Genomic DNA, 72,089 nt, shown 5'->3' on the forward strand with positions numbered 1-72,089 from the left:
TTTTTTTTTTTATATAGCAAAAACAATAAACTGGCGTTCATTTGAATAACGCGTTTTATAGCGTTAAGTACTGTTCATGCGTTTTAAGCGTGAAATTCACGAAATTGATGTAAACAAATGAAGAAAAATGTAGACCCACGATACAGTGTGAATAGTATTTTATCATTTAAAAAATATTTTACTATAATATTTTTAATAATAAATTTTTAATTTCTAATAAAATAAACGTGATATTTGAACGGACCTTCACTCCACATACTTTTCGTAAAAACTACCATCGGTTGCTTTAGAATATAGGTCAGTGAGCGTTTTGAGCACCGGGCCCATATTTTTATATGTTTTGTACACTGATGCACGTGATAAAAGTCACGTTTTCAGATCTTGTATGGTATAGTAATTTTTTTTTTTTGGGTAAACTTATGGTATAATAATTTAACTATATATATTTTTTTTTAAAATAATATTATACATATTTTTATATTTTTTTAATTACATATATTTTTAAAAAATATAAATAATATTATTAAAATGACGCTACCAAACAATCCTTAAACTATCAATTAAATTTTTTGTTTTCACAAAATGTGCCAAACAAAGAGAAATCTTCTCTCCACAAGGGACTAGCCCATAGCATTTCAAACCCAAGATTCTCAAAATTTAAATGGTAAAGGAGTATCACGATGAGCTTTATGGTAAGCCATGATTAGCTTTATGGTGAGTAAGAAAGTACATAAAAATTACCAGCTTGCATTTATGCCCATACCTCTGTAATGTTTCCAACGTACTTAATAATGTTTTGTACAGTCTTAGAATAATAAACGTGTGAAACATGTTACAGAGAGTCAGATCGAAAAATAAAAGTTGCTTTACTTTTTTGCGTACCTTCTGCAGATGGCACATGGGGAGTTGTCAGGTGTCTTTATCACACTGGAGGCATTAATGATAGTGAGATACATTGTCGATGATAATTATATTAAATGGATAAAGTTCACGAAACATTTATTATCTCTTTACCGTTCACAAGGGGCACTAGAATATTGGATATGTATTTTAGAATTACACGAACATGACATGATTCGATCGACGTGATCAAGTGGGAAATCTTTTTTTCTTGGCCGGGTTGGCAATTTATTATGCTTGGTTCTTTATTTTTTTGGCATAAGATTATCAGAATATAAAATCTATGTACCTCTACAAGAAAGAGGACAAAGATAGCATGCGGTATTAGGTTACTTGAGTGGGTTATATTGTACATCACTATGAGGATTATATTATAGTATGGTAATGGAACAGTTAATTATTTGTATATCCCTAACAAAGGGCGAAGTATTGTATGGTTGAAAGTTTCATTATTGTCCTACAATATGTATTTTAAATCATCTGCAAATTTTCTATTGAGTTCCCATGAGATTAAGTGATTGACAGCTTCGGCCATTTGGCTCTCACAACACAGAGAGCACTGGTTTTTATTTTTTATTTTAGCATATGGGAATTAGACAAATGTGTACAAAAAAGAGCATATGATGACGATTAGTTAGACAGCGAAATAATGACAAAGAAAATTAGGCCAATTGATTTGACAACCTGGTCACCTAGTAGCAAAGAGAGAGAGAGAGAGAGAGAGAGTTTTGAATTGCACAACAAAGATTAATTAGTGGGTCACTTGACAGCTTGTTAGTAATATTAATTTCATATATAGTTTTGATCAAAAATGAAATAGTCATAATTGAAGCATATAAGAACCATAGAAAGGAGTTCATAAAAAAAGAAAAAAAAAAAAAAAGAACTATAAAAAGGAAATAAGGACATGTGCTTTCCAAGGAAGAGTTTTTAATCAATATTTTAAGCTGTCTTCATGTCCAGTACATGGAAATTTTGTGCGCATGCTAACTACAATATCATATTACCATCATTTTTTTGAGTTAAAAAAAAAAATAAAAATAAAGTGACAATCATTTCTTTCATATATATATATATATATATAGAGAAAATACATACAATTTAATTTGTCTGACTTAAGAAACTTACAAATGTAATGACCTATGAAGTTGCCTTATAAATCAGATTTGCCTGCAATATTCTCACATTAATTCCAGTTGACACAAGTGCTCCATTAATGTAATCAAAACTATTACTCGAGCACTGTTTTTTTTTTTTTTTTTTAGGCTGAATAGGCACTGGACTTCCATAAGGGGGAAAAATAGATTTTGGGACACCATACTATATGGCCTGAATTTAATGAGAAATAGAACTCACAAATAATGAGAAATTTTGGAGATCAGAACTCAGAAGCACTTGAAGGTGGAAATCTAATGAAGTGGTTTGAACAATTTGAAGGCAAGTCATGGGGTTTGCAAGATTTTTATAGGATGTCATAATTTTGTAGTACAAAATGTGAAGTACAAAGGATGTACTGCATCATTTACGTGACTTTCCAATAGATAATATTCGTTTGTTTCACCAAACCATAGCATTTTAAATCTTGTATTGTCTCGATCAGTTAATATCTTGCTAAATTAGTAAATTTTATCCTCATAAACAAGCAGTATACTATAGGATGTATAGAATGAATAAAAATGGTACATATATATATATATATATATTAATGAAAGTATTTCATTAGTATCATTAAAATTGAACATTAAAATAAATAATAAAAATCAAAGAAAAATATCATAAGTTCCTTTTCTAATACTAAAAACGAAAGGGAAAGAGAGTTGAAGCAAGCTTAAAGTACATAACTTTATTACAGTCCTATTACCTATCACTTCACGGTCATAAAACATTCAAAACATTTTTTTGAAATTAACGGAAATTTATTCAAAACAGAAGGAGCCAAAATACGACAATCACCATTTAGGGCCCTATACTTTCAAGCGGGAAACATTAATAACAGCTATCAGCCTACATATCACAGAAACCTCCAAAAGGATTTGACAAAACCCACCTCCCCAACACATGAGGAGTTCTAATAGCTAGTGATCTGCCTTTAGACATTATTGTTATTGGCGTAGTCACCAAGTTAATGGTTGAGCAGTGTTTATTACACATATTTACATACACGTAAAAGACATCAAAATTCGATCACTTGGAAATTATGACTTTAAGTTACGAATTCAATTATTTTTTTGCTAAATGTGTGTGTAATAGTGTATATGTAGCATCTTTTTCCCCTAATGATTTATTCCCGTGAATTGAGCTTCTACAGAGAGATATATTACGTCCTTGGGCTTAGACGTGTTGTAAACCCATGGTTTTTGTTAGTTGGGACTTGCAGTTCAAGTACTCCATATAAACACGTACTTTTTTTTATTAGCACCAGGTGTCCAGAGCAGAGAATATTGTCGTTGGATTAGACTATATTATCTATAAATAATTTATATTACATAGCACCGTGCTATGTATATCAATTTAATTTACCCTATTTCCACATGTTTGGCACTCTTGTTAGATTCAGAGTGCCGATATTGGCAATCTAAGTGCCGATCGACACTCTATATATATATATATTTATATATATATATATATATATATATATTTAATTTGAGGAGAAATTACCATTTGATCTTTACGTTTTGGGTCACTTTCAATTTGGTTTTTACTTCTTCTTAACAATTAAATTAATTTTGTCAATGTTATTTTTAACTTGCTATCAAGTTAGTCCTTACCGTCAAGTCACAATGAAAAATGTCTACGTGGCACATGACTTGCATTGTTATCACACTTGAAGCTTATGTGGTTGCTAAAATAATAATAAAAATTTATATTTGACATTTAAAAAATGTTGCGTCAATATTGTAGACACCTCATTTTACACCCTTTACGACTCGAGCCCTCGTTCTCCAAGGACAATATCACTAAAAGGTCCATGAATGGTCAAGGGCCTAGCTAAAGAAACTCTTTAAGTTGAAGGAAGTTTTGGTGCTTTAAAAACCTTGTAAAACCCTGGCCTTATGTATGCATGAACACAACCCGCATAAGTAGCTTATCGAGCCTGCGTACATAAGTGAAATTGGCAGAGTTATGTAAGGAATGTTTATGAAAAAAATGTATGCAGAGCTAATCCCACATCGCTTAGGAAGAGCTTTACAGTACTTCTTGACACTATAAATGGCATCTTAGACGTTTTTCCCAAAACACAGAAATCACTTAAAAATAGTGATTCAAGAGGGAATTTTTCTTTAAAACACTTCTAAACTAAAGTTTTATTGGCTGAGACTATTTATTGGTCTAAGCCCCTTAGTAAAACATTTACTGACCCTTTTTAAGTCTTTGTATTATAGATTGGCCGAGGGAAGCAGTCAAAATCAAGCTTTAGGAGCGTTTTATTTGAGGTAATTTTCTTGTCTTTCCTCTAGTTTTTATTCTGTTTTATTGTTTTAATTTACTGCTTTGTAACTTAGGTTTATTTGCTTATTGGTTAGTAGCATTCTTGGTTAAGTTTAGATTTAATTTAGGTTGAGTGTTGTATGCTATGTTCTAGGTTGGGTTACACACGCAAGTTCATCTTTGTGTACACATGTGCACGCAGGCTTAACTTAGAATACCCATATTTGTCTATTTTTCAGTTTTGATGCATTTTAATTAGTTTTATTCCATGTTTTAACTTCTATGTTTGTTTAGTATCACATGCCTAGGCCTTTAATAACATGTCTTACATGCTTAGTTTGTTTTAATTATGGTTTGAACACTTGAATGTCAACATGAACACGCAGATGAACATGAACATGCATTTATGTATGGATGTGTTGTGAAGCAGTGAGGTAAGTACATGCATATGAATATCAACATGCATATATGAACATAATGAATATTGTATGAATATGATGTACTTGTTTGATGTGTGATATAAATGCTTTGATAGGATGATGAACATGTACTGATGAGATCCATGTTGCTGCCATATGATGAGATGAAGTGTGCTTGTTGCCATATTTTGATGTATGCTACATGATGATAAGGATGAGATGTGATATGATGTGGATGTATGTGGACATATGCATAGATGTATGCCTGGGTGTTGTATGTCATAAAACTAGAGAGTGTATGCGCGTGCATGTTTAGGGTAGCTTGTTAGAGGTTTCTTTCATATAATTAGTATATGGAACAAAATGAGTAGAGGCCGGCCCGCAGGCTAGGCAAGATTGTATGCCTAATACCTTCCCATTCCTGTGTACCTTAACTCCAGACCTAGAATCTAGATATATAAAGCCCTCCACAAGGGACCTAACATTTAGTTCCTAGACCTAAACCAGGTGGTGACTCCTACTAAACCCCCTTGTCTCTTGTCCACTCTGAATAACCAAACCCATTAAACTTATTTTAAGGGAATATTTTATATTTCCGTTAAGAGATTACGAATTTCATCTTAAGAATATATGTTTCTTCAACACTGAATGTGGTTACCCAACATACTGAGGTTTTGATCATGACTTTATATCTCACTCTTGATATATTAAAGCAACCTACACTTCATAATTAGGTTCATTATTTTCTCAAGATTAAGAGTTGATACAAATAGAAGTCATGAGATTTATTATTCATTTGATAGTCGTTAGTAGAATAATAATTCTCACAGCGGTCTAATTCAATATGTCTTAATACTTAAAACATATCAGCTAGAAGTCTCCACTTCCATAATCAAGACAAATCATCTTAGTTGATATGTTATAGTCTTTGCAGATGAAATGTCCAACTTCATCACCGACTACGAACTAAAATTCTGAGTTTACAAAGAACTTGTCACATACTATGCATCTTATGGATTATATGATAATGTCCAAATATTCATGTTACCATTATTTTAGATAATAATAAAACAAGTTTATTAATCAGAACATAATGTCATATATATAACATCATACAATAGGATTTAAATGACACATATCCTAACATTGCATAATTTTACTTACTATAATTCTTCAAAGACCTCATTGAAATCAGGTTCTACGGTTTAAGTCCTTTGACATTAAAACAGTAAATTTTCCCGCATTAGGAACAAGTAGGCAAATTAGCCGGGGGTGGCCGAATGCTTGTTGCGCTGGTGGTCCCATTCTTCACTATGATGACAGTGTTCATACCCCAGCTTGCATGCCTTTCCAAATGACAATGCATATACCATACACCTGAAGAATATTATAAATGTCAGTAACAAGAGAAAATTTAGGGACACGGGTTTTGTGCTACAATAAAGCTATCACAATTCTAAAGTGATTGATTGTGATTAATAGATTAAAAAAATAAGTAAATTTATGTGGATATGATTGTCTAATTACTCACAGTCAACTACTTTATCACGTTGTGGAAAAAATTTTCAAAAATGATGTGGTCATAAGCGCATTGATGTATTATCATCATATGCATATACATTTATCATTCATCGTGACTAATATGAGAGAGAGAGAGAGAGAGAGAGAGAGAGAGAGAGAGAGAGAGAGAGAGAGAGAGAGAGACGAGAGAGAGAGAGAGAGAGAGAGTACCGGGATTATTAGCAACAAATCTAATAGTAGCCCATCCACTCTTAGGAACTCCAAAGGTATTGACTTCTGGTGGATCAATCAAGTTATAAGTCTTGGGGGAAGTGGTTTTGTTGAAGTTCCCATAACCTGTCCCAAGCAAATAGAAGCTAAAACCATGCAAATGCATAGGATGATTCTCTGGATTCCCAATACTAGTTCCTTGGAACACTATCTCCACCCTTTTACCATACTCTATGATCTTTGCCTTTGTTCCTGTGCTTGGGAGTAGTAAGTTATCGTTTGAATCTCCCGTGAAGTTAAAAATAAAAGGTGGTCGATTTGGGAAATTACTTTCATAAACATTGGACAGATTCCTGTAAAATGATTTTCAAGATACAATAAAATTGGAGCAATATTTGAACATTAATTTTTCACAACTGTTTACATAATTACTTTCACCATTGATATTATGTATCAATCACATTAGACAATATTAATAATTGTGAATTTTTCTTTAAAAGAATATTATATGCCTAAATTTTTTGTAAACATTGTTTCTAGTTATAAGCACAACCACCAAATTAAGGGGAAAACTTATGTACATTATATTAAGTTCTTCAATTAAATTCAAATCTCTAGTTGCATTGATCATTAAAAACAAACAATGTAATCATTTCCAAAGACAATTCATTTTAAAAATCTAATATACAGATACTACACCTAAGATATATACTGTCTTTTAAGTTTTACGCACAAATTAATACTAACAACATAAGTATGGCAGTACTAACCTGTAGTATGCTTGTAGTATATCAATTTTTGGGGTCGAAAAGCTTATGTTGTTTAAGCTAGCTGCTAAAATGGAATTATTTGGACCCCCACACACAGCTTTATCACAAGTTAACTGATTTACAGAAACTGTGATAAATATCCGTTCATCAACTCCAGTTGGGACACTAATTGGGTGATCTTTGCTCGCCAAAGCTCTTAAGCGAGTTGTGAAGTTGTCAGCAGCAGACTTGGAAGTAATTTTAGGAAGGGTTGGAAAGGAAGGAGAGGATGGAGGAGTATAATTGCCTACGTACTGGAGAATTGCTGTAGTGGTGGAATTGTCGTATGGAGCATTAGAGTCAAAGAAAGGACGAGCAGCTATGTAATAATGGCTTGGAGACTGGTTTGCTGTGACCAAAATGTCCATTGTTTGTCCTGGAGATATCATGACGTAGCTAGTGTTTATGGGTTTTAAGTATGAAGCATCTTGTGCAACAACTGTGAGCTTGTGATGTGCAATGGCGAAGAACATTTCTTCATTCATGCCGGCGTGGATGAGGCGGAGAAGATAGGTCTTTCCTTGAATAACTCGTAGACGATATGTTGTTGCTGAAGCATGAAAATATGATCAATTAATTGTAGTTTAATTAAAGAAGGGGTTAAGATGGAGTTATAACCGATATAACTTTAAGTAATGTTAGACAACATAATAACTTTTTATTGGAATAAAATTTTGAAAATCCGACCTTGACATTATATATTCCCATCCCAATATTCTTAACACATTGCATATCAAATTTCATATAAATCAAATTTTATTGACTATTTGATTAAGGAAACTATCTTTTACACTTAATTTTAAAATATAAAAATCTTAATATTAAAATATTTGATATATGACATAGTTTGTGATTTCCATTTCTTTAAAATTTTAGCAAATATGTAAGGTATAAGAAAAAAAAATGTAATTCAACAATAGCTTTGTCAAAATTGATATCCAATAAAATATTTTGAATAATGTAATTTGAACACAACTCTTAAAACCATATCCAACGTTTTCCAACTATCAGTGGTAAGTATTGTTTTTGCTTTCCCCCCAAATAAGGGAAGAAAAATCATTTACAAGAGCATTTTTTTTTATAAGAGAAATTATTGTTGCTAACACCCGGATGTAAAGTATTTCACACAATGTTTACACTTTCATGCTAGTAAACCATATTTTATACATTTTTTTGTTTTTTGAGTATGGACATGGAGCGAGTGTGCGATTGGCCCCTACTTCTTCTTTTTCTTTTTTAATCTCAGTTTCTTTTGCAAATTATCTAAGTTTTAGTTTTTTGTCATACATTTAATATAAAAGTTACCAAAAACTAAATACACTATGCAAATAACTACCGCAAATAAGTTGTTCTCGAACGCACTAATGTGGATACAATTGGATGCGAAAAAATCAAAGCTCTTTTATAAAACAATTTTTATTTTTTAGAAATTTTTTTTCCCCATGATATATTTGGAAAGAAATTCATACCAATAGAGCAATTGTTTGGATATCCTGGTTGGCCATTAAGAGTGAAGGCATCTGATACATTTGGATCAGCACCGGTTGCTGTAGCTTCATCGATTATTTCCTTCACATCTCCCTTATACCATTCCGCTGCAATGTATAAAAAGGAAGATTTAGATGTATAAGTACAAACTTAGCATACATTTAATTTCCAGTTAATCTTTTGCAATCCTCCCAGTTATATGGTATATATATGCCATTATATCCTCTCTGAAAATAAGTTATGGCCACTAGCCATTACTAAATTATACCCAATATAATTACTTCTTCAGCATAGGGCTTTGGAAATGGATAAGAGGTTCCATTTTTAGGAGAGATAACAATTGCGCCATGAACTGTTGCACGCGACCAGTCACTATGGGCATGCCACCAAAGCGTTCCTTCTTCATTAGAAAATACAACCTCATAAGTGAATTTTTTTCCTGGTTTAATTGGACACTGGGTAATATTTTCAGGACCATCTGACCATGGATTTCTTGGTTGCTTAACTCCGTGCCTGTTTTAAAAATAAAAAAGAAGTGTTCATCAGCTTTATAAGTTTTATTCCATATAATTGCATCATTCAATAAATTCTTTAAAGATTAACAGATAAAGCAGTAGGATCTCAAGTGTTAGTTACTATAGTTTCAATTTTTATCACTCATCACTCAATTTTTATCACTCATTCTTTACTTTTCATAGGTCCCACACCCGACTTACTTGTTTGGTTAATTTTTTTTTTTTTTTTTAATTTTCATAACTCAAATCTCAAAAAATTGAGTTAGGTGTGGTTTGGATAGGAATTATTGCGTCTGCGTTTTGTGTTCTGCGTTTTTCTCTTTTTTTTAAAAAAATTTCCTCATGAGTTTCAGCTTTGTTAGGAGACAAGAATTACTGTTTACTCACTATTTATCACTATTTACACACTTAAAATTATTAAAAATGGGTCTTACGATATTATTCACACATTTAAAAATTATTTTATTACAATATTTTCAATTTTAACAAAAATAAATTGTATCCGAGGGAACTCTTAGAACAATGAAAATTGAAAACAAGTTTAAGTTGTTTTTAAGTGATGAGAAATGTGCTACGGTGGTATCATTGTAATTCTTTGCATCTATGTGGGACCGCTTCAATGTCTAGTCTCAATCACACTCCACCCAACAACTCTCTTTCTTTATTTCTTTTATTTATTTTATCTTTCTTTCTCTTTCTTCAATGCCTGGGTCTTTTTTTCTTACTTACACACGGGTTCCTAAGACCAGTGGGCTCCACAGTTTTGAGATAAGGTTGCCTTTTTATCTAAAAACTTAAGCCAAGTTTTGATGCCAGCTACAATGGGATCTGACTGGAGCATCACAGTTGAATTAAAAATTTAGTTATTTATCTTCATTAAAAATTATTTTATCTATTTTAATTATATATATTGTAGTAGTGAATTTATTTTAACTTTTAATATAATAAAATAATGTAAATATCACAATAAAATAATATATTTATTATAATAAAATAATTTATTTTATTATAATAAAATAATATATTTACTACATACAACCATCACAATAACCACACACATAACCACAACCACACCACCACACGAACACACCGATCTACTCACAAACCCACCCACAGTCCAATCATCCACCGACGCTGATCTACCCACACAACCATAACCACCGACGCTGATCTACTCTATTCCTCACTAGGTAATATATCCACTGATGCCGAAGAACCTAGCCACCCATTGACGTCGATTTACCCACACAACCACAACCACCACCACACCACAACCCACAGTAGGAAAAAAAAAATGGCAACCAAGTAAAGGCCCAATGGGTTGGCGGCGTGGATCGGTAGCGTGGTTCTGCAGCATGCCGGTGGCATGGGTCCGCAGCGTGGGGGTGGGCTGGTAGCGGTGAAGCAGATCAGCGAAGTAGAGAGTAGATGAGGGAGAGAAAAAAAATGAGGAGGAAAATGGATGAAAGAAGAGAAGCCAGAGAGAGGAAAAGAAAGAAAGAGAAAATATTTTTTAAACAAAAGAGGAGAGAGAAATTTAATAAAATATATATATATATATATATATTTATATATATTTTTTAGCTCTCAGCCACTGTAGCAATGAAGGTAAAAAAAAATAGATATAGCTCCATTACTGGATGATGGTTTTTTGTGTTTTGGTAGAACTAAATTAGCTATATAGCCATTCAGCTCCACTACTGTGAGTGCTTTTAATAGAAAATTGAGAATTAGAATATGAGATATGAGATAGAGGATTGAGTGATGAGAATTGAGATATAAGTGAATAGTGAACCAAATTAGGCCTTAGACTCTAGCCCAATTTCATTTTGGACATCATGCATGAGGTTATTCACTATTTTTTATACGTTTAAATTTTTATAAAATGAATGTATTTTAACTTTTTGTTTACCTTTAAAATGTTATTTTTTAAAATCACATTTTCCCAGCTCACTATTTTTAATACTTTTTTTCTTTTTAGGGTAAAATATAGTTTACAACCAAAGATTTGGTCTAATGCCAGCTAGATTTAAATTTTTTTAAAAACTAACTAACTTGGTTCCTAAACCTTTAGGTTTGTTACTCATTTTTCTCCTTTTTTTTACAGTAGTTATGGAATAAGTTGGTCAATTTTGTAAAGTTTTAAACTTAATTGGCATTAGCCTAAGCTTCAACGGTGTTAATTATATTTTACCATTGTTTAAATATAGTTTTTAAACTTTAAAGTTACAAACAATACCGAATTATATTAATCTAAACTCTAAAACTAATTAAAACCTTTTGATTTATTGGACAAAGCAACCCATGAAATTAGGGCAAAGATCCTGTGTACCAGATCCATTAGAGTTATGATATTTGTCCACTTTTAGCCACCATCTTGAAATTATGCATATGGTAAAATGTAAACTAAAAGTTCTAATAAAGAGATGATATTATGCGACATCATGCTTATAACACGCAGAGGTAAATAAGACATACTGTGAGTGAATTGACACAGTAGTCAACCATGAGAGAGAGAGAGAGAGATTGATCATTTACCAGTGAATAGTCACGCCATACTTTCCGTTATTTTGAACAGTGACAAATGCTGTGTCACCTTTTTGAACACGAAGGACTGGCCCTGGGAATTGACCATCTACAGTCAGCATGCTCTTGGTGCTACATAGCCTGGTAAAATTCGTCTCCTTCAGCTGCAACCAGAAATGGACATTGATATGAGAAACACAAACTTTCAAATTTGAACATATATATATATATATATATTGAGTAACTTAAACAACATATTTCAACATAAATGAAACTAGTGTGCTTCTCTTTCCCTTTACACTGGTCACCGCATGTTTTTCAAAAGCATCTGCTTTTATGATAGAAGGGAAAATTGGATCTTGTCTAAGATATGTTTGGATAAGTTTCTTTTTTTATGCGTACCATAGTAGGTGGTAAGTGACACTTACTACGTAGGTGTAATTATGGACTACTGAGGCCGTGCAAAGCGGCAGTCCATCCAGATACAAGAACCCCAGAAAAGCTAAGATCAATAATACCTTCTTCACTCCCATTTGTGCAAGCTACTCTTACCACACATAAAATACACTACTCTCAGTCTCACTCACAATCTCTTTTCTTTTTCGGTTTGGAGTCTTTCGACCAAGGTTTTAGGATCTATTTATAGAAGTATAAATGCACGGAAAGAAACAGATGCATGTACAAATTGATAATGCACAAGATTGTAATTTTAGTGTTTGGTACCAACACATAAAAACTGAAAATTATTGTTTAAAAATATGTATAGAAATATGTGTAGATGAAAAAGTGTGTGTAAATATGTGTAATATTATTTAAAAACTAAAAATTGTTATTAGAAAACATATACCAAATACCCTATTAATTTTGAGTAATTTTGATTTTTTTTTTCTCCCAATGTTTCAAAATTTTAATATGTTTAAGTTATGGATTCAAATTAGAACAATAACTATTTATCATATATGATTTGTTGTAAAAATATTGTAGATATAACACCTCTCATTTTGACTATACCTCTTATAGTTCTAAAAATTATACTCATAAAATTGTGTTTTAAGTTTATGTGACATTTAACAAATATCTAATTACTTAAATCCAAAATACATCTAAACTTAGGGTATGGATTCAAAATTTAAAATTTTAAAAGAAAATTTTAAATTAAGTCACGCTTAAAAAAAAAAAATTACAATTTAATATTGAAAATATAAAAAAAATAAAAATAAAAAGAGAAAATCGGAAACACATGAACCGCGTGGGATATATATATATATTTTTTATTATTATTATTATTATTATTTTTTTTTTTTGTGTGGGAGAAACCGCGTGGGACTTTCCATGTGTCGGCATTTTGTCTTTCAGCCGTCCAGTAGCCTTCTCTTCCTTTGAGTGTACGTAAGAGTTTCAGCCGAGCATTAGCCTTCTCTTCCTTCTGAGTGTACGTAAGAGGGGCCTCTACACCTGTCCGTAGCCAAGTGGATTAAAAAGAAAAAGAAAAAGAGAGAAAATAAAAAAAAAAAAAAAAAAGAAGAAGAAAGAAGAAATATCTTCTCTCCTCCAAATATTGGTTAGTTTTATATATAACTAGTCGCTAACCCGTGCGATGCACGGAAAAGCTATTGTGTATAAAGATATAAAATGTTCTTTTACTCTTCCTCTTTAATTGTACATTAGAATTCCAATCTTATAGTTTCCTATCTTTGATATGAAACATTAAATTACATAATTAAAAATAGAAATCAAACTTAAGTTTAAAATAAAATGAAGAATTAAATCTTTAACATCCTCAATTATCCATAAAATGTATGAAACACAAATTTAAAGAACTACTTAATCAATATTTCAAATAAATTGAAAAAAAAAAATTAAAAAGTGTTTTTTGTATCTTCTTCCTTTGTTGCTTTGTAATAGTCACTAAATATGTCTTTTTGTTTTCCTTGAGCATAGATGTTGGTGTGAGTTGCCCATTGCTTTGAACATCAACTTTTTGAAACTTTGTAGAATCACCACCTTGTTCACTTGATAAGTTGCTACTACATTCATTTGAAGTATCACTGATGTAAGCCTGACAATAAAACAGGTTGATAAATGTATTACAACATAAACAAATTAAATATCTAATTTGTAATTTTGTTATATTAAAAAATACGTACTTTTGACATTTTATCAAACTAAATTGCTTTGTCAGTATTTTCAAAAGATGAAAAACTTTCTTGAGAGTGTAGAATTCTCATCCATACTTAAGATTATAGTCATTTAGTTGTCTTTGGAAAACAAATTCAGATTTTCTACTTGCACAGGAAGGACGACTTCTTCAGGCACCTAACAAAAGTAATATTTTTCAAATTGTACACTCAAGTAAAACTTGGACAAAGATGTTCTATTGAAAAAAGAAAATTGTTCATAGCAATAAACGGGAGTTCTACTGATCCATGTTTCCTACGGATGTCTCATAATGAGGTATGTACAAACTTTTTTTTTGATTGGAAGTAAACTTAATGATGAATGTTGACTATTTTGAAGGATAAAATGTTATACATAACGGTCGGAAGCAAAACTGATTTAGTGATTTTGAAAATTTTGCAGATATTTGACATATTCACCAATAACTTATAAATCATTCCTTGGAAGTTGACTGTATGAGCAGCATGTGTGCTTAGTCCTTCGTTGCAACAATATTTAAAGAGAAGGCCAATAATATTTGATTGAAAAGTTCCATCTTTTTTCAATAATTTTGACAGAGATTCATAGACCCAATAGTGAAACCCTTTTTGGAAAACCTTCAAGAAGGTTTCGTGATGGTCAACTATCATATATTTTATACATAAGTAGGCTAGAAAATTTTTAAAAAAAAATTAGAGGAAAGTAGCAAACCTTGGTGGTGGCGTTGATAAAAGGCAAAGATTGAGGGGGTGGACTATAGCGCGTGATTGAGAGAGAATGAGTAGCGATCAATCTGACAATCTGTATGAATTTCAAGCAATATATTTATTCAGCAATCTAGCCATAGGAATCCAATTTTCAGCCAACATTCAAGAAACATTAATAGAAGAAACCATTATGTTCAAAACTCTAATCATTAAAAAATCAAACCTACTTATCAATATCCCTTAAACTTTCAAATTGATAAGCTTAGAGACCATTATGATTTAATTAATCTCCTTTCTACTATATAAACCTATCTCACCATCAATACCAATCTCAATTTCTAACATATGAATCATAAAAAATTCAAACCCATAGCTCAATTTCCACTAAAAATATTCAAATTGATTAAAGCTTTTCTTTCATGAGACAACTGATGACAACCAAAACAACAATAAATGAAATTTTCTGGTAGTTAGAATCATCAACAACAAACAGGCAAAAAACTTTCAAAGTTTCAATTTCATACTCTTATTCAAAAGAATTATAAGAATTGCAGCAGCAACATTATTGCTTTGACTCTAATTATCTCTCTGCAATAGATTCTTCCACAATCTAAGAAGCTTTAATCTATATTTTATGCAAAGAAGTGACTCTTTGCACAAACTATTGGGGACCAGCAGTTTTAGTTGACTGCCAGTGCCATGTCAAACTAAAGTAGAATGATCAATAATTGCAGAAATTTTGGTTCTAGAAAGCAATAAATTTCCTACAATTTTATTTTGATAAGTGAGTTAAACATGTGGAGCTAAAGCCAAAATGAAGATCTGTCCAGTTGTTTAGTCTCTAATAACTCATGATCTTTGAAAGAATTTATTTTTATTTTTTGGAAGAGGAGGGGAGCATTCTACATGGTATTCATGTTAAACAAAACATCAATCTATAAGAAAAATAATTTTAAGAATTGTTTACAGGAAAATAAAATTTATGCAAATAGCCTAAACATTTAAAAAATATAAAGATCAAACGTTACAGCCCAACTTACTTGTCACCAATAAATTTTGCCTGAGTGAAGTAGCCAAGAGAGAGCACCTCCATAAGATTATGTTGCTTATCAAGACCCTATTGCCCAGCGAAATGCATAAGCCTGTGGTTGTCTAGAGTATTTCCCCTGTGTGCATTTAAGACAATGTTAGTGGAATCTCCAATAGATTAAGGTTGCTTCATAGCTTCCTCACCTATATAAAGTTATCCATATATTTAAAACTGTTTTTATGCTTACGTGAGTCCTGAAAGGTTATATTCCAATCCATGGCCCCTAAAAACCTGAAAATTTGCAAAGCAGTCATAATTATTTATTGCATACAATGACCAGCCAAATCAAACTTAATGCAAACTTGTTCCTGTAATACTCTTTCCTATTGATGCCTTCTTTTGGGGCAGAAGGATTAAGTTGAAAATGATGCCATCTAATCTACAAATGTAGTTGATAAAAGATAAGAGTGGGAACACAAACATGCGTGCACACACACACACAAACACAGAGAGAGAGAGAGAGAGAGAGAGCAAACCTTAAAGTCATAGTGATCCTTAGATGCAGCTATAGCTTTGTCAAGATTTTTTTTGCCCACAAAGCACCATGGACACACAGTGTCTAAACTGATAACTATTTTTATAAGCTTTTTCTGAGTGTTGTTTCCAATTGACTCGGGCGCAGACATGATGCCTTTGTAGTTGCAAGTTTTCTGAAATATATTGATTCAGTTTTGAATGCAGTGAAGTACAGTGGTTTTTCTTCTTCACATGTTATAACTCAAGATAACATTTTCTACCAAAGAACTATTAACTTAACAGATTACAAACACATGTACTCTTGACTTGAAAAGCTGTATTATTCAAAATTAATAAAATTTTCTGCAATGACATTTGTGGCTTCATTAGAATAATCAATATTGATCTCCATCACATGAAATAGTATCTACACAGGGACAGAGCAGAAGCACTGCCACTCAAGTAAGCACTGCCACTCAAGTAAGCAATGCCACCCCCATGTCGCCTAAGCTGTCAACAGAAAAACCTGTCTGTCTTAGCCTAATTACATCCATCAAGTAATACAAACCAACATGCAAAACCTAGAAATATCCCTAAAAAATCACAAACTTGGTCATCCATAAAAAATAAAAACAAATCTGGGTATCCATAAACTTGGTCATCAAAAACACAAAATTTAAACTCTAATCAACCTCTAATCTATCCAAACCTACCGTATTTGAAATTTCAACTAAAAATTTTCTCAAATTTGAATCACATACACAGACCAAAATTCAACAAAATCAATCAGAAAAATCAATTGGTACATACAATTCAAAAGAAACCAATACTGTTTAATTTCAACAACCTATGTAAACAGATTAAATGTTTAGGACTACCCATCGATTAATCATAAAAATAAACTAATCAAGAAACTCAAAAACCTAAAACCAAAACCCTAAGTAGGAGTGGAAAATTTTAATTAAAACCCTAAGTGGGTTTGAAAGAAAACAGAGGCGGATGCTAACAGATGTTTAATTTCAACAACCTATGTAAACAGATTAAATGGTTAGGAATGCCCATCGATTAATCATAAAAATAAACTAATCAAGAAATTCAAAAACCTAAAACCAAAACCCTAAGTAGGAGTGGAAAATTTTAAGAAGCAATTTGAATCTATATATCTACCAAAATTGAAAACACAAAGAGTGAGGGAGAAAAACCTGAATTACCAGTGTTCCAAAGACAGAGAGAAAAGCTTCAAGCAAACCCATCCGTGCAAATGGGTGGAAGTGGAGAGTTGTCTCTTGGGTCAATCCACCACAGATCTCCATGGTGCCGTGGAGCCTCTCTGCCGAGTGCATTGTGTAGTCGTTGTTCTCATGTTTGTGAAACAATGGAGAAGAAAGTCATTATCGGGTTTTTTGTTTTGAAGAGAAACAGAGGTTTTTTATGATAGAGAAGTGGAACGGGGAAGGAGAAGGGGAGCGGGAGAAAAAAAAAAATCAGAATTTAGTTTTTTTTTTTGTATTATTGGGTTTTATGTGTTATCGGGTTTTAAAAAAAAATCAGAATTTTTGTTTTTTTTTTTTTAAATAATGCTGATGTGGAAAATTGTGGGAGCTTCAAAAGCTTCGGTTTTATATATATATAGACTATTTTACAAGACTAAAAAATTCCAAAAGAATGTACATATTTTTAAAAATATAATCAATAAAAATTAGCATAAGTAATTTTGATACATGAAAATAATATTTTACACCTTGGTTTTTATAGGTTGATTCGAGTTAGCTCTATTTTTTAGAAGTTTTAAATTAAATCTTACATTTAAAAAAAAAAAATGTTTCAATTTAAACTTATATATCTATACTATCTATAAGTAGATTTTTATTTTTGAACTGGACTTTTATGTGGTTCAGAAATAGTCTTAAACCTTATATTTAACAAAGAAAAAACTTGAAGACAATCCCGTAAAAATATATTTCCAACTTCACTTAAAATGTTTACAAAATGTGAAACTTTCTTATTAATTCATGTCTTCAAAACAAACTTATCCAAAATTTTAAAAATGACTATAGACCCCAAAAAAAAAGCCTCATTGCGTGTGATGAGGCTAGTTCATTTATAATAACATTGGAAAAATAAAAACATAGAAACCATGCTCCATCGTTTATTACATATTGTGGGGCCCAATAATTTAAGGACCAAGCCCAATTGCTCCTGGAAAATCCGAAGGCCCAGTCCGAGGAGAGCTGTGGCCCAAGCTCTACAATACAGAGCACAAAACAATTTTGGAAGGCAGCCGAGGACAGTTTGGTCCTCGGCAGATCCTGAATCCCACCGAAATAAAGGGGTAAAACTGGTATAGGGACGAATTTGTAAGGAGATCCAAAATATCTTGGGGAAGTTATCCTTACTACCCTTCCAGATAAGACCCAACACGTGACAGAGCCGTACTCTGCAGCCTTATCAACCATACCCAACAATTTTGGGATTAGACTGATGGGACAAATATCAGTCTTGTATAGATTGACCCTACACGTGGACGAAGGACAATCAACACGGACGAGTATAAAAGAAGAAAGTAAGTAAATCTAAAGGGGGATCCCATCCCACCTCCAAAGAAAGAAAGACTACATGGGGGAGAATCTCTCAACAACACCGGACTTCACTGAAGAAAGTCCGTCGCTGGGTAACCGGAATAAGGCCTCAATGGTCCTCGGATCAAGTCCGAGGAGACCCATCCCATAGGGCGTGACATCTTAGGGCTTAAATGTTCAAGCCCAATTATCTTTTTACATGAATTCCTCCAAAACCCTGACCGGGCACCGTCCCGTGACTAGCGGCTAGCTTTTCAAGCCCACTCTCTACAAATCATATTGTGAGGGATCTTTCATGCGCGAGCCCAACATCCTTATTGGGCCGCCAGAGAACTGTGTCCTTACACATATAATATCATACCAGTTGTAATCTATTTTGTGAAATCTCTATAGACATTTTTGTATTATGTGTTAAAAAGTTTATTGTGGAAATATATTGCATATTGATGCTTTGTTTGGTTGGGAGGATAGGAAATATGTATTTTATTCATCATGTATATTCGATAAAAACTAGAAAAGTGAAAGAATGAAGTATAAATTACATTTTCATTATCCATCCAATTGTCTTTCCTCTCCAATTTCACTCCAACCAAATAATAGAAAATCACGTTTTCCTTCCCCAATTTATAGTGTAAAACTCCTATTTCTTTTAAAGCGTACTTTTCAAAATTTGTTCAAAATCAAGAAAACTATATATTTTAGTGGAGTAATTTTAAAATGCACACCATTTATCACTTTTTTTTTTCAATACATAAACACAAAACAAACAAAACCCAACAAAAAAAATTCATCATATCCGGTCAAATTGAGAGAAGAAGGAAGAGAGAGAGAGGCGACTGGGTTCGATCTCGGCGTGGCGGAGGCAAGATCGTGCGGTGGAGGCAAGATCACATAGTGGGTCGCTCGTCTTGCAGTGGTTTGCTTGATATGGGTAGAGAGAAAAAGGGTAGATCAGTGACAGATTGAGGGAGACAGAGTGACAAATTGAGGGAAAGTGAGAACGATGGCGGTCAAGAATGAGAACGATGGCGAGAACGGCAGCGCCGATGAGCTTTGGGTCGAGAACGAGATCGGTTTTGGGTGGATCGGTCTTCGATGGTGATGATCTAGGCGGTGCTGGGGTGCGATGATCTCACCGGTGCTGGGGTGCAACTTGCCGGTGCTTGGATGTGCGATCGGAGCTCTCGTCGGTGCTTGGATGTGCGATCGGAGCTCTCGCCGGTGCTTGGATGTGCGATCGGAGCTCTCGCCGGTGCTTGGAAGTGGTGATCGGAGCTCTCGCCAATTTTGCTGTTTCTCTCTCTCTTCTATTTTCCTGGGATGGAAATCAATTGTAGGGAAAATAAAAGTGTAAAATATTTTACAGGGTTTTGGGGCATGATTTACAGTCAACGGAAATCATTTTCCGTTTGACTGAACTTTTCGGGACAATCCCAACACACCCAGTGGTGTAAAATATTTTCCGGAAACTATCACTACAACAAATGTGGACTATGGTGATAAAACATTTCGTCACAATACGTCCTTATTTCATCACCGAATACATATGGTGACGAAATGGTGACGAAACAGCATTCGTCACCTAAGCTCCGTCACAGAATGTATTGGTGACGAAAATGTTTCGTCACCAATAAAAAAATGATAGGTGATGAAATTTTTTCGTCACCAATAAAAAATGATAGGTGACGAAAATTTTTCATCACCTAATATTTTCGTCACTAAACCTTATTTTCAGTGACGGAATATTTCGTCACCAAATTTATTTTTTTTTCCAATTTCAATAGATTAGGTGACGAAATTTTGCGTCACCGATTTTTTTTTTTTTTTTCAATAGATTAGGTGACGAATTATTTCGTCACCAATTTCTACTTATAGTCAGATATGGCGACGAAAATTATCGTCACCAATTTTTTTTTTTTATTAATATTCTTTACATTTACTTTCCATTACTTTTACCTGTTCACTTCTAACCAAATCCATAAATAAATAAAAAATAAATAAAAAACAGCCATTCATTTCTAACCAAATCCATAAATAAATTAAATCCATACAATCTCAAAATGCAATAAAGATGTTCACAAAGTAATTACAACCATTTATATACAAATGATGTCTTAGCTTCCAAACTTCATAGAAAATTATTTGAGTTCAAATAGTCCACAAAAGCTATCTTTTTGCCACCAATCCCATATCTGCACAAGTAAAAAAGGAAAATACATCAATAACAAACTAGATTGAAAACCTATATCCCTGGTAAGATGTAATACCAAAAATATATATATATTATTAGTAAGACAATGCAAAAAATGTCCACAAAAAACCCAATAACTAACTAGACAAAATAATCATAATACAACATCACTATCAAAGAAAGAAAACCCACAACACTCTCATCAAATAAAAACCAAACCCCCATTACAAACCATGGAGAATCATAAAGAATGTAGAAAAATCTCAATTTAAAACAAAACAAATAAAGTGAAATCCAAAACAAAAACCCAACCACCACAACGAATAAAAAATCCAGCAAACACTATTAAAAAAAAAAAAAAAAACTAGCCACCACCATTTACAAAAACCCAGCCATCACAAAAACAAAAAACTCAGCCACCGCCATCAACACAAAAACCCAGCCACTACCATAAACAGAAAAGCCAACCACCACCATTAAACAAAAAGTACAGCCACCACCATTAATACAAAAACCCAACCACTACCATAAACAAAAACCCACCACCACCATTAAACAAAAAACACAGCCACCACCATTAACACAAAAACTCAGCCACTACCATAAACAAAAAATCCAACCATCACAATAAACAAAAAACCCACCACCAACATTAAACAAAAAACTCAGCCACTACCATAAACAAAAAACCCACCACCAACATTAAACAAAAAACTCAGCCACTACCATAAACAAAAAACCCACCACCACCATTAAACAAAAAAACACAGTCACCACCATTAAACAAAAAAACACAGTCACCACCATTTACACAAAAACACAGCCACTACCATTAAAAAAAAAAAAAAAACTCAGCCATCACAATAAAATTGGTGTGTGCTTTTGTTTCTATTTCCCTTTTAATTTCAATGAGTTATGGTTCCTAACTAGAATTGACCATGTTGATGTAATTGAAAACAATATTGCAGGGAGTGTATCTACATATCAAGTTACAGTTTATGTGCACAACAAATGTCCCTTTCCTATATGGCCTGCAACAGCACCAAATATTGGCTATCCAAAACCCAAAACACAAAACATTTCAAGCATAAGAACAAACAAGCAAACCACATATAGGTAGTAGCTAAGCCAAGAAAATGTGTGGATAAACAAGCATATATGAGAAAACCCAAATCACAGACAAGATGAACTGAGCAACAAATCATATATTGGCAGAACTCACGTGTTTTTAATGGCCACAACTTCTTCCAATTGCTCCCCCTTGACCCACTTAGAAGCTAAAAATTATGATAGAGAGCAATTAGAACAATCTCTTGCAATAACAAAGGCCACAATGCCATGAAAAAAGGACAATAAGCTAAAGCAGAACACAAACGGCAACTTCCAAAAACTTGACAAATCAGTTAAAGAGACAAATATTTAAAAGCAATTTCTAACTCTAGACCAAGTTTCAGACATTTTCTATGGCCACTTATCTTAAGTAAAACGGAAGTTTGGAAGTATTTAAGGGGCAATCTCAGTGTGAGACCTTGATGATGCAGTTATATAAAATGGTAAAGATTTTGGCATTCTACTACGAGGGCAACTGTGGTTGTTGAACAAAGAAACCAAACATGTTGCCCCTAAAAGCTAAATAATTTTAAAACACAAATATATATATATATATATATATATTGTAGCCCACATTAGTACAAGGTGCTCCTCAGCATCTTTAGACAAACAATATCCTTTATACACACCTATGAAAGGATTCGACACCTATAAAGGAAGAGAAACTTTATTTCTGTCAGTTTTTAGTTTTTTATGAATGAATTTGTTAATAATACAATATAGCTCGAAGTTCAATAAGTTTTATTAAAGACATAAATTGAGAGAGATTACATTACATTCTAACACAAAGGCATGCTTGAACTTGATGAATGCATAAAGAGAAATAGATGGACCCTAAAACCATCCAATGCAAATTCACCCCAATTCAACCCCTTTGGACAAGAAACCTAGGTTACACACTGCCAATTGAACAATGTAACAAACGCATGCAAGAAAGCCTCAGTCTTAAAAACACAATGCCGACAAAATTAAAATAAATAAATAAATAAATTTTAGGTAATCCATAGAAACAAACTAAATCTATCCAAATAAAAAAGACCCATAAGGGAAAATCCAACTGGGTATGTAAAAACTTGACTAAAAGATTAGACAAACCCACAAAGGAATTAACTTTTACATGTAAGTTTCATACAAAGACAAAGTCAAAAACTTTAATTTGTGTTATTTTTTCTTGCGCATAACCATGAAACAAAAGGGAAAGACTCTATTACCTTCTCCAATCCCAAAATTTATGTCCTAAAACCAACACCTCCTGAAATCAATATCATGCTAATCCTGAAAGAAGAAAAAAGAGTGATGAGAGAGAGAGGATCGATGACAACGATGAGAGAGAGCTTACCGGTCTTTTTGGGAGGTAGAGAGGCGTGGGTCTGTATGTGGGAGGAGACAGAGAGAGTAACAGTGTTTTGTTTGCACAAATAAAAAATAATGTAAAAAAAAAAAAAGGAAATCAAAAAAATTTAGAACGCGCCTGAAAATTGGGTACCGCGCAAAAAGAAATTAAAAAAATTTAAGATGTCATGTTTACAATATTTTTACAATATTTTCACAATAAATCATAATATAAAGATTATTTTTTTGCTCTAACAATAACAACTAACAACAACCTACCACTTAATTATAAAAATATTGTGAAAATATACAAAACAAAACAATGACAACCACACCCCTTTTTTTTATATATATATAGTTTTTAATCTAGAATCAATGAGAACCACACACATTTGATAGAGATTAGAGAGAATGAAGTAATATAGTAATGGAAAATAGAGAGCAAACTTACGCTGGCATTAGATTTTCTGAAATAGAAGTTGAATCATGCATTTTCGAAGAGCTATTTTGTAGGCATTCTTGGAGCTAACCAAAATGAAGAAAGAGACGAAAAAGGAGAAAAATATCAGACTATTAGAAAGACAAGAAGAAAGAAGATAGAGAGCTAAAGAGATCATTTTGAATTGACGGTGAGGATGAAGTTTTGTATGTGAGAATTTTGGGATTTGTTAATTGATAAGACTAGAGAGTACAATTTATATTAAAAAAACCAAAAAAAAAAAAAAACTAAAGAGAATAAAAGGCAAGACAAGGGAACACGTGAATGAGAAGAAAAAGTTTTGGGGAGTGGGGCCAAATGAAAAGTGAAAACAAGTAAAAAGGAAGTTAAAAAAAGAATTATGTTAAGAACACAATTTTTTTGTACAATTTTATATCATAATTTGTCAAACAATGAGTTATGATTAGTAAAGTTATGTCAGTGGATCATGTAGGGACATTACACATCCTTACTAATCACAACTCATCATATATCAAGTTGTGATACAAAATTGTGTCAAAAATTGTACCCATAGCATAATTCGTTAAAAAATTCATTATCTTGTCCAAATTTTCTGAAAATTTTTAAATAATATAAAAGATATTTTATCATATTTGTAATAAATTACAAAAAATATCATATTTTCTTTAATTAAAATATGTTTTAATCTCTTTATATATAATTTTAATTAAAATTGTTAAATTTTGTACATGTATTTTATTATTTTTATATTAATAAATTATTAAAATAATTATTACGTGTCCAACCAAGGTTCACCATGACTGTACATTGTAGAGTGTACAAATAAAACTTCTTTGTCCTCAAAAACGTTATTATATACTATATTTTGTTAAAAGTCACCTTAATTAAGCTTTTTTCTTTTTCTTTTTCCTTTTTGTGATAATTATGACTAGAAAAAAATAGTAATTTTAGTTAATTAAAAAAATAAACTTAAAAAGTTACTTAATTTTTATATAACATTAATTGATTAATTATATATAATAATTTATTTATTTTTAGGATTACAATTAAACATATGTGATTGTCCATTCTAAGGAAAATTAAATAAATTTAAACGAAAAGTGTCACTAAATATTACATTTTAAACTACAAAAATTTGAATTTGAACAACTGTTTATGAAATGGCTATTAATCTTTAACCACCTTGAAATTTTGTAATCATGAAAAATATATGAAGATAATGTAATTTAACGGTAGATTTGTCAAAATTCACATTGAATTAAGAAACATAGGGTTGGGTTCAAGTTACACCTGATGTAACTCTAAAAAATGTTACACCACATAATAACTTATTATTGAATACATATTTTGAAAATCCAACCGTTGGATTACATGTTCTATATGTTCTTAACTTGCATACCAATTTTTATGACAATCGGATGTAATTTACTATTCGATCTATAAACTCATCTTCTATGCATTATTTTAAATTACAAAAACTTGAATTTAAACAATTGATTGATGACATGGCTATTAATCTTTGATCATCTTGAAATTTTGTAAGCAGGAAAAATATATGAAGATAATGTAATCTAACAATATATTTTTCAAAATTCAAATTGAATTAAAAAATATAGAGTTTGGTTCAAGTTATACCTGATGGAACTCAAAAATATGTTACAGTACCCAATAATTTATTATTGATCATATTTTGAAAATCCAACCGTTGGATTACATGTTCTATATGTTCTTCACATGCATGCCAATTTTCATACCAATCGGATGTAATTTACCATTTGATCTTTAAACTCGTCTTTTATGCGTTATTTTAAATACTAAAACCTGAATTTAGACAATTGATTGATGACAAGCCTATTAATCTTTAATCACCTTAAAATTTTGTAAGCATGAAAAATATATGAAGATAATGTAATCTAACGGTAGATTTGTCAAAATTCATATTGAATTAAAAAATATAGGGTTCGTTTCAAGTTACACCTAACGTAACTCTAAAAAATATTACACCACCCAATAACTTATAATTGAATTCATATTTTGAAAATCCAATCGTTGGATTACATCTTCTATATGTTCTTAACATGCATGCCAATTTTCATGACAATAGGATATAATTTACCATTAGATCTATAAACTCATCTTCTATGCATTATTTTAATCTATAAAAACTTGAATTTAAACAATTAATTGATGACATGACTATTAATCTTTGATCACCTTAAAATTTTGTAATCACGAAAAATATATGAAGATAATGTAATCTAAAGGTAGATTTGTTAAAATTCATATTGAATTAAGAAATATAGGATTGGGTTCAAGTTACACATGATGTAACTCAAAAAAATGTTACACCACCCAATAATTTATTATTGAATTCATATTTTTAAAATCCAACTGTTGGATTACATGTTCTATATGGTCTTAACATGCATGCCAATTTTCATGACAATCGGATGTAATTTACCATTTGATCTATAAACTCATCTTTTATGCATTATTTTAAACTATAAAAAACTTAAATTCAAACAATTGATTGATGACATAGTTATTAAACTTTGATCACCTTAAAATTTTGTAAGTATGAAAAATATATGAAGATAATGTAATCTAACGGTAAATTTGTCAAAATTCACATTGAATTAAAAAATATAAGATTGGGTTCAAGTTACACCTGATGTAACTCAAAAAAAATGTTACACCACCCAATAACTTATTATTGAATTCATATTTTAAAAATCCAACCATTGGATTACTTGTTCTATATGTTCTTAACATGCATGTCAATTTTCATGACAATTCGATGTAATTTACCATTTGATCTATAAACTCATCTTCTATGCATTATTTTAAAATATAAAAAGTTGAATTTAAATAATTGATTGATGACATGACTATTAATCTTTGATCACCTTGAAATTTTGTATGCACAAAAAATATATGAAGATAATGTAATCTAACGGTAGATTTGTCAAAATTCACATTGAATTGAGAAATATAGGGTTGGGTTCAAGTTACACCCTTTGTAACTCTAAAAATATTACACCATCCAATAACTTATTATTGAATTCAAATTTTGAAAATCCAACCGTTGGATTACATGTTCTATATGTTCTTAACATGCATGCTAAGTTTCATGACAATCGGATGTAATTTACCATTTCATCTATAAACTCATCTTCTATGCATTATTTTAAACTATAAAAACTTGAATTTAAACAATTGATTGATGACATGGCTATTAATCTTTGATCACCTTAAAATTTTTTAATCATGAAAAATATATGAAGATAATGTAATCTAACGGTAAATTTGTCAAAATTCACATTGAATTGAGAAATATAGGGTTGGGTTCAAGTGACACATTTTGTAACTCTAAAAATGTTACACCACCCAATAACTTATTATTGAATTTATATTTTGAAAATCCAACCGTTGGATTACATGTTCTATATGTTCTTAACATGCATGCTAAGTTTGATGACAATCGGATGTAATTTACCATTTCATCTATAAAGTCATCTTCTATGCATTATTTTAAACTATAAAAATTTGAATTTAAACAATTGATTGATAACATGGCTATTAATCTTTGATCACCTTGAAATTTTGTAATCCTGAAAAATATATGAAGATAATGTAATCTAACGGTAAATTTTTCAAAATTCACATTGAATTAAGAAATATAGGGTTGGGTTCAAGCTAGACTTGATGTAACTCAAAAAAATGCTACACCATCCAATAACTTATTATTGAGTTCATATTTTGAAAATCCAACCGTTGGATTACATGTTCTATATGTTCTTAACATGTATGCTAAGTTTCATGACAATCGGATGTAATTTACCATTTCATCTATAAACTCATCTTCTATGCATTATTTTAAATTATAAAAACTTGAATTTAAACAATTGATTGATGACATGGGTATTAATCTTTGATCACCTTAAAATTTTTTAATCATGAAAAATATATGAAGATAATGTAATCTAACGGTAAATTTTTCAAAATTCACATTGAATTGAGAAATATAGGGTTGGGTTTAAGTTACACATTTTGTAACTCTAAAAATGTTACACCATCCAATAACTTATTATTGAATTCATATTTTGAAAATCCAACCGTTGGATTACATGTTCTATATGTTCTTAACATGCATGCTAAGTTTCATGACAATCGGATGTAATTTACCATTTCATCTATAAACTCATCTTCTATGCATTATTTTAAACTATAAAAACTTGAATTTAAACAATTGATTGATAACATGGCTATTAATTTTTGATCACCTTGAAATTTTGTAATCCTGAAAAATATATGAAGATAATGTAATCTAACGGTAGATTTTTCAAAATTCACATTGAATTAAGAAATATAGGGTTGGGTTCAAGCTATACTTGATGTAACTCAAAAAAATGTTACACCATCCAATAACTTATTATTGAATTCATATTTTGAAAATCCAACCGTTGGATTATATGTTCTATATGTTCTTAACATGCATGCTAAGTTTCATGACAATCGGATGTAATTTACCATTTCATCTATAAACTCATCTTCTATGCATTATTTTAAACTATAAAAACTTGAATTTAAACAATTGATTGATGACATGGCTATTAATCTTTGATCACCTTAAAATTTTTTAATCATGAAAAATATATGAAGATAATGTAATCTAACGGTAAATTTGTCAAAATTCACATTGAATTGAGAAATATAGGGTTGGGTTCAAGTTACACATTTTGTAACTTTAAAAATGTTACACCACCCAATAACTTATTATTGAATTCATATTTTGAAAATCCAACCGTTGGATTACATGTTCTATATGTTCTTAACATGCATGCTAAGTTTGATGACAATCGGATGTAATTTACCATTTCATCTATAAAGTCATCTTCTATGCATTATTTTAAACTATAAAAACTTGAATTTAAACAATTGATTGATAACATGGCTATTAATCTTCGATCACCGTGAAATTTTGTAATCCTGAAAAATATATGAAGATAATGTAATCTAACGGTAGATTTTTCAAAATTCACATTGAATTAAGAAATATAGGGTTGGGTTCAAGCTACACTTGATGTAACTCAAAAAAATGTTACACCATCCAATAACTTATTATTGAAATCGTATTTTTAAATTCCAACTGTTGGATTACATCTTTTATATGGTCTTAACATACATGCCAATCGGATGTAAGAAACTAAAAAAATACCAAAATACGCCTTAAACCTAAAAAATAACCGAAATACCCTCGAAACCTTTAAAATGACCAAAATACCCCTTGAGACTTAAAAATGACAAAAATACGTCCTAAACCTAAGAAATGACCGAAATACTCCCCAAAACCTAAAAATTATTGAAATACCTGTGAAACCTAAAAATGACCAAAATACCCTTGAAATATGAAAATTACCAAAATACCCCCCTAAACCTAAAAAATAACCGAAAATACTCTCGAAACCTTAAAAAAGACCAAAATACCCCTGAAACTTATAAAATAACCAAAATACCCCCTAAACCTAAAAAATAACCCAAAATAGCCCAAAATTATAAAAATGAGTATTTGGTCATTTAGGGGTATTTTGGTCATTTTTAGGTTTGAGGGTATTTCGATCATCTTTTAGGTTTAGGGTGTATTTTTATCATCATATAGGTTTTAGGGCCATTTTTTTTTTCATTTTATAGGTTTCAGGGATATTTTAGTCATTTTTTAGGTTTTTTGGGGTATTTTGGTCATTTTTTTAGGATTAGGGGTATTTTGGTAATTTTCAAGCATCAAGGCTATTTCGATTAGTTTTTAGGTTTCGGAGGTATTTCGGTTATTTTTTAGGTTTAGGGGTTATTTTGGTAATTTTTTGTTTCAGGGATATTTTGGTCATTTTTTAGGTTTTGTGTGTACTTTGGTCATTTTTTAGGATTTGGGGGTTTTGGTCATTTATTAGGTTTAGGGGATATTTTGGTAATGTTTAGTGGTTTTTGGGCATGTTTGGTGATTTTGGAGGTATTTTGATCATTTTTAAGGTTATTTCATAGGTATTTTGCTCATTTTAGAGATTTTGGGATATTTTGGTCATTTTAGTGGTTTTTTAGCATAATTGGTGATTTTAGAGATTGTAGAAGTATTTTAGGTCATTTTAAAGGTTTCATGGGTATTTTGCTTATTTTAGAGATTTTGAGGATATATTGGTCATTTTAGTGGTTTTTGAGCATATTTGGTGGTTTTATAAAAATCGGCTTTGGGTAGGGTATAGATATCTATGGATAAACAGACTGGGTAACAATTGAGTATGGATACTAATTGGGTAAGGTAATCAGATATCCATAGATAAATTAATTGGGTCAGGTATATATGGGTATATCCTGCCCATGGTTATCCTTAATTATTTGTAAACAATAGGTGACGAACACTTATTTTGTCACCAAAAACACCTACGTCCTAATATTGGGTGACGAATTTAGAATTTCGTCACCTTTGGCAAGTCTTTGGTGATGCGAATATTTCGTCACCCTTAGTTTGCATTTTTTTAATGACCTAAAGTGACGAAATAAATATTTTGTCACCAATTTGTACATCTTTGGTGACGAAATATTGATTTCGTCACCAATTTTAAAATTTTAATAATATTTGGTGACGAATTCTTCTTTTCCTCACTAAATGTTATCATTTGGTGACGAAATTGTTTATCCTCACTAGATTTCGTCACCATAGCCCACTTTTGTTGTAGTGTATTTACTGTCGAAATAAACGCAACCTAAGTGATTGACAGCTTCGGCCATTTGTCTCTCTCAACACAGAGAGCATTGGTTTTTATTTATTTTTATTTTTTATTTTAGCATATGGGACTTAGACAAATGTGTGGCAAAAAGAGCATATGATGACGATTAGCTAGACAACAAAATAATGACAAAGAAAATTAGGCCATTTGATTTGACAGCTTGGTCACCTAGTAGCAAAGAGAGAGAAAGAGAGTTTTGAATTGCACAACAAAGATTATTTAGTGGGTCACTTGACAGCTTGTTAGTAATATTAATTTCATATATAGTTTTGATCAAAATTGAAATAGTCATAATTGAAGCATATAAGAACTATAGAAAGGAAAAAAGGACATGTGCTTTCCAAGGAAGAGTTTTTAATCAATATTTTAAACTGTCTTCATGTCCAGTACATGGAAATTTTATGTGCATGCTAACTACAATATCATATTACCATCATTTTTTTGAGTTAAAAAAAAAAAAAAATGACAATCATTTCTTTCATATATAGAGAAAATACATACGATTTAATTTGTCGGGCTCAAGAAACTTACAAATGTAATGACCTATGAAGTTACCTTATAAATCAGATTTGCCTGCAATATTCTCACATTGATTCCAGTTGACACAAGTGCTCCATTAATGTAAGCAAAACTATTACTCGAGCATTGTTTTTTTTTTTTTTTCTCTTTTTCTTTTCTTTTCTAGGCTGAATAGGCACTGGACTTCTATAAGGGGGAAAAATAGAATTTGGGACACCATACTATATGGCATGAATTTGATGAGAAATAGAACTCACAAATAATGAGAAATTTTGTAGATCAGAAGCACTTGAAGGTGGAAATCTAGTGAAGTGGTTTGAACAATTTGAAGGCAGGTCATGGGGCTTGCAAGATTTTTATAGGATGTCATAATTTTGTAGTACTAAATGCGAAGTACAAAAGATGTACTGCATCATTTACGGCACTTTCCAATAGTTAATATTCCTTTGTTTCACCAAACCATAGCATTTTAAATCTTGTATTGTCTCAGTTAATACCTTGCTAAATTAGTAAATTTTATCCTCATAAACTGGCAGTATACTATAAGATGTATAGAATGAATAAAAATGGCACGTGTATATATATATATATATATATACTAGTCGCTAACCCGTGCGATGCACAAGAAAACTATTGAAAAATAAATTTAATCCGTCTTTTTGTTCTATTAAATTTAATATAATCTTTCTTTTATTTTTTTAAATAAGAGTTTAGGTCTAATGATAAAAATCAATCATCGTGTAACAGACGTAATAGATTAACTTTTTATTGAAACTAAAAAAAAAAAAAAAAAGCGTATAACATCATTTTGAATAATAAATCTATAGTTTTATAACATCTTAAACTTTTTTTTTTTCCCTTAATGGAATAATGTGTTAGGATCACAAAAGAGTGTGTGTAAAATCTAACTCGTGCTATGCACGAGAATGCTAGCAATTTTTTTAATTAAAAATAAATAAAAATTAAGATGAACCTTCAAATGATGTGACATTAGAATTGTAACAGCCATCAAATAATAACAAAATATACATTTTTCTAGATTAAAAAAATAACACAAATAGCTCAGCCATTTGCTTGTGTGACACTGTTGTACCACTCCCAAATGACACATACACCACAGAATCATTTGGTTGCTTGTTTAGCCAATCAAACAGCAAGCCATTCTTGGACGAGTTACCTAATTGTGTTACTATTAGACAAATTGGGTACACTGGTTTTTTTAATACATAACCAAATAGTTTATCATCTCTCAAAGCCGCAATTGTTTTAGGCTGAAGCTCCTCCCAACGGTTTTTTATTTGCACATATTGGGCAAATGTCCCAATACATGTCTTTTTGCTACGGCTTTTTTTATTTTTCAGTTTCATTTATTTCATGTCTTCCACTAAATATACATGTATTCATTATATTTAAAAAAACCTTGAAGTAAAGCTGTATCCTCAAATAACTAAATATAAGAATTTAATTCCTCTCTGTTTAAATTTAAAACCAAATTATGCATAAAAGCAAAAAAATTCTCCTTTGTTCCAATACGTCTTTAACACCAAAATCACAAATCCATTAAAACCAAATTGTGTATAGAAAATCTTAGAGACTGAAAGACAACTTTAAAGTGTTTTTTGTATCTTCTTCCTTTGTTGCTTTGTAGCAGTCCTTGAATATGCAATTTTGTTTTCCTTGAATACAGATGTTGGTGTGAGTTGCACATTGCTTTGAACATCAAGTTTTTGAAATTTTGTACAATCACCATCTTCTTCAGTTGATAAGTTGTTGCTACATTCATTTGAAATATCACCGATGTAAGTCTGGCAATAAAACAGGTTGAGGAATGTATTACAACATATACCATGCATCAATTTTCACAATTCGGCTTGCATTGCTGCTTTAAGCAGTATTCTAGAGACTGTAAATAAATTAAAAATGTGAATCCAAAACAAAGCACTTACTGATCTTTGAATTTAGTAGTCTCAGGAATGTCCAAATCAATATAAACTCTTGTTCCACTTGTTGACGATAAGTTATACTCTCCTGCAATGCACATGATTCATTAGAAAAAAAAAGTACAATTATCTATATATAAACTTATATTTGTGGTAAAAAGGCCATTCCATTCAGGCCCATTATTTATACACTATTGAATATTGAAGTTTCAATGGAATCATCACAGTAACAGAGAGAGGTCTACATCAGAGGGCATAGTATCTTGTAGACATGTACAATATAGAGGTAAATAATCCAACTTTGCTGTGCTAGATATAGATGGTAAAGATAATGACATTTGAGTAAAGGAAAGGGAAGGAATGGGGTCTCTCAAAGCAAGGAAAAAAAGCAATAAAGTAATTGGGAAGAAAAATCAAAATGCCTCAGAATTTGAAATGACATCCCACCCATCTACAGTAGGTTATTCCAGCTTCTTAGTGAGTCTATCCCTCACTTGAAGGTCAACTATCTCTACAAAACCTAATGAATATATCAAAAATTCTAACCTTGACACTCATTGACACATCCCTTAACACACAAGCAACATAACTGATAGTAAAGAATTATTTTTTCAGTTCTTATCAGGCTTGCTTGGGCTTATTAGTTTCTTGTCTAAACAATGCAGGTAACAGGAAAGCTCTTTTATTAACCCCCAAAAGAAGCATATTTACTATCAGATAGCTCTATAGGATGGATGGTTCAACTTTGAAGTTTCCACAGTTTCACCTTAATAAAAAAGTTGGAAGTTTTGAAAACTTAAGTAAAAAAAAAAAATCAAAGTTTCAAAGGTAACTCAAGTTTAAAAAGTGGTTAAGAGAGTCTGCAGATTGTAAGTTTGATACATAGTTTTGAAAAATGCCTATATGGTTAAGATCGTATTGAATATTTATCAGCTGTTTTAATTGGCAGTTGATGTTTGCTATGAAATTTTTTAGATCGTGGTTTTGACTCCTTTTTTATAAGACAAATTTTACACATTCAGATGATGTTGTATATATCTGCCATGTAATTTGAGGGTAGATTAACATCTTTTAGTATCCCGGCTTGCTAGGTAGTGCTGCTTTTATTTTTCTTCCCTTTTAAATTAGATAATGTTTCCAATATATTTCAATTGTCCCTTTTCCATTATTGTCTTCAAAAAACTTCTTCACTATACACAAGTTATCAGCATTGTTGTCTACCATTCTAGAAAGCAGAAGTTTCTCTAATTTTTTTTTTTAGAAAGCAGAAGAATGGATTAGAAGGGGGGAATCTCACACTCATTGAGACATCCCTTAACACTCATTGAATATATCAAAAATTGTAAAACCAAAAAACAACAATACACAGTTTAGTTACAAACAGAATGTGATAAACCATTTAAAAACAAAAATTTGTATTTAAAGCAACGCAATAGACAATTCAAGTTAAGTGAAACAATCAAGACTAACACAGTATCTGATCTGATTTAGATAATAAGGATAGTTTTCTGAGAACTTTACATAATAATTCAGCAGAAATACTTTGTATTTCAAACAATATCTTATACAAATTAAGAAACTCCAACCAAGGCTACTAATAAATTAGCCTTTCTCAAAAAAAAAAAGGCTACTAATAATAACAAAAAATAAAGAAAAGTACAAATCTCCAACCAAATAGAAAAAGGAATTAAAATACAAAATAAGAAAATGTCAAAACCTGAGAGGAGGAGGATATGGTATATATACTCATTGATTGTCACACCATCTCAACCATCATGGGGCAGCATTGAAGTTTTTTAGGTCAAACCATGTATTTAGTAACCCTTCCTGAATTTGATATATATTAGAACCACACGCAAAGCCAAACTACGGGTTTGCAAATATCCTCATACACAACAGCTTTAAATTTCAAATTCACAAATAATAATAATAATTTCCAACCAAATTCAAAATTATAAAACTACAAAATACAATCAACTCTAGAATACAAACCAAATTCAGAATTATAAAGCAAGAAATAAAAATTTCATCAACACATTTTTAATTCCCTATTTCTCTATAATGAAGAGGGAAAAGGCTAGCATTTTAGGTAGCCAAATAATTATTCAACCAAACAGAAATTAAGCTAAGGTAAATCGGATATGCTATAAAAACCTAAATAGCAAATAAAGCAGAACTTGAAGATAAAGCAAAACCTGTAGGATTGTTGTCAGATTTTAAGGGTTGGGAGGCTCTTCAATACTATCTCCACTACGAAACCCATTCATATCCACAATATTTTCTTACAAAACTTGTAGAATTTGATTTTCTATTAGTGTTTCCCTGACTTCAAAAAAAAAAAAAAATAGAGAGGAAAAAAGGGTTAGGAATTGAAATCCCTAAATTGACAGAAAACCTAATTGAAGACAGTAGGAAAAGAGATTAGTTATAGACTAATTGAGAAATACCCAGAGAGAATGATTTGATATGGCGGCCGGGTCGAAGATTGAAAACGTTGGCACCCATGGTCGAGCTTGGGTCTGCGTTTGAGAGAGGAGCACCCATGGTCGTGCTTGGGTCAGCGTTTGAGATAGGATAGATAAAAATCTTTTTCTTGATTTGTTGTTTCTTCATTGTTCTTTAGTCTGCTAGCAAAATAGGTTTGTTTCAAGAGTTTTATCGGGTTTGCTTTTGGGGAAGAAAGAGACTTTTAAAAAAAAAAAAAAAAATTTATGCAGAGAGGTTTTTTAATTAGTTTATGCAGAGAAGTTCTTTAGTCTACGGCTCACTATTAGATAATTAATAATTAATAGTTTATTAATTAGTTTTTTTTGATAATATAAATAAAAAATGCTGATGTGGAAAATTGTGGAGAGAGCAGAGGCTTCGGTTTTATATATGTAAATATATATATTTATATATATATATATAGATTAATGAAAGTATTTCATTAGTATCATTAAAATTGAACATTAAAATAAACAATAAAAATAAAAGAAAAATAGCATAAGTTCCTTTTCTAATACTAAAAATGAAAGGGAAAGAGAGTTGAAGCAAACTTAAAGTACATAACTTTATTATAGGCCTATCACCTATCACTACACGGTCATAAAACATTCAAAACATTTTTTTGAAACTAATGTAAATTTATTCAAAACAGAAGGAGCCAAAACACAACAATCACCATTCAGGGCCCTATACTTTCAAGCGGGAAACATTAACAACAGCTATCAGCCTACATATCATAGAAACCTCCGAAAGGATTTGACAAAACCCACCTCCCCATCACATGAGGAGTTCTAATAGCTACTGATCTGCCTTTAGACATTATTGTTACTGGCGTAGTCACAAAGTTAATGGTTGAGCAGTATTTATTGTACATATTTACAAACACGTAAAAAGACATCTAAATTCGATCATTTGGAAATTATGACTTTAAGTTACGAGTTCAATTATTATTATTATTATTTTTTTTGTATTTATATAAATGTGTGTGTAATAGCATATGTGTAACATCTTTTTCCCCTAATGATTTATTCCTGTGAATTGAGCTTCCTCTTCATTTTTTTTTTAAAGAAGCCCGTGAATTGAGCTTCTACACTCTATAGAGAGATATATTACATCCTTGGGCTTAGACGTGTTGTAAACCCATGGTTTTTGTAAGTTGGGACTTGTAGTTTAAGTACTCCATGTAAACATGTATTTTTTTTTTTTTTTTTATTGGCACCAGGTGTCCAGAGCAGAGAATTTTGTCATTGGATTAGACTATATTCTCAATAAATAATTTATATTACATAGCACTGTGCAAAGTATATCGATTTAATTTACTCTCTTTCCACATGTTTGGCACTCTTGTTAGATTCAGAGTGCAGAGTGCCGATATTGGTAATTTGAGGAGAAATTACCATTTGATCTTTACATCTTGGGTCACTTTCAATTTGGGTTTTACTTCTTCTTAACAATTAAATTAATTTGGTCAATGTTATTTCTAACTTGCTGTCAAGTTAGTCCTTACCATCAAGTCACAACGAAAAATGTCTATGTGGCACATGACTTGCACCGTTAGCATACTTGAAGATTATGTGGCTACTAAAATAATAATAAAAATTTAGATTTGACATTTAAAAAAATGTTACGTCAATATTGTGGACACCTCATTTTACATCCCTTACAACTCGAGCCCTCGTTTTCCAAGGACAATATCACTAAAGGGTCCATGAATGGTCAAGGGCCTAGCTAAAGAAACTCTTTAAGTTGAAGGAAGTTTTGGTGATTTAAAAACCTTGTAAAACCCTAGCCTTATGTATACATGAACACAACCCGCATATGCAGCTTATCGAGCGTGCGTACATTATTGTTGAAATTGGCAGAGTTATGTAAGGAATGTTTATGACAAAAATGTATGCAGAACTAATCCCACATCGCTTGGGAAGAGCTTTACAACACTTCTTGACACTATAAATGGCATCTTAGACGTTTTTCCCAAAAACACACAGAAATCATTTTAAAAATAGTAATTCAAGAGGAAGTTTTTCTTTAAAACACTTCTAAACTAAAGTTTTATTGGCTGAGACTATTTATTGGTCTAAGCCCCTTAGTAAAACTTTTACCGACCCTTTTTAAGTCTCTGTTTTATAGATTGGCTAAGGGAAGCTGTCAAAATCAAGCTGTAGGAGCGTTTTATTTGAGGTAATTTTCTTGTCTTTCCTCTAATTTTTATTCTGTTTTATTTTTTTAATTTACTGCTTTGTAACTTAGGTTTATTTGCTTATTGGTTACAAGCATTCTTGGTTAAGTTTAGATGTAATTTAGGCTGAGTGTTGTATGCTGGGTTCTAGGTTGGGTTACGCATGCAAGTTCATCTTTATGTACGCATGCGCACACAGGCTTAACCTAAAATACCTATATTTGTCTATTTTTCAGTTTTGATGCATTTTAATTAGTTTTATTCCATGTTTTAACTTCTATGTTTGTTTAGTATCACACGCCTAGGCCTTTAACAACATGTCTAAGTTTGTTTAGTATCACACGCCTAGGCCTTTAACAACATGTGTTACATGCTTAGTTTGTTTTAATTATGGTTTGAATACTTGAATGTCAACATGAACATGCATATGAACATGAACATGCATTTATGTATGGATGTGTTGTGAAGCAATGAGGTAAGTACATGCATATGAATATCAACATGCATATATGAACATAATGAATATTGTAAGAATATGATGAACTTGTTTGATGTGTGATGTAAATGCTTTGATAGGATGATGAACATGTACTGATGAGATCCATGTTGCTGCCACATGATGGGCTGAAGTGTGCGTGTTGCCATATTTTGATGTATGCTACATGGTGATAAGTATGAGATGTGATATGATGTGGATGTATGTGGATATATGTGCAGATGTATGCTTGGGTGTTGTATGTCATAGAACTAGAATGTGTACGCATGTGCATGTTTAAGGTAGCCTCTTAGAGGGTTCTTTCATATAATTAGTATACGGAACAAAATGAGTAGAGGCCGGCCCACAGGCTAGGCAAGATTCTATGCCTAACACCTTCCCATTCCTGTGTACCTTAACTGCAAACCTAGAATCTAGATATATAAAGCCCTCCACAAGGGGCCTAACATTTAGTTCCTAGACCTAAACTAGTGGTGGCTCCGACTAAACCCCTTATCTCTTGTCCACTTGGTTGAGGTGTATTCCCTAAAATATGCAATGTCATGCGCAGAAAAAAGGGGAACCCATAGACAAGCACTTATGCTGACATGCATCTAAATGAATAATAATTGTTAGGTTCTAAGACTTTAGGAACTAAATGTATTAAAACTTTAATGTGTAATGTGTTGGCAAACCATGATCAAAACTTAGAGTCTAGATTTAGGCTGCTCAAAGTGTGTTTATGTGTGAAGTTGGAATCGAATGATTGCAGGATTTATTAGACTAAATCTGCAAGGCTCTATCGATCAAAAATTAGACTCAATCGGTAGAACCTCATATAGATTTTTTTTTTTTTTTTTCTGTAGAATTTCTAACTCAGCCCAAGCCCATATGACGTGTAAGATTTTATATTTTGCTTCAAGTATAAAAAGAAAAACCCTATCTAAGTTTTGGAGGTTATTGATATGCCGTGTGTTGAATCTCTTGTGAGATCTAGAGGTGTTTATCTTCATACACACTTAGAGTTATCAAGATCAAGATTGATGTCAAGAACTTGGTGATCTCTTCAGTTGCTGTTTCAAGAGCTTAAAGAAAAACACAAATAGGAGTACTTGTGGTTGCAGTGGATCAAGGAAAGAAGTAATCTATGGACCCGAAGTTGTCATGTAGTCGTGGTAGTAAGTCTTCTACTCAAGGTAGCAATAGGATGTTAGTAGTCTAAGTCTTATTATACAAACTTCATTTTTTTCATAGTGGATCTATTTTACCTTGAGGATAGCTAGGTTCAATCATGCCCAGGTTTTTTACCGATTTGGTTTTCTTTAGTTATCATATCGTTGTGTTATTTACTTTTCTGCATTATTTACATGATATGATTTGAATGTGTTAACCTAGATCTGAATAATTTATCTAAGTAATCACTTAGCTAAATAATTAGGTTAAACTTCTTGTATTTTAAGGGGTCTAAAAACGTACAATAATAATAATGATAACATCTTAATTTTGAATGAAAAATCATAATTTAAAAAAAAAAAGAAAAAGAAAACCTCAATCACAGTCCCAAGAAGATCAATAATAGCAATACCACCAACAAAACCCAAAGTCTCATTCTTAATCCCCCCAATTTCTAGTTATGTGCTTGTTAAAGACTTCTTTTTCTTCTTGTTTTTCGCGTTCTTTGTGTGTTCTTCCAATGTTCTTTTTGTTTTTTCAAATATTTATGGTAGTGTTTACCTTCATATACACTTAGGGTTATCAAGATCAAGATTGATGTCAATAACTTGGTGATCTCTTCAGTTGTTGTTTCAAGAGCTTAAAGAAAAACGCAAGTAGGAGTACTTGTGGTTGCAGTGGATCAAGGAAATAAGTAGTCCATGGACCCAGAGCTGTCACATCGTGGTGGTAGTAAGTTTTCTACTCAAGGTAGCAATAGGATGTTAGTAGTCTAAGTCTTATTATACAAACTTCAATTCTTTCATAGTGGATCTATTTTACCTTGAGGATAGCTAGCTAAGTTCAATCCTCCCCAGATTTTTTACCGGTTTGGTTTTTCTGGATTATCGTATTGTTGTGTTATTTACTTTTCCATATAATTTACATGATATGATTTGAATGTGTTAACCTAGATTTGAATAATTTATCTAAGTAATCACTTGGCTAAATAAGTAGGTTAAACTTCTTGTATTTTAAGGGGTCTAAAAACGTACAATAATAATAATGATAATATCTTAATTTTGAAGGAAAAATCATAATTAAAAAATAAAAAAATAAAAAAAAAACCTCAATCTCAGTCCCAAGAAGATCAATAATAGCAATACCACCAACAAAACCCACAATCTCATTCTTAATCCCCCCCAATCTCTAATTATGTGCTTGTTGAAAGCTTCTTTTTCTTCTTGTTTCTCGCGTTCTTTGTGTGTTCTTCCAATGTTCTTTTTGTGTTTTCATAGATTTATGGTGGTGTTTACCTTCATATACACTTAGGGTTATCAAGATCAAGATTAATGTCAAGAACTTGGTGATCTCTTCAGTTGTTGTTTCAAGAGCTTAAAGAAAAACACAAGTAGGAGTACTTGTTGTTGCAGTGGATCAAGAAAAGAAGTAGTTCGTGGACTCGGAGCTATCACGTGGTCGTGGTAGTAAGTTTTCTACTCAAGGTAGCAATAGAATGTTAGTGGTCTAAGTCTTATTATACAAATTTCAATTCTTTTATAGTTGATCTGTTTTACCTTAAGCATAGCTAGGTTCAATCCTCCCCAGATTTTTTATTGGTTTGGTTTTCCTGGGTTATCATATCGTTGTATTATTTACTTTTCCGCATTATTTACATGATATGATTTGAATGTGTTAACTTAGATCTGAATAATTTATCTAAGTAATCACTTGACTAAATAACTAGGTTAAACTTCTTGTGTTTTAAGGGGTCTAAAAATGTACAATAATAATGATAATATCTTACTTTTGAAGGAAAAATCATAATTATTAAAAAAAAACCTCAATCTCAGTCCCAAGAAGATCAACAATAGCAATACCACCAACAAAACCCACAATCTCATTCTTAATCCCCCCAAACTCTAGTTATGTGCTTGTTAAAGATTTCTCTTTCTTCTTGTTTTTCGCGTTCTTTGTGTGTTCTTCCAATGTTATTTTTTTTTTTTTTAAAGATTTATGGTGAAAGTTCTTTGGGGTTTTAAAGCTTGAATCCGATGAATTTTTGATGGATCAAAGTCTTGGAAGTTTCTAGAGGTTTTGAAGCTTGATTTGAATAAGTTTGAAACTTGGAATGATGATTTGGATGAATGTTCATCATATTTAGATTTGTGGTGGAAGTATTTCGGGCCTTTAGAGGCTTGAATCTGTAAAGTTTCACCATTTTGTAGTATCTTGGAGTTTCCAAAGGCTTGGAGCTTGATTCAAGTGAACTTTGAGATCTTAAAAAATTATGTGAATGATTTCTCTTTAAATGCTCTTCGTATACAAATGTTGAAGTTCTTAGAGATTTTGGAGTTTGATTCCAGCAAAGTTTTGAGACTTCTAAATATGTTTCCACGTGACTCAAGAAAACCTCAATTTATAGGAGTCTTGGGGTGATGTGATGACACATGATTAACTCTAACTGTTGACACATATCATAATTTAAATAGATGGACTTTTATGTCTTGTTCTCCAAGGAACATATGACATTATTTGATTAGCAAAAGTGTCTTTATTTAAAATAACACATGACAATCTTTAATTAAACTATTCATATTATTTTCCATTAAATATCAACACATGTTGAAGTGTGATTGGCTTTTAAATATTGTTTATAATTTCTATTAAATGACACTTGGACTATTTCCATTGGTCTTTGAATAGTGACAATAAAACCCACTAAGTACCATGTGGCATCTTGTAATTGGCCGCTTTGAATGTATTATGTGGACTTGATGGTAAAACATTGTAATTTGTGATTGGTAAAAAAAATTTCCTTTCTACAAAGTAATTCCTTATTTTTCTAGGCTGAAAATGCAAATTTTGACATTTTAGTATCCATATTGGTATTTTGACACTAATATCGAAGTTAGACAAAATATGTTATCGAAATTTGATATTAATATAAGCAAACATATCAAGAAGACAGATTTTCATACAATCATACAGGGTTTCCCAATATTTTTCTAGAAGTACTGTTCAAACCACCTTAATTGCATGTTGGAAAAATATGGTTTGTATCGCATACAAAACATACGCAACAGAAACTCAATGGATCTACTTCCTTTGCAATTGATAATATGTACTATGTAAATTTCAGAATTTAAGAATAAAAGAGCGTACCCTGCTACAGTGAAATTCAAAAACAAAGATTAAAAGTACTTGGGAACATTTTTAATCTTCACTCCAATTCCACTTATGCCCAAGAAGTGTGATCTCTCAATCAGTTTATATGTATGTGTTCAGGGGAGAATAAGAGAGTGGCTTACACTCACATACAAACCATTTCATTCTAATAATACAATTCTGTATGTTTCTCTTTTTATATATAACTGATTATCAAATTGGGCTAGCTTTTTGAGCCATTCCAATTGAGTTTTAGTATGTGGCTTGGAGTGGGACCAAAAGGGACAACTAAGACACTAGCTCTAATGGGTTTTAGGTCTTTCTATCAACTCTTGATAAACTCAAAATTACCATTAATTATATTTAATACTACTATATAAATATAATTGTACTCCAGGCCTTATTAATAAATTATATCCCAAGATTTTATTATACATTCAACTCATTCATTAAAATATTCATAGTAATACAATGTCATGAATGTTAACTGCCACTTTGAAGATTACTACATCTTAATCCTTGAGTACCCGGTTTAATCATTTAAGTTATTCATTATATATTTATGAAATCCAATTTCATAAATTTATACTTTAGTAACTTCTTACTAAAGTGGTTAGGCCTAACACTCTGAATAACCAAACTCATTAAACTTATCTCAAGGGAATATATTATATCTCTGTTAAGAGATTTTGAATTCCATCTTGAGAATATATGTTTCTTCAATACTAAATGTGGCTGCCCAACATATTGAAGTTTTGATTGTGACTTTAGATCTCACTCTTGATATATCAAAGCAACTTACACTTCATGATTAGGTTCATTATTCTCTCAGGATTAAGAGTTGATGTAAATAGAAATCGTGAGATTTATTATTCATTTGACAATTGTTTGTAGAATAATAATTCTCATAACGGTCCAATTCAATATGTTTTAACACTTAAAACATATCAACTAGAAGTCTCCATTTTCATGATCAAGACAAATCATCTTAATTAATATGTTGTAGTCTTCGCAGATGAAATGCCTAATTTCATCACTGATTACAAACTAAAATTCTAAGTTTATAAAGAACTTGTGATTTATATTTTCTGTGACTAAATCACATACTATACATCTCATGGACTATATAATAATGTCCAAATATTCATGTTACCATTATTTTAAATAATAATAAAACAAGTTTATTAATCACAACATAATGTCATACATAGCATCATACAATAGGATTTAAAGGGCACATATCCTAACATTGCATAATTTTATTTACTATAATTCTTCAAAGACTTCATTGAAATCAGGTTCTACTGTTTAAGTCCTTTGACATTAAAACAGTAAATTTTCCCGCATTAGGAACAAGTAGGCAAATTAGCCGGGGGTGGCCGAATGCTTGTTGCGCTGGTGGTCCCATTCTTCACTATGATGACAGTGTTCATACCCCAGCTTGCATGCCTTTCCAAATGACAATGCATAAACCATACTCCTGAAGAATATTATAAATGTCAGTAATAAGAGAAACTTTAGGGACACGGGTTTTGTGCTACAATAAAACTGTCACAATTTTAAAGTAGTTGATCGTGATTAATGGATAAAAAAAATGAGTAAATTTATATGGAAGTGATTGTCTAATTACTCATAGTCAACCACTTTAACAAGTTGTGGAAATTTTTTTCAAAAATGATGTGGTCAAAAGCACATTGATGTATTATCATCATATGCACATACATTTGTCAATCATCGTGACTAATAAGAGAGAGAGAGAGAGAGAGTACCGGGATTATTAGCAACAAATCTAATAGTAGCCCATCCACTCTTAGGAACTCCAAAGGTATTGACTTCTGGTGGATCAATCAAGTTATAAGTCTTGGGGGAAGTGGTTTTGTTGAAGTTCCCATAACCTGTCCCAAGCAAATAGAAGCTAAAACCATGCAAATGCATAGGATGATTCTCTGGATTCCCAATACTAGTTCCTTGGAACACTATCTCCACCCTTTTACCATACTCTATGATCTTTGCCTTTGTTCCTATGCTTGGGAGTAGTAAGCCACCGTTTGAATCTCCCGTGAAGTTAAAAAGAGAAGGTGGCAGATTTGGGAAACTACTTTCATAAACGTTGGACAGATTCCTGTAAGATGATTTTGAAGATACAATAAAATTGGAGCAATATTTGAACATAACATTTTTCACAATTGTTTACATAATTTACTTTCACTTCGTCCACCATTGACACACATGTTTTTTATTTATTTATTATTTTTTTTTAATATTATGTATCAGTCACATTAGACAATATTAATAATTGTGAATTTTTCTTTAAAAGAATATATGCCTAAATTTTTTGTAAACATTGTTTCTAGTTATAAGCACCGCTACCAAATTAAGGGGAAAACTCAAGTACATTATATTAAGTTCTCCAATTAAATTCAAATACCTAGTTGCATTGATCATTAAAACACAAAAAATGTAATCATTTCCAAAAACAATTCATTTCAATACTTGAAAAATCTAATATACAGATACTACGTACACCTAAGATATATATATTGTCTTTTAAGTTTTACCCACAAATTAACACTAACAACATAAGTATAGCAGTACCAACCTGTAGTATGCTTGCAGTATATCAATTTTTGGGGTCGAAAAGCTTATGTTGTTTAAGCTAGCTGCTAAAGTGGAATTATTTGGACCCCCACACGAAGCTTTATCACAAGTTAATTGATTTACAGAAACTGTGATAAATATCCGTTCATCAACTCCAGTTGGGACACTAATTGGGTGATCTTTGCTCGCCAAAGCTCTTAAGCGAGTTGTGAAGTTGTCAGCAGCAGACTTGGCAGTAATATTAGGAAGGGTTGGAAAGGAAGGAGAGGATGGAGGAGTATAATTGCCTACGTACTGAAAAATTGCTGTAGTGTTGGTCTCGTCGTATGGAGCATTAGAGTCAAAGAAAGGACGAGCAGCCATGTAATAATGGCTTGGAGACTGGTTTGCTGTGACCAAAATGTCCATTGTTTGTCCTGGAGTTATCATGACGTAGCTAGTGTTTATGGGTTTTAAGTATGAAGCATCTTGTGCAACAACTGTGAGCTTGTGATGTGCAATGGCGAAGAACATTTCTTCATTCATGCCGGCGTTGATGAGGCGGAGAAGATAGGTCTTTCCTTGAATAACTCGTAGACGATATGTTGTTGCTGAAGCATGAAAATATGATCAATTAATTGTAGTTTAATTAAACAAGGGGTTAAGATGGAGTTATAACTGATATAACTTTTAAGTAATGCTAGACAACAAAATAACTTTCTATTGGAATAAAATTTTTAAAATCCGACCTTAACATTATATATTCCCATCCCAATATTCTTAACACATTGCATATCAAATTTCATATAAATCAAATTTTATTGACTATTTGATTAAGGAACCTATCTTTTACACTTAATTTTAAAATATAAAAATCTAAATATTAAAATATTTGATATATGACATAGTGATTTCCATTTCTTTAAAATTTTAGCAAACATGTAAGGTATACGAAATAAAATGTAATTCAACAATAGCTTTATCAAAATTGTTATCCAATAAAGTAATTTGAGTAATGTAATTTGAATCCAACTCTTAAAATCATATCCAATGTTTTCCAACTATCAGTGGTAGGTATCGTTTTTGCTTTTCCCCCAAATAATGGAAGCAAAACCATTTACAAGAGCATTTATTTATTTATTTATTTATTTATAAGAGAAATTATTGTTGCTACCAACCGGATGTAAAGTATTTCACACAATGTTTACACTTTCATGCTAGTTATCCATATTTCATACATGATATGAAAGAGTAGGGGCATGGAGCAAGTGTGCGATTGGCCCCTACTTATTTGTTTTCACTTTTTATCTTAGTTTCTTTTGCAAATTATCTAAGTTTTAGTTTTTTGTCACACATTTAATATAAAAAGTTACTAAAAACTAAATACGCTATGCAAATAAGTTACCGCAAATAAGTTGTTCCCAAAGCTCTTTTATAAAGCAATTTTTATTTTTTAGAATTTTTTTTCCCATGATAAATTTGGAAAGAAATTAATACCAATAGAGCAATTGTTTGGATATCCTGGTTGGCCATTAAGAGTGTAGGCATCTGATACCTCTGGATCTCCACCGGTTGCTGTAGCTTCATCGATTATTTCCTTCACATCTCCCTTAAACCATTCCGCTACAATGTATAAAAAGGAAGATTTAGATATGTATAAGTACAAACTTAGCATACATTTAATTTCCAGTTAATCTTTTGCAATCTTCCCAGTTATATGGTATATATATGCCATTATATCCTCTCTGAAAATAAGTTATGGCCACTAGCCATTACTAAATTATACCCAATATAATTACTTCTTCAGCATAGGGCTTTGGAAATGGATAAGAGGTTCCATTTTTTGGAGAGATAACAATTGCGCCATGAACTGTTGCACGTGACCAATCACTATGGGCATGCCACCAAAGCGTTCCTTCTTCATCAGAAAATACAACCTCATAAGTGAATTTTTTTCCTGGTTTAATTGGACATTGGGTAATATTTTCAGGACCATCTGACCATGGATTTCTTGGCTGCTTCACTCCGTGCCTATTTTTAAAAATAAAAAAGAAGTGTTCATTAGCTTTATGAGTTTTATTCCATATAATTGTATTATTCAATAAATTCTTTAAAGATCTAACAGATAAAGCAGTAGGATCTCAAGTGTTAGTTACTACAGTTCCCAAAAAAGAAAAGAAAAAAAAAAGGTCATGTTTGGTTCAAGGAGTTTTCATCACTCATTACTCAATTTTTATCATTCATCACTTATTTTTCATAAATCTCACACCTGACTTACTTGTTTGGTTAAATATTTGTTTTTAGTTTTCATAACTCAAAACTCAAAAAATTGAGTTAGAGTAATGAAAATTGAAAACAAGTTTTCTCTGTTTTCAAGTGATGAAAAATGAGTTATGGTGGCATTATTGTAATTCTTTGCATCTATGTCGGACCCGCTTCAATGTCTAGTCTCAAACACACTCCACCCAACAACTCTCTTTCTTTATTTCTTTTATTTCTATTATCTTTCTTTTTCTTTCTTCAATACCTGGGTCTTTTCTTCTTACTTTCACACGGGTTCGTAGGACCTGTTGGCTCCACAGTTTTGAGATAAGGTTACTTTTTTTATCTAAAAACTTAAGCCAAGTGTTGATGCCAAACACAATGGGAACTGAGTTAGTAGAAAATTGAGAATTAGAATATAAGATATGAGATAGAGGATTGAGTGATGGGAACTGAAATATGAAAGCTGAGATATAAGTGAGTAGTGAAACAAACAGGCCTTAATCTCCAGCCCAATTTCATTTTGGACATCATGCATGAGGTTATTCACTATTTTTTATACATTTAAATCTTTATAAAATGAATGAATTTTGACTTTTTGTTTACCTTTAAAATATTATTTTTTAAAATCACATCTTCCCACCTCACTAGTTTTAATATATATTTTTCTTTTTAGGGTAAACTAATATAGTTTACACCCTAAGATTTGGTCTAATGCTAACTAGATCTAAAAATTTTCAAAACTAACTAACTTGGTTACTAAACCTTTAGGTTTGTTACTCATTTTTCTCCTTTTTCATACGGTGGTTAGAGAATAAGTTGGTCAATTTTGTAAAATGCAAACTAAAAGTTCTAATAAAGAGATGATATTATGCAACATCATGCTTATAACACGCAGAGGTAAATAAGACATACTGTGAGTGAATTGACACAGTAGTCAACCATGAGAGAGAGAGAGAGAGATTGATCATTTACCAGTGAATAGTCACGCCATACTTTCCGTTATTTTGAACGGTGACAAATGCTGTGTCACCTTTTTGAACACGAAGGACTGGCCCTGGGAATTGACCATTTACAGTCAGCATGCTCTTGGTGCTACATAGCCTGGTAAAATTCGTCTCCTTCAGCTGCAACCAGAAATGGACATTGATATGAGAAACACAAACTTTCAAATTTGAACATATATATATATATGAGTAACTTAAACAACATATTTCAACATAAATGAAACTAGTGTGCTTCTCTTTCCCTTTACACTGGTCACCGCATGTTTTTCAAAAGCATCTGCTTTTATGATAGAAGGGAAAATTGGATCTTGTCTAAGATATGTTTGGATAAGTTTCTTTTTTTATGCGTACCATAGTAGGTGGTAAGTGACACTTACTACGTAGGTGTAATTATGGACTACTGAGGCCGTGCAAAGCGGCAGTCCATCCAGATAAAAGAGCCCCAGAAAAGCTAAGATCAATACTACCTTCTTCACTCCCATTTGTGCAAACAACTCTTACCACACATAAAATACACTACTCTCAGTCTCACTCACAATCTCTTTCTCTTTCGGTTTGGATTCTTTCGACCAAGGTTTTAGGATCTATTTATAGAAGTATAAATGCACGGAAAGAAACAGATGCATGTACAAATTGATAATGCTCAAGATTGTAATTTTAGTGTTTGGTACAAGTAATTAAAAACTGAAAATTGTTGTTTGAAAATATGTGAAAATATGTGTAGGTGAAAAAGTGTGTGTAAATACATATAATGTTATTTAAAAACTGAAAATTGTTGAAACACCCTATTAATTTTGAGTGATTTTGATTTTTTTTTTCCTCCCAAAGTTTCAAAATTCTAATATGTACCCCATGAATTATGAGTTACTTATAGTTCAAATTTAAGTCGGTTCATAAATATGTTGCGATTATGTGTTTGTTAAGTGTCAATTAACTTCAAAATATCGTCATTTTAAACTCTATTAAAAAAATGTAAGATGTTATTTTGACTAAAATTTAATTTTATATCTTTAAAATTTTAGGTAATTTTGATGAGAAATGCTATGTCCATAACATTGTCACAACTCTTTCACAACAAATTTTAAGTTGTAAGTTATTATTGGTTGTTATGGGTAGGCAAAAAAGCAATTTAAGTTGTGGATTCAAATTAAAACAATAACTATTTGTCACATATGATTTGTTGTAAAAATATTGTGAATATGACATTTCTCATTTTGACTATACCACTTATAGTTCTAAAAATTATATTCATAAAACTGTGTTTTAAGTTAATGTGACATTTAACAAATATCTAATTACTTAAATCCAAAAAACATCTAAACTAAAGGTATGGATTCAAAATTTAAAATTTTAAAAGAAAATTTTAAATTAAGTCACGCTTAAAAAAATTAATTACAATTTAATATTGAAAATAAAAAAAAATAAAAAAAAAAAAAGAGAAAATCGGAAACACATGAACCGCGTGGGATATTCTTTCTTTTTTTTTTTTTTTTTTTTTTTTTTTTTGGGAGAAACCGCGTGGGATATTCTTTCTTTTTCTTTTTTTTGTGTGGTAGAAACCGCGTGGGACTTTCCATGTGTCGGCATTTTGTCTTTCAGCCGTGCATTAGCCTTCTCTTCGTTCGAGTGTACGTAAGAGGGGCCCTCTACACCTGCCCGTAGCCAAGTGGATTAAAAAGAAAAAGAGAAAGAAAAAAAAAGAAAAAAAAAAAAAGAAGGAATATCTCCTCTCCTCCAAAATATTGGTTAGTTTTATATATAACTATTTTACAAGACTAAAAAATACCAAAAGAATGTACATATTTTTAAAAATATAATTAATAAAAATTAGCATAAATAATTTTGACATATAAAAATAATATTTTACACCTTAATTTTTATAGGTGAATTCGAGTTAGCTCTATTTTTTTTAGAAGTTTTAAATTAAAATATGTGTCAATTTAAACTTATATATCTATACAATCTATAAGTAGATTTTCCTTTTTGAACTGGACTTTTATGTGATTCAGAAATAGTCCCAAACTTTAAGTTTAACAAAGAAAAAACTTGAGGACAACTCGGTAAAAATATATTTCCAACTCCACTTAAAATATCTACAAAATAGGACACTTTCTTATTAATCCATATCTTTAAAACAAACTTATCCAAAATTAAAAAGAAAATAATAACAATAATGACACCAGACCAAAAAAAAAGCATCATCACCTGTGATGAGGCTAGTTCATTTATAATAACATTGGAAAAAAACTTAGAAACCATGCTTGCCTTTTAGTAGTCAAGAAATGAGACCTCGTCAACTACTTAGTCAGGAAATGAGAAAGCACAACTATATCGTACATTACATATAATATCATACCAGTTGTAATCTATTTTGTGAAATCTCTATAGACATCTTTGTATTATGTGTTAAAAAGTTTACTGTATAAATATATTGCATACTGATGCTTTGTTTGGTTGGGAGGATAGGAAATATGTATTTTATTCATCATGTATATTCGATAAAGACTAGAAAAGTGAAAGAATGAAGTATAAATTACATTTTCACTATCCATCCAATTGTCTTTCCTCTCCAATTTCACTCCAACCAAATAATAGAAAATCACATTTTCCTTCCCCCATTTATAGGGTAAAACTCCTATTTCTTTTAAAGCATACTTTTCAAAATTGGTTCAAAATCAAGAATAATATTTTAGTGGAGTAATTCTAAGAGGGACACCATTTATCACTTTTTTTTTTCTTTTTTTGAAAAATTATCTTATACAACGTATTAGGACTGATAGTAGGTTTCGGTTAGTTCAACTGGTAAAGTCTCTGATAGTTGTATAAGAGATATAGAGTTCAATCTTCATTTACACCAAAAACTGATTAATGTCTTTGTCTGATGATAAAAAGCTATCATCAGGAGCGGACCCTATAAATTAAAACTCTCTCTATAAAAATAAATAAATAAATATATAAAATAAAAATAAAAGATTGATTGTGACTTTCTCATAATTTACTATATTATATCAACCGTGTCTATCATATTCAAATTGGGGAAAACAGTGGCTTGCAACGCACAAACTACTATGGTCCTAGATGTTTCTTATCTGAGTGGAGACCAATGCAATGATAGGCAGTTGACATCATCGCCATAATAAATTTGTGGTACATATTAGCATCAAAATTTGTTGTATATCATCTCAAAAAAAAAAAAAAAAAAAAAAAAAAAAAAAAAAAAAAATATTGTTGTATATCATTGTATCATTGCATAAGGAGCAAAGGACAGCCAGAACATAGTCAGCAAGGAGCCACGTCTCACCCTCAGATCTGTTTGTGGTTGACAGCCCTTAATTATCAACATTGACTTATTCTAAATTTGGACAATTCAGAAATGTAACACATATACACACAGATGCCACCAAAGTTTCAAACATTATATATGTGTGTCTATATATATATATATATATATATCTATTTATTTATTTATTGGATGGCCCTTCTTATTAAGACTCATCTGCTTCTCAATTGTCTCAGAAGTCACAGCCACCATTGTTATCTTCTCTGTCAATCTGTTATGTGTCTTCGGCCTCAACACTCTTCCTCTTATTTTCCCATCCTTCTTTTCTTCCATTGTTTTTGTCATTGTGATCTTGGATATGATGTAAAATATTATAAATTAGTATGTTGGTGTAGATGCTGGAGCATATGGATAGGTTGGTCAAAAGCAAAAAAGAAAAAAAGAACAATTGTATGTGGAAAAAAAAACCAAAAAACTTTAAAAAATTATACATAAACTTGTAGTAAAAATAAATTACCTTATGAGTTAAAACAAATATGATTGAAACCATCTAAATCTTGTACTTAATTGTTTAATAGAAAATTTTCAAAACAATAAAATTCTCAAAAAAAAAAAAATTACATAACTCATTAAATATATTATATGATTAAAAATATACATGAATGGTTTTATGAATCTCTAATTAGAAGAATTTTTATCCAAATTAATTTGGAGAAATAAATTAACTCTGTCCAAATAAAATCCTTCGGCTTCAATATACTTTCTAGAATAAAATTGCGTTTTAATGTTACTCTTGTGCACCTAATAAAGGATAAACTAATAAGGGTATTATATTATTTCTGCAAAATTTGGAGTTAGTAGGTCTCATAAAAAAAAAAAAAAAAAGTTAATGATTTTTTTTTGAAAAAGGAAAAGAGAAAGTAGACTGCATTTGATAAAAACGACAGAGACTATAATTCAAAGCATGTACGTTAGTGTATCAAAAACAAACAAACAAAAAAACAAAATGTGGATGGCATTTAGTAAAAACGACAAAAACAATTATAATTCAAAAGCATGTGCGAACTAGTTTAAAAAAACAAAATGTAGATGGCATTTTACAAAAACGACCAAAAAAAAAAAAAAATTCTGGCTACAGAAAAAAATAATTCAAAGCATGTAACTATGTAAGTTAGTTTATCAAATAATAAGGACACGTAAATAGCCCATTAAAAAAAAAGGTCCATGTAAATAGTATATACATTTTTTTTTATAAGTGTAAATAGTATATACATGATGATAGTACTTAGCTAGTTTCAAAAAATATCAATCTTTCATTAAAGAGTAACTTTGAATCCATTTTGCATTTTGTTAATCAATTATTTGTTCAATAAAAAGCATTTTTTCTCTCTTTATATTTGGAGTAGTTCACAATTTTTTATTTTATTTTTGAAATTAATCAATATTCTCATCTATGTTTAGAAAATAAGTAAATGCCTTCATATCGTTACTTAGTTAAATTCAACAAAATCTTTTCAAGAAATTATTAGGTTTACACTAGAAGGAAGAGAAACATTTGAGGATTGGGTTGTTATTTTCTTAGATTGCATTTTTAATCACTATGATTTTGTTGGAATATTTAAATGAAAATGTAATGGATTTTGGTTTTTTTTTTCTAAACATAAATGGAGAAATTGGTTGATTTTAAAGATAAGTGTGAAATTGTAAGGACAAAACTTAGGTACAGTATCTTAGATGTTGTTCCTTAGATTCTACTCTTAAGATTCAGTCATGTGACTATTTAACTAAGAAATATACTTCTATCCCTTGAGAGAAAAATCAATATAGCAGAATCTTAAGAAGGGAACTTAAGGAACAGTACTTAAGTATTGTACCTAAATCTTGCTCAAATTGTAAACTACCCCAAACATAGAAAAAGAAAATATTTTTTCTCATTTATCTTTGGTGTCATAAAAAATTAAAAAAAAAAAAAAAAATCTAAAAAACTCATTGTATTTGATTTTGCTCGTGTTTGCCTAAATGCACTTTCATATAATGAAATCAGATAAGAACTTTTTATGGGACAAGAATCTTACCCAGGCCTTGACATATGCGGAATCAGTTCTAGCCTTCTAGGAACCGTGTTCAATTTACTCAAAGGAGTATTTGGCTCTTTGAAGTCTGAACAGTACTCGAGATAAAAGGAGGGATTTTGGAAGTCACGTTTCTTCTAATATTACACTATTTACCACAGCTTGGTGTAGTGGTCTATTATAAGTAATAGACAATCATTTTCACAAAGAACTAATACACTTTTTTTTCTATCACTTATAATCGACGATGTTAGAGTTGTAACAAAAATTGTGTTCTAAAATTTCTCAAAATGGAACTAAAGAATTGATGATATATATATTTTTTTTGGGAGAAGAAGGGGGAGCGGAGGATTGATGGAGTTTGAATGGTGGAACTTCTATGATCTTTTAAAGCATACCATATTATTGTAGTACAAAAGGTGAAGTACAAATGTACAATATATGTACTACATTTATGCTTTATGTGACTCACCGATGTATAAATCTTGTCACTGTTAGTACTACATCGGATTTAATGGACATTTTGCTCAAAATATATACACTATTTATAAAATATTTGTAGGAATTGTTGATACCAATTTTTGGACCGATTTGGCGATTTCCTAGAGAGAACACATGATTCAGGAGAAGTAGAGTCACCAAGTCATAAATAACACCATATTTGGCAATGCTTTGGAGAAAGAAAAATAACTGCCACACTTAAAAGAATGATATTTTATGTGAAAAAATGGGTTATAACTTATAAGTTACATTAGTCTTGAGTAAATCCCTTTTGATAAATATAATTGGGGAGAGGGAATTTAAATCCTAAATGTCCCTATTGTAAACATCAAAATGTTCTACTTGATTCATAAGACTTTTTAACTCTTAAATATGCCTTAAAAGTCTATAAATAAGCCCATTACCCCATTCCTCAATAATATAAAAAAGTAATAATTATGAACAAACATGCCAAGTCATAAATAACACAATATTTGGGGATGTTTGGACAAAGAAAAATATTTCTATAGTAGAGCTTTGGGTTAAGCTATTACAACAGTATTAACATAAAGGAAAATTCTGATGTCACTACTCTGTGCGTAACTTTGTGCACAACTTGCCACGTGGGCGAGTTGTGCACAAAGTAATGGCACCACAAAGTTGTGGCACTAACATAAAACATATGACGATTTAGTCAAGTTATTGTACCTTGAAGTAAACCTATCTTGAGGTTAGAAGCAAATGGTTTTGACTATTTACCTCAATCAATTGTGCAATAACTCTACCATGCAAACAAAAAAAAGTTAGTAAACTTTTAACTATATGGTAAAGACGTTAAGAAGACCTTGGCCAAACAAAAACAAAACGAACCTAATAGAAATTTAAATAAAAACATTTTTTTTTAATTACTTTAGAATCACTTTTCAATAATTATAATGCATATTTTAGGGAATACTTTTTTTTTTTTTTGAAGCAATATTTTAGGGAATACTTGCTTGCGTCTGGAAAAGAGCGCCAATGTGGCCTTTTATAGGTGTAAATTTAGGGCAAAGCTTTCCTCCAGGATGAGATCTAAAAGCACGGAAACAAATAAGGGTAGGAATATGACACGGTGACATCAAGATTTTTAAAAATTTGGACATGGGTATAGTAAGGACACATATATTAATTAATTAATTTTATATATACATATTTCAAAGCTAATAAAAATTTTTTAATAAAAAAATATTATTTATTTTTAAATAATTGTAAAAAATTATTTTAGAAGTATATTAAAGCCTAACCACTAATAATATGTACATGTGTCTATTGTCTACCAAGATAATGAAAAAAAGGATTGTAAAAAGTTTCAAGCTTAACTCCGTGGCAGTAGCTTGATGGGTGGTGCAGGGTTACTAGAGCAGAAGAGGAAGAGAAAAGAGAAATAGATCTAAGAAGCTAGGCTGAAGGAGAAGATCAGCATGAGAGACTAAAAGTCAGTACTCAAAACGGTGTGTTTTATTATGATCCTTTTTTTGTGGCACTGGCCAAGTCGGAATCATGACATCGCCATGTCACTATTGTGTCATTTATTTTTCAAAAAAATTTTAAAAAAAGTTTCTAGGACATGTGTGTAGCCATGTCTAACATGCATGTGTCCCATGTCCCATACGCGTTGGTCACGGACACGACAGCCTAAATGACGTGTTCGCACTTTCCAGTGGGAAATCAACTTTGCAATTGTACAACATTTAGCTAAACCCACCAATCACTAGGATATGATATTCCTGTTACTGAATGAAAAGAATTATATTTACTTTAAGTTTAATTATTCTCTCACACCTCCCAAGAAAATGTTTCTCTCCAAATTTAGTTTGAGGAGAAATTCTTCAAACTCTTCTTATATATTTTTTTTTTATTGAATGTGAATTTTGAAAATTTAATTATTGGATTTCACATTCTTATGATATCCTCTATACTTGCTGTAAGGACTCGATTCATAACGAACCGTAGCGGTGTTGGGCTCGTACGTAAAAAGGCCCAAACAATATCATTTGTAGAGCGTGGGTTTGAAAGGCTAGACCTTGGTCACCAGGCGGTGGATTTTTCGTGGTGTTCATACATGGTTAAGTTTTCTTCACCCCTGGGATCTTACTCCTGGAGGTGGGCTGGGAGGCGCTGGTTTCTGGCTATTTTTCCCAGCCCCTTCTCTAGATTACTTACTTTTACTTTTATACTAGCCTTCGTTCACTGCCCTTCGTCCACGTGTAGGGTCAACCTTTCCAGGACTGATAATTGTCCCATCAGCCTATACCCAAAGTCGTTGGGGGTGGTTGTAAAAGTCAAAGAATGCGGCTCTGTCAGGTGCAGAGTATTGAATGGCAGTAAGGGCAGCTTTCCCTTGATATTTTGGATTTTTCCTTCAATCTTAGTCCTATACCGTTTTTGTCCCTCTGTCCGATGAGATTTTGGGTTCTGCCGAGGACTAAACCGTCCTCGGCTGTATCTCAAGGCCATCTTGTGCTTCATTTTATCGGGCTTGGGCTATAGCCCTCCTCGACTTAGGCCTTTGGACTCCCCACGGGTAAATGGGCCTGGCTCATAAATTATTTGGGCCCCACAATAGCCCCTCAAAACCCTGCTGTCCAACCTTTTGGTTGGAAAAGGGGGGTTTTGGAAACACTGAACCTTTATTATGGCCCATTCAATTCGGCCTACCAATAATGCTGGCGGCTCTTCATCTGCCCAGGAAATGCACCGGTCTATGAGACAGTCTTTTGATTTTACTCCTGATGCGTTCTTTGTCGTTTGGGTATCTAAAACGCGCTTTTAATGACTTCCCTTTACGAGATTCATTTACATTTGACGGTTCGTCTGATGAGGTGGGGAAGTGGAACGGACACATCTTTGTTTACAGATTCTTTTAGAAACCTGAACGAATTTAATACCTTCCGTTTTGCCTTTCCTATAAGAAGACAAGTAGGAGGCTATCGCTTTCGTACAGAGACCCTTTTATCTTTCTGAGATTTGAAACCCTTAACCTCCCTCAGCGTTTACTTAACCCAATAGTTATACACCAAATCATAATACGTTCACCATAACGAGTGATGAAGGAACCATACTCCTCCTCAAAGCATCATATCCTAATAAAGCTCGAAATGGCTCGGTCAGGGCAAGGATGGCGGAGACTTAAGATTTGTCTCACCTTCCTTTCAGCCAAAATCCGAAGCAGGGACTCATCACGTCAAACTTTCGGCGTGACTGAGTCGAGAACACCCATTATCAGTACCAACCGCTCTCTTATGAGCATACCTAATATGGCCCCAGTGTGTTAGGAGTCAGGACCAAGGCAGGGACTAAGTGCCCCTGCTTCTTCCTCTCTTCGTTCACTGGCGTCTCCTTTTACCTCTCTTTCTTAGTCTTCCCAGCACTAGATCCATCCTGGTGCTTTTCCTTCTCCCTCTTTTACTCCTTTTTCTTTCTTTTCATCTCTTCCCTCTTCTTCTCCTCCTTCTTTTCATTCATCTCCTCCATCTTCTTCATTCATCTCCTCCATCTTCTTCTGAGGAAGGTCCTTCTCTCGATATGGGCGATACTGAGGCAGAGTTAGGAAAGACTTCGGAGACGAATTTAAAAAGAGATCTGACTGTTTACCCAATGTATTGCTTTTTTTTATGATTTTGGCAATCTATATTTTGTATAGGCTTGTTTAAGCCCCTCTTTGTACGTTGTAATACATCTTTATATTAATAAAAATTGTTATCACTTTACTTTACATGTTCTATCTCTATATTTTCGAAATAATAACGCAATGCAAAGACGTACACCCTTGTGAATTCTTTCTACTTTTAAAGCGTGACCGACGTCTAGGACCAAAGTCCCAGTTAAATAAAAAGGTCTTGCTCTGTGTTTATAAAAACAGTCCGGTTTAATAATACTGAATCGAACGAATGATACTTAGAGTTGAAACTCCCATTAGGCAGGAAAAGAAAGGGCACTATGATGAGCTTACTGAGTCAGCCCGGCACAATACTGCCGACCTTAGAATACAATACTTGGGGCCCTAATCTTTTATCAAAGAAAAGGGGCGTTATTATGAATTTGCAAATGCTGTTCGGTGCAGTAATACAGTATTTAAATCAATGACACATAGGGCCAAAATACTTGCCAAGAAAAAGATATCACCACAACTTTAATAGGATTGTTTGGCACAACAATGCCGACCTGAGAAGAAGGACACTTACCCCAAAACTAGCCGAGATGATAATTGATTGCTCGAAGCGGTGTAGGAAGTAATCATCCGAGGAAATATCACCCACGAAATGAACAGCCCTCTTAGGCTACTGAAGGGTAGGGCATTCCACCATCTTCTTAACTCCTACTGGCTTTAACCTTTTACAGTATCTTATGAAACTCAATCTTTTTCTCATCCAAGTAGTTGGTTTCCCCACAGGTTTGAGTCCGAGGACCATGCAATGCCTTGGTTCTGTCCAAAACCTAGTTTTCCTCATCCAAGTAGTTGGTTTCCCCATAGGCTTGAGTCCGAGGACCATGCAATGCCTTGGTTCTGTCCAAAACCTAGTTTTCCTCATCCAAGTAGTTGGTTTCCCCAGTAGGCAATTGAGTCCGTAGTTGATAGGCCCGAGGACCATGCAATGCCTTGGTTCTGTCCAAAACCTAGTTTTCTCATCCAAGTAGTTGGTTTCCCCATAGGCTTGAGTCCGAGGACCATGCAATGCCTTGGTTCTGTCCAAAACCTAGTTTTCTCATCCAAGTAGTTGGTTTCCCCATAGGCTTGAGTCCGAGGACCATGCAATGCTGTCCAAAACCTAGTGGTTTTCTGTCCAAAAATGCCTAGTTTTCATCCAAGTAGTTGGTTTCCCATAGGCTTGAGTCCGAGACCATGCAATGCCTTGGTTCTGTCCAAACCCTAGTTTTCTCATCCAAGTAGTTGGTTTCCCCATAGGCTTGAGTCCGAGGACCATGCAATGCCTTGGTTCTGTCCAAAACTCAGTTTTCTCTTTGCGTGGGACCTTGGTTTTAGGGGAGTTAACTCCTTAGCCAAGCCCCTAGGGTTACCTAAGCGATTGGCGCTAGCCAACGTAGCCCCTAGTCAAGAATCATAGACCTCAGCGGAACTTTACACTAAAACTCTATAACCAGTTGTTAAAAATGGCCAAGGAACTCTCTCAACCTACCGTCTATGCCAACACACAAGCCTTTCCCACAGACGGCGCCAATTGTAAGGACTCGATTCGTGACGAACCATAGCGGTGTTGGGCTCGTACGTAAAAAGGCCCAAATAATATCATTTGTAGAGCGTGGGTTTGAAAGGCTAGGCCTTGGTCACCAGGCGGTGGATTTTTCGTGGTGTTCATACATGGTTAAGTTTTCTTCACCCCTGGGATCTTACTCCTGGAGGTGGGCTGGGAGGCGCTGGTTTCTGGCCATTTTTCCCAACCCCTTCTCTAGATTACTTACTTTTACTTTTATACTAGCCTTCGTTCACTGCCCTTCGTCCACGTGTAAGGTCAACCTTTCCAGGACTGATAATTGTCCCATCAGCCTATACCCAAAGTCGTTGGGGGTGGTTGTAAAAGTCAAAGAATGCGGCTCTATCAGGTGCAGAGTATTGAATGGCAGTAAGGGCAGCTTTCCCTTGATATTTTGGATTTTTCCTTCAATCTTAGTCCTATACCGTTTTTGTCCCTCTGTCCGATGGGATTTTGGGTTCTGCCGAGGACTAAACCGTCATCGGCTGTATCCCAAGGCCATCTTGTGCTTCATTTTATCGGGCTTGGGCTATAGCCCTCCTCGGCTTAGGCCTTTGGACTCCCCACGGGTAAATGGGCCTGGCCCATAAATTATTTGGGCCCCACACTTGCAATATTTCAATGAGATAAACTTGCAAAATTTCAATAAGATAAAGATCCATAGTTATATCATTAATCAAATATTTAAATTTCAAGTTTTTTTTATCCAAAATTATGCATTAAAAATAATTTTATTGATTGAATAGTAAATAATATCTGATTTGAATGAAATTTGACATGTATGTTTAGAACATAAAGAACATGCAATACAATAATTAGATTTTCAAAATTCACATCCAATAATAAGATATATGAGGAGTTTGAAGGATTTCTCTCCAAATTAACAAGATATATGAGGAGTTTGAAGGATTTCTCTCCAAACTAATTTGGAGAGAAACCTTATCCCACTTCCTACCACCCCTTAATCATTGGCATTTTCATGTCTTATTTAACACTTCCATCCAAATAAACAAAAATACTTATATAGCAAAGGGTTTTATTTTGGTTTCTTTGTATGATAATAAAAAACAATCATTAGGAATGGACGTCAGAGGTTGAAACTCTCTTAAAAAAAAAAAAAAAAAAAAACTTTTATACTTGAAGGATTAATAAATAATTTATTTTGCAACAGAAAAAAAAAAATCATTTATTTATACTTTAAGATTTTTTATTTGTCTTACAAAAGTTGCAAAAATACATTTGAAAGTTATTTATTTTTTAAGATATTAATTTAGTCAATTTCTCTAGTTTTGTTTTACAGTTTTAATCCATTTATTTATATTTCAATTAGTTATTAAATTATATATGACATCATGACCTTTAGTTGAACATTGACCTCAAAACCTTGAACTTCCTTTTTTAATTCTTTAAATAATTAATTTTTAAATCCAAGATTTTAATTTGGAGGGGATTCGAACTTGGAACATGTCTCTGTTGAAAAAACTAAAAATTGAAAATTCACAAACAAATTTGCAGTCTTTTAGCTAAATACTGCTTAAATAAGAGGTAATAGGCTATATATGTACTATGCAAAGTTTGTTGGGTAAAATATTATTTTTGTCCCTAAATTATCATAAAAGTTCACTTTTAGTCCATGAACTTTCAAAAGTTCTTTAAGTAGTTCATTCTTTTTTTTCTTTTTCTTCTTTTAATTTTTATTGGATTTCCTGTATAGATAGTGATTTCTGTCTTTGAAGTTTAAGAGGGAAAAGAAAAGTTGAGTTAGTTTTATATTCTTATATGATTTAAGATAACTCTATTTGTTGTAAATGATAATCGCAAGAAAGGTTTTTAAAAAATAGCTCGTTTGAAGAACAGTAAAATAGATATATTCAAAGTTTTGTGGTGAAATCAAGTTTAAATTATTCAGCAAAAAAAAAAAAAAAAAAAGAGTTTATTATCAACTAAATACAAAAATGAAGGAATACATTTGCAAAAATTTAGTAACCTTGATTACAAAAGTAGTCACTAAAATTTAAATAATTTTCAAACATATTCCATGAGTTAAAAAAAAGAAGATAATATTGTTAATCCTTTAAGTATATGGCATAATTGCATAAACAAACAAATAATTTCAATTTTCAATTTTTTTTTCATAGATGGGTAATTATAATAAAAATATATAATTAGAATAAAAATTAAAATGAAACTTTATTTATTTTATTGATACCAACTATTATCTTAAGTCTAGGTCTTCAGTGGTTAGGCTAGTCTCGTGTCTTCCCAAGTCCAACAAGAGCATGAAGGATGACTACCTGATCGCCTTTAGTGAATGGCACGACGGTCTTCACTACTTAATCCGAGAGGGAGAGCTAGGTGGGGTACCCTAGGTTTAGGTCTTTTAACTTGGGCACTAGTTCCTTAGCTTTGTTGCTCTTTCCCTTTCTTTAGTATTTCCTTTCTTTTTAATGGAGGGCTTCACTGTTCTGACCGTGGTTTTGTTTCCAAGCTATCTTTGCATATAGAAGATACGTGGCCCTTACATCAACTTCGTCAACCTCGTAGACCTCAACAAAGTTCTAAGGTCCAAGGTGTTTGTGAGCGAGGACAGACGGTTGAGAGCTGTCCATCTCATCCTCGATTTCTAGCCCTTGTCCGACAAGTTTCAGGATATGGACCACGCGATAAGAGCAAGCAATCCTCGGCTAGCCCAGATAGACGTCTCGGTGCTCGTTTTTTTAGTTAGAGAAGATATCTTGCTAGTTAAGTTACCCCCTCATCGCTCTCCTCATGAAAAGGCAGTTTTAAGAGAAAAAACAGCTTCATTACGGCTGTCACTTATGGCGGAGATAGACCAATTTTGTCTCAAGGAAGAAGGAGAGAAGTAAGAAGAGCATGTGATTTAGGTCTCAAACTCAGAGGGTGAGCTTGATAGGTCCTCCGTCGTTCATTCCCCCCAGTTCATAGTTGCCTGGGTGGACAACAGTTCAGAGGAGGAAGAAGAAATGGATTTGAACAGGAAGAAAGTTCTAAAGGAGCTCCTTGTAGAAAGGAATAAGGGTTGGCATCCAAGGACACCCCAGGGTCCCAGCCCCTTCCTGCTCTCCCCTCCCCCCTCCTCCGATGGTTAACCAGTTCGCTGTGGCCAACTGAAGAAGAAAAGGAAGGAGAAGGAGATGCCCGAGGAAGGGGAGGTGGTCCCCCAAAAGGAGCCCAAGCAGCAGAAGATGGCCAAGGGCTAGGGGAGGGCCTCCTCAATTGAGAGTGAGGAGGCTGAACACTTTGTTGACGTGCACCACATAACTTGGAACCCCCAATTGGAGTTGGATGGTGCAGTGGTACCCTGGAGCTCTTCCATCAAGGAGTTCCAGAAAGGTTACACCCATCACATGGTCGAGGCTCTAGAGCGGCCTCTCCTACTACCCAAGGATATGGACGCCTTGAAGAACATGAGGTAACATGATCTCTTTATGTCCCAGAAGAGGGACTTAGCCTTGGTAAGCTTCTCAACTTGGTCTCATTGATCATGTGCTAGTCTTTTTGTTTACTTCTCTCCCTGAGTGTTTTTGTTGCCTTTGCACAAGCTATCCAGGAGGTTTTCACCGCTGAGGAGGGGTGAAGGACACTCGTGACAAGGCGAGGTTGGCGGATATCCTCCCCACGGAGGCCAGCGAGTCCCTCGGCGTCACCGAGGGCAGGAACGAGGAGCTGGCTTTGAATCAGGCCACCATGGATAGGAACCGAAGGAGCGTGGAGGATGGCCTTAGGAATGCTGAGGTGCAAACGGAGGAGCAGCGCTAAAGGCTCCACTACATTAAGATAGAGCTGGCCACGGCTAAGCAGCAGGTGTTGGAGCTGAAGGTGAAGCTATCCAAGGCCAAGGAGGCTACCCAAGTGGCCTAGGTAGCTGCTAACACTACAGGGCAAAAGTTTTATGACCTCAGATTGTAGGAAACCGAGGCCCGGTTGACTGAAGAGTTGGCTAGGGTCTGTAGGGAGTACTGTCTCAAGGTCTGGACTGAAGCCCTGAATGTGGCTGGAGCTCCTGTGGACTTCAAGTGGAGGAAAGCCGAGAACGTCTACTATCTCAAGGACCTCCTAGAAGCCCTTGAGATAGCCCCCGAGGAAGTCATCCTTGCTCTAACTGTAGCTGAGCAGCCTCCTCACACCCAGGCTCTTCTTCCCCCTCTCGAGGCCACCAAAGAGCCTGGTAAGGCTGGCAACCAAGGTAGGGGGGTGGAGGTGGCCAAGGGTAAGGAGGCTGGCCAGAGCAAAGCCTAGACAGAGGACAAAGGCAAAGGCAAGGAAGCCGTTCTCAAGGCGAAGGAGTCTGAGCCGGCCAAGCCTCAGGCTGTGGCCTAGGAGAGGCCGCTGATCCTCCCGTTCCTTTGCTGGTCAGTAAAGAAAACCCTCCCCCGGCGAAGGCTTAGCTTTGGATTTTTCTTTCTTTCTTTGTACTTTAAGCTTAGGATCTTTCTTTCTTTCTTTGTGCTTTTTTCCTTTGGTTAGGGCAGTTTGCCCCAGTCGATGATGTACCTTTCCTTTTGTTGAATGAAAAGATATTACTTTTTGCCTTTGTGGACCTTTGTTTTTCTTGCAATGTTTGTCTCTGGTTGGCTATAATCATTGTTTTTCCCTTTGCTAAGACTTTTAGATTGAGGGTACTTCCAAGGGTGAACACCCACGCTTTAACAAAAGCGAGTAGTAATAATATGTTGTTAGCTTAAATAAATTAAATCTATGTAAACGATGAGAAAAAATGACTATGTGTTTGTACTGAAAATTGTGTAATCAATAGGGAGGTCTAAGTCTTTAGAGATAAACAAAACACTTAATAAGAAAACGGATAAACAAGTGTTAATTCATCCAGGGCGTGTGATCTAAGGAACTAGACATAGCCTCGGTTCTACTCAATACTTAAACAAATAACTAAGAATATTAATTTACCCAAGGTATTTGGTTCAAGGAGCCAGGCATAACCAAGGTTCTGTTTAATATTCACATAAGTAATAGAGAGTGTTAATTTACCCAAGGCATGTGATCCGAGAAGCTAGGCATAACCTATGTTTTGTTTAACACTTAAGCAAATAACCAAGAATATTAATTTGCCTAAGGTATGTGATCCGAGAAGTCAGGCATAACTAAGGTTCTATTTAATATTCACACAAGTAATAGAGAGTGTTAATTCACCCAAGACATGTTGTTTGAGGAGTCAAGCATAGTCAAGGTTCTATTTAATACTTAAGCAAATAACCAAGAATATTAATTTATCCAAGGTATGTGGTCCAAGGAGCTAGGCATAATCAAGACTTTGTTTAATATTTACACGAGTAATAGAGAGTGTTAATTTACCTAAGGCATGTGGTCTGAGGAGTCAGGCATAACTAAGGTTATATTTAACACTTAAGCAAATTACCAAGAATATTAATTTACCCAAGGTATGTGGTATGAGGAGCCAGGCATAACCAATGTTCTGTTTAATACTCACACAAGTAATAGAGAGTGTTAATTTACCCAAGGCATGTGGTCTGAAGAGTCAAGCATAACTAAGGTTCTGTTTAACACTTAAGCAAATAACCAAAAATATTAATTTACCCAAGGTATGTGGTCCTAAAAGCCAAGCATAACCATGGTTCTGTAATATTCACACAAGTAATTAACGCAACACATAATGTCCTAAACATGGCAGAGTTGCCTTTCATTAATAATAGTACATTCGCAGGTTATTTACATTCCGAGGTTGCGGTACAACTTTTTCGTCTAGATCTTCTAGGAAGTATGCTCCTATGCCTGCTACCGAGGTGATACGGTATAGCCCTTCCCAATTAGGCCCTAACTTCCCTTATGCTGGGTTTTATGCTGTACCCACAATCTTTCTTAATACCAAGTCCCCAGGGGCCAATAGTCTTAATTTTACATTTGAATCATACCCTTGTTTAAGCCTCTACTAATAGTATGCTAATTGAATCATGTCATTTTCTCTCCACTTCTCGATTAGATCTAGGCTCTTTTCTAATAGGTGGTCGTTGTTGTCTGGAGCAAACAAGCTAGTCCTTAGCTTTGGGAATCCGATCTCCAGAGGGATCACAGCCTCAGCCCCGTAAGTCATTGAAAAAGGGGTCTCCCTCGTTGACCTATGAGAGGTAGTCTGATATGTCCACAGAATATGTGGAAGCTCGTCCATCCATTTGCCCTTTGCATCATCCAACCTTATCTTGAGTCCATTCACTATAACCTAATTGATAGCCTCGGCCTACCTATTCCCCTGGGGGTAAACTGGAGTGGAATACCTATTCTTGATACCCAGTTCACAATAGTACCTTTTGAAATCCTTGCTATCGGCTGTCCAAGATGAGGGTATGAGGGATCCCAAACCGAGTGGCAATGTTCTTCCACACAAACCTTTTGGCATTTATATCTTTAATGTTTGCCAGTGGCTTAACTTCAACCCATTTGGTAAAGCAATCAATACCGACCAATAGCCATCTCCTGTTTCCTGTTGCTTTGGGAAAGGGCCCCACAATGTCCAACCCTAACTAAGCAAAAGGCCATAGGCTAGATGGAGGATTAAGAACGCCTCCTGGCTAATGAATGTTAGGAGTAAATCTCTGACATTGGTCACATTTCTTCACATATTCTTGTGCTTCTCTTTGCATATTAGGCCACCAATATTCCTGAGTAAGGGCCCAGTGAGATAAGGACCTACCTCCTATATGGCTCCCACAAATCCCTTTGTGCAGCTCTTCTAAGAGTAGCTCCACTGCTTTGGGATGGATGCATAACAAATATGGCCCTGAAAAAAGAGCGTTTGTATAACTTTTGGTCCTCGGACAACTAAAATCGAGGAGCCTTTCTTCGCACTTTGTTAGCCTCCCCCTTCTCCTTAGGCAAGATGTCATCCCTAAGGAATAGGACAATATGATCCATCCAACTAGGTCCCACCCTAAGTTGATGAATCTGGACCTTCTCCCTCTCCATCCCAATAGGGTTGCATAAATCCTTGACTAGGATGACCCGAGGTAGACTCTGTGCTGAGGAGGTTGCAAGAGTGGCACGGGAATTAGCATGCGTATTAGGATTTAGTGTAAGGAAAAAGTGTCAAATCTTGATTGCAAGCACCTAGCCTGGTTCAGGTACTCTTGCATTCTCACATCCCTAGCTTCCAATTCTCCCTTTACTTGGCCTACAACCAACCTTAAATCTGTAAACATCTCCACTGCTCTTCCTCCCATTTTCTAAACCATAACCATTCACACCAGCAAAGCCTCATACTCAGCTTCATTGTTTGTAGCCGAGAAGCCCAACCTTAAGGAGTTCTCAATGATGATCCTTTTAGGAGATACTACAACCAGCCCCACTCCTGATCCTCTTTGGTTTGCTGCCCCATCAACATACACCTTCCAAGACAGAGGCTCTTACAAGGAGACCATCCCAATTGATTTTCCAACCATGTTGGACCTTTCATCGTTTTCTTCAAATGAAGGCTCAGCAAACTCAGCCACTAAATTGGCGAGGACCTGGCCCTTTATAAAGGTGCGATGTGCATGTATTTAATATCGAAAAATTCTAGGATCGTTACCCATTTTGCAACCCTCCTTGTGTAATCAGCTTTCTGAAGCAGTGATCGAAGAGGGAGTTAGGTTAGAACCACAATAGTATGAGCTTGGAAGTAATGTGGGAGCTTCCACGTAGCATGCACTACTGCCAGGATGGCCCTCTCTAGTGGTAAGTAGCGAGCCTCTGCCACTTGCAATGATTTGCTCACATAATATACTGGTCTCTGCACGCCATTATCATCTCGCACCAATACCAGACTCACCACATGTGAGGCTACAACAATGTAAGCGAACAAAACCTCATCCTTCTTGGGTTTGGACATAATAGGTGGCCGAGAGAGATATTCCTTCAGCTGCTGGAAAGTTGAGGCACACTCCTTCGTCCATTCGAATCCCTTCCACTTATGCAACAATTGGAAGAAGGGCCTACACCTATCTCATGACCGAGAAATGAATTGATTCAAAGCGGCAATCATTCATGTCAACTTCTGGACCTCTTTGAGATTTCAAGGAGGCTGCAAGTCGTTGATTGCTCTAATCTGATCTGGGTCGAATTCAATTCTGTGGTGGATAACCATATAACCCAAAAACTTGCCAGAGCTTACCTCAAAAGAACACTTAGCAAGATTGAGGCACAGTTTGTGTCTCCTCGGTATCTCGAAAATGTCTTCGAGATCATTTATGTGCTTAGACTCCACCTTACTCTTTACCACCATATCATCTACGTAAACCTCAATATTTTTGCCCAGTTGTGGTTCGAACATCCTGGCCATCATTCTCTGATAAGTAGACCCTACATTCTTCGGCCCAAAGGGAATCATTTTGTAATGATAATTCCCTGTGGGCGTAACGAAAGAAGTCTTCTCCTGATCACCCAGAGCCAATGGTATCTAGTGATATCCCTAGAAAGCATCCAAAAAGCTCATCCAAGTGTGGCCCACGATTGCATCCACCAACTAATCTATCCGAGGTAGGGGAAAATGATCCTTTGGGCAAGCCTTGTTTAACTCCGTGAAGTCCACACATACCCGCCATTTCCCACTTTTCTTCTTCACCACCGCTGTATTGGCCAACCACTCATGATAAAACACCTCTTTTATGGCACTAGCCTGCTTAAGTTTAAGTACTTCATCCTTGACAACATCGAAATATTCCTTAGAGGAGCGCCAAGGTGGTTGCCTTTTGGGGATGACAGATGAATTGACGTTTAAATGGTGACAAATGAATTTCGGATCCACCCTAGGGGCCTCGTAGGTGCTCTATGCAAATACATCGATGTTTTTTCTGAGGAAATTTATTAGCTCTTCCTTCTCCCGAGGAGGCAGCAGAACTCCGACTTGGAAGAATTTCTCCTCATCGTCACCAATGACAATTCTTTCCAGTTGCTTGCATTTAGCCCCTTCTGCCACTGCCTCTGTAAATATCACTGGCATCTTTGATTGCTATAAGTCTTGCTCAACAAAAGCCGAGGATTCACCCCCAGCCTGATATCTAATTGTAACCACCAAGCACTGCCTAGCCATTGATTGGCTCCCCACTAGTTCCTTGACCCGACCTCTAGACGGACACTTCACCTTCAAGTGTAGGGTGGAAGGTACGACCCCCATGGCGTGAAGCCAAGGCCTTGCCACAATAGCAGTGTAGGGGGAATAGGCATCTATCACAATGAAGTTCACTTGCACGACCTCTGTCCCTATCTAAACGGGTAGTCGGATTTGACCTTTTGGAAAGACAATCTTGCCGCCAAACCCTATTAAAGGGGAATCATGGTAGGGCATCATCATGTGGCTACAAGGTCCCAACTTTGTCCTCATCGGAAAAGCTCAAAGCTGGTTGGACCCCCGCTTTACTCCTCTTTGAATCAGGGGATGAGTCTTCGATAAATGGTTGAGTTATAGATAGCACCTTAGATGGCCAAGAACCAGTCCTTCCTAAAGAAACAAGAATGACATTAATTATACCCAAAGGCGGTCTCGTAGAAGTGTTTCTCTGATCTCCCGACCCACTTGACCACCCTGCCCACTAGGTTGATACAAGAATTGCTTCAACTTTCCAATTTTGACCAACTACTCCAATTGACTTCACAACGTCTTGTAATCTTCAGTAGTGTGCCTTTGCACTTAGTGGTATTGGCAATGGAGACTTTGGTTGCACTTCGTGGGGTTTCCTCCCATCTTATTTGGTCATTGAAAGTATGGCTCGTGCTTAATTTTCTCCAAGATTTGGTGCATGGGCTTTCGAAACATAGTACTGACAACCTGAGTAGTAGTAGATCCTGAATGCCCCTCAAAATCTCTCTGAGATCGGTTGTTATTGTACCTATCTGACCTGAAATCCCTTTTATCCTGAGGGACCACCTTAGCTTTCCCCTTTCCTTGTTACTGGTCCTCCTCAGCCTACTTATACTCATCAATGCGGTCCATGAGCCAACGCATACTCCTAACTGGTTATCTGGTCAAAGATTTTCTCAGGTTGTGCTCGGCGGGCAAGCCGACCTTGAAGGTCCTTATAGCTACATCATCAAAATCCCCATCTATCTCATTGAACATCTCCCAATACCTGTTGAAGTACATTTTCAAGGTCTCCCCCTCCTGCATTGCCATGGATAGAAAAGGGTCCAAAGGTTGAGGAACCTTGCTGCAAGTCACAAAATGGGCCCCAAACGCCCAAGTAAGCTCCTTAAAGGAGTTGATAGAGCCTTCTTTCAGGCCGTCAAACCACCTCATCATCATAGGCCCCAAGCTGGATGGGAACACCTTGCACATCAGGGTTTCGCTCTTGGAATGTATAGCCATTCTTTGGTTGAAGTGGCTCACATGCTCCACGGGATCCATTTTTCCATTGTACATGGTGAACGTTGGCTGAGTAAAACGCCAGGGAAGCTTTCCCCCTTCAATTCTACGCGTAAGCGGTGATTTAGAGATCTGGTTAAAAGCCTTACACATAGCATCATTGCCTAGACTTTTGCGGGGTGGACTCTTACTCCTCCGTTTGTAATGATGGTCTTCATCATATGAAAAAGACTCATTGGGAGGAGTCCTAGACCTGGGCCTATAGCATCCATCTCCCTCATCATCAGAAGAAGGGTCAGAGTCCGAGGGAGTCCTTCTTCGCTGCTTGCGACATAGCCTTCGACGAAGATGGTTAATCTCCAATTGCAAGCTCCTGGTATTCTCCTTGTGAGAGATGTGACTCCTTCCTCGAGACTGGCTTTTGCTAGTATGCGTGGTGTGCATACTAACCTCACGGTCCCTCCTTCGCTTAAGGTTGAGGAACTGATCCTGACATTAGGAATCGATAAACTCCTCTTGTTCTTACCCTGATCCTACCATGGCTGGACGTTGAACTCACTAAAGCTCAAGCTTTCCCACAGGCAGCGCCAATTGTAAGGGCGTGCTTTTGGTTCCTAAGCCCAAAGGATAGAAGCATTCAGGCCCAAAGAGCCCAATACAATAAATTTGTAGAGAGTGGGCTTAAAAACTAGGCCACAATGGATCAGGCCACGCGCACAATAGATCAAAGATATTAAGAAAGCAAAGAAGACAGGTTTAAAACAAGGAAATCCTTTCTCGGCTAAGTCTAAGTAGAATATTCTTGTATATATTTCTTTTGGACTTAGATACAATTTCAATCCTTGTTGCTACAGTGTGTTCTCTACAGATTTTTTGATTCCTTCTTCCTGGAGGGTCTCTTACATTATATAGCTCCCTTTAGATGATCCTGCCCCTCCATTTGTTGATCGTCTAGGCCACTACTTAAGTGCTTGTCCCATCAGACACCTTTCCAAGCCCCTTGTGAGTTGGGACAGCACTATTCAGGAGTCTTCTCCACATAAATCCTGCTAGGAGGTTTGGTGGGATGCATTAAATGTGGTGGTAGCCACCATCCCTTCGATCATGTTAGGCTAACCCTTTTCCCAAAACTCTTTCTCTATAGTCCAAGTGTGTGGCCTCTTTGGTACGATAATGGACTCCTCGACCATGGATACAACACGTGGCACAAGTACCCTATTTAATTCTTATGCCCCACAATAATAATAACACCAAATAACAATTAAGAATTTTTCTAAACTAAAATTTGAAAATTGTGATCATCCCAACTCTGATTCTTTAATGGTGGTGGACCTTGTTTGTGAAGACTTGTGATTATAAAAGAAAAAGAAAGAGAGTCGATTGGGTAAGGAGCCTTTCATTTTTGGTTTTATCTTTGCTGTTGCTATCACTAGTCATAATCAGATTCAGTGCTGCACTCTTCCGGACCTTTGATTCTTTGGGGAAGAACACGTTCATACTGTTCTTCCGAAATTATATTCAAAAGAAAGAAAGAATAATTAATTTAATTAGATTTTAGGATTTATTTTAAGTATTTTAAAGATTTTTTTAAGTTATTTTAATAAATCATCGACATGTCACAATTTAATTGGACTAGCTAATACATGTCATAAGCAGAAGTGGGATTTAATGGACACATCAACCAAAAAACTAACTGAGGATTAACAATCCAACCAACATAGAACCTTTTAGGAGACTAAATCAAAATTTTGAAACATTAAAATTTAAAATATAATACCCTCAAATTTTAAGAGTATGTTTTGCATGTTACACAATAAATAATTTTAAAGAAGCGTTACGTCGGTATCCAGCACCGAATTTTACCTCTCTTCTTATTTTGCAAAAATAACTTTATACTGTACACATATAACCTATAATCACGCATGCCAGCTGCATTTACCGAAAGGTCGCTGTATTATGTGCATTGTATTGTTAATTTTTTTTTTTTTTTTTTTTTTTTTGAGAAACACATTGTATTGTTAATTAATTGTTATGTAGCGTATCTTCCACGATACAAACAGGTCTCATATGCCTTTCATGCCTCCTCAAAAAAAAAAAAAAAAAAAACAAAAACAAAAAACAACAACAGCAACAACAACAACTCTATTCTCGTTGTCCAAAGTCCAAGCCCTGTCAAATCCTTACACACATCGGGCATTAAAGCTTGTCTAATCAAAAACGTGAATGCATAC

At 33.5% G+C, this 72,089-nt stretch overlaps 2 protein-coding genes and 2 long non-coding RNA genes across 7 annotated transcripts; all 4 read right to left on the reverse strand.

Moving 5' to 3' along the window:
- Positions 1–5,932: 5,932 nt before the first annotated feature.
- LOC115975465 (laccase-14-like) lies at positions 5,933–12,430 on the reverse strand. Its single transcript, XM_031096250.1, has 7 exons — positions 12,246–12,430; positions 11,830–11,981; positions 9,045–9,289; positions 8,758–8,883; positions 7,250–7,838; positions 6,480–6,832; positions 5,933–6,125 (listed from the first exon to the last, which is right to left on the reverse strand). The coding sequence occupies exons 1-7, from the start codon at positions 12,348–12,350 to the stop codon at positions 5,992–5,994; spliced, it is 1,704 nt and encodes a 567-aa protein (XP_030952110.1). The 5' UTR covers positions 12,351–12,430; the 3' UTR covers positions 5,933–5,991.
- A 1,171-nt stretch (positions 12,431–13,601) lies between these two features.
- On the reverse strand, positions 13,602–16,424 carry LOC115975466. 2 transcript variants are annotated; one of them, XR_004088120.1, is made up of 5 exons: positions 16,248–16,424; positions 15,959–16,002; positions 15,722–15,847; positions 14,686–14,775; positions 13,602–13,844 (listed from the first exon to the last, which is right to left on the reverse strand). It is a non-coding gene; the product is annotated as an uncharacterized LOC115975466 (long non-coding RNA). The 2 variants fall into 2 exon arrangements; XR_004088119.1 differs by having other exon boundaries at positions 13,602–13,876.
- Positions 16,425–20,963: 4,539 nt separating this feature from the next.
- On the reverse strand, positions 20,964–24,087 carry LOC115975467. 2 transcript variants are annotated; one of them, XR_004088122.1, is made up of 4 exons: positions 23,891–24,087; positions 23,319–23,382; positions 22,220–22,274; positions 20,964–20,998 (listed from the first exon to the last, which is right to left on the reverse strand). It is a non-coding gene; the product is annotated as an uncharacterized LOC115975467 (long non-coding RNA). The 2 variants fall into 2 exon arrangements; XR_004088121.1 differs by lacking the exon at positions 23,891–24,087 and having other exon boundaries at positions 23,319–23,572.
- A 19,747-nt stretch (positions 24,088–43,834) lies between these two features.
- LOC115975469 (laccase-14-like) lies at positions 43,835–54,147 on the reverse strand. 2 transcript variants are annotated; one of them, XM_031096252.1, is made up of 7 exons: positions 53,803–54,147; positions 48,416–48,567; positions 46,965–47,209; positions 46,676–46,801; positions 45,201–45,789; positions 44,371–44,723; positions 43,835–44,081 (listed from the first exon to the last, which is right to left on the reverse strand). In XM_031096252.1, exons 2-7 carry the CDS (start codon positions 48,523–48,525, stop codon positions 43,948–43,950), a joined length of 1,557 nt encoding a protein of 518 aa, XP_030952112.1. In that variant the 5' UTR covers positions 48,526–48,567; positions 53,803–54,147; the 3' UTR covers positions 43,835–43,947. The 2 variants fall into 2 exon arrangements, with proteins under 2 accessions (XP_030952112.1, XP_030952111.1); XM_031096251.1 differs by lacking the exon at positions 53,803–54,147 and adding an exon at positions 48,825–49,067.
- Positions 54,148–72,089: the final 17,942 nt, after the last annotated feature.

This window comes from Quercus lobata, chromosome 2 (genome assembly GCF_001633185.2).
Source record: "Quercus lobata isolate SW786 chromosome 2, ValleyOak3.0 Primary Assembly, whole genome shotgun sequence".
Classification (NCBI taxonomy): Eukaryota; Viridiplantae; Streptophyta; class Magnoliopsida; order Fagales; family Fagaceae; genus Quercus; species Quercus lobata.

Bases quoted from the DNA above. Each gene is read 5' to 3' on its own strand.
- LOC115975469 (XM_031096251.1), bottom strand. From the start codon at position 48,929: ATGGGAGTGAAGAAGGTAGTATTGATCTTAGCTTTTCTGGGGCTCTTT. The intron at 46,802-46,964 runs GTATAATTTAGT...TATACATTGTAG, and splicing joins TGAAGAAGTAATTATATTGG to CGGAATGGTTTAAGGGAGAT. The intron at 44,724-45,200 runs GTTGGTACTGCT...ATCATCTTACAG, and splicing joins ATACTGCAAGCATACTACAG to GAATCTGTCCAACGTTTATG.
- LOC115975465 (XM_031096250.1), bottom strand. From the start codon at position 12,350: ATGGGAGTGAAGAAGGTATTATTGATCTTAGCTTTTCTGGGGTTCTTG. The intron at 8,884-9,044 runs GTATAATTTAGT...TATACATTGCAG, and splicing joins TGAAGAAGTAATTATATTGG to CGGAATGGTATAAGGGAGAT. The intron at 7,839-8,757 runs GTATGAATTTCT...TTCATGCTTCAG, and splicing joins TCCAAACAATTGCTCTATTG to CAACAACATATCGTCTACGA.